At 36.8% G+C, this 66304-nt stretch overlaps 5 protein-coding genes and 1 pseudogene across 5 annotated transcripts; 2 read left to right on the top strand and 4 right to left on the bottom strand.

Annotated features, from left to right (window-relative positions):
- Positions 1-27410: 27410 nt before the first annotated feature.
- Positions 27411-29304, top strand: LOC126793669 (homeobox-leucine zipper protein HAT4). Its single transcript, XM_050520264.1, has 4 exons — positions 27411-27639; positions 27891-28198; positions 28323-28402; positions 28512-29304. Exons 1-4 carry the CDS (start codon positions 27411-27413, stop codon positions 28885-28887), a joined length of 993 nt encoding a protein of 330 aa, XP_050376221.1. The 3' UTR covers positions 28888-29304.
- Positions 29305-34123: 4819 nt separating this feature from the next.
- LOC126795487 (ras-related protein RABB1b-like) lies at positions 34124-34750 on the bottom strand. Its single transcript, XM_050522320.1, has one exon. The coding sequence runs from the start codon at positions 34748-34750 to the stop codon at positions 34124-34126; it is 627 nt and encodes a 208-aa protein (XP_050378277.1).
- A 6417-nt stretch (positions 34751-41167) lies between these two features.
- LOC126795488 (probable disease resistance protein At4g27220) lies at positions 41168-45695 on the bottom strand. The gene is given in 6 exon segments (XM_050522321.1): positions 41168-41920; positions 42160-42405; positions 42553-42786; positions 42872-43183; positions 43348-43421; positions 43424-45695. Coding segments are annotated over 6 exon segments (3891 nt in total).
- Positions 45696-51036: 5341 nt separating this feature from the next.
- On the bottom strand, positions 51037-55232 carry LOC126795489 (uncharacterized; annotated as a pseudogene).
- A 733-nt stretch (positions 55233-55965) lies between these two features.
- LOC126793639 (uncharacterized) lies at positions 55966-58002 on the bottom strand. Its single transcript, XM_050520221.1, has one exon. The coding sequence runs from the start codon at positions 57860-57862 to the stop codon at positions 56096-56098; it is 1767 nt and encodes a 588-aa protein (XP_050376178.1). The 5' UTR covers positions 57863-58002; the 3' UTR covers positions 55966-56095.
- A 5093-nt stretch (positions 58003-63095) lies between these two features.
- LOC126795491 (pentatricopeptide repeat-containing protein At5g47360) lies at positions 63096-65092 on the top strand. Its single transcript, XM_050522322.1, is given in 5 exon segments — positions 63096-63223; positions 63225-63339; positions 63938-63987; positions 63989-64209; positions 64212-65092. Coding segments are annotated over 5 exon segments (1395 nt in total).
- The last annotated feature ends 1212 nt before the right edge of the window (positions 65093-66304 follow it).

Consider the following 66304-nt stretch of genomic DNA (forward strand, 5'->3'; position numbering starts at 1 on the left):
GAAGCGACCCACAATAAACTTATTGGCACCGGCATCCTCGGTCTTATATTTTTTCTCCAATGATTCCCATAGCTCTTTTGTCGTGCCCATGCTAATGTACACATTGTACAATGAGTCGGCTAGACCATTCATGATATAATTCCTACATAAGTAGTCAGAATTATTCCATGCATTCATAGCAGCAATCTTTGCTTGATCGCCATGGTCATCTTCCTTCAACTCAGGAGCATTCTCAATCAAAAATCTTGCCAGATTCAGAGTGGTCATATAAAACATCATCTTTTGTTGCCACCTCTTGAAATACAAACCGTTGAACTTCTCTGATTTTTCCCCATGGGATACTGAGACAGGTACAACGGGGGCAGCAGGCACAATTGGCACCAAAGGTCCTTTGCCATTTCCATAATTTTCTCTGTTGGTCATTTTCAGAAATGAAACACACACACAAGGTGTAAGTTTACTTGAAAATTTGTATAAAAATATCTAATACAAATTATATAAGAAATATCAAAATTAAACGTCTTAAGATTGTTAGAAAGACAGTGATATATTGCATATATAATTTAACAAACTGAATTATAAATAATTATAAAACAGAAATTAAACATGTAACTCTAATAACGAAGAACACGAAAAGAAATTCAACCAAAATACCGAACGATTGGTGATGGAAGAACTAGTCGAGACGTGTGTGATACCACACTGTCCTTAAGATATTTACGCCTCCTCTACCGGTGCAAGGATGCTTAGCGCTTGTCTCCCAGGATACAACGACTAAACAATTCTAGAAAGTTGCACTACTAACTAGAATCTTCAATGAACTCGAAATGTACCTCTTTCTATCACTAGAGAATAGCTAAGAACTTTGAGAGGAGTGGGAGAGGAGATTGTGTTTCGAATGGATGATTTTACAATGAAAGGATGGTGGCTATTTATACAGTGAGGATTTGCAATCAGCAATGAATAAGATGGCTGTTATAGAAATCAAAAGATCATAACATATATGAGTTACATATGTTACCAGCATTGATTTCAATTCTGTTATAATTCTTCATAACACACAATTGTTACAAAAGAAGAATTTGAACAGTCAAGAGAATTTGAAATGTCAAAACCGAATTTTCGAAAATGCAAAAAGAATCTGCGTTCTGACCCTCAATTCGGTGTTGCATTCGTGTCCGCATGTCGCACGGGCTTACATGAGTTTCCCTTGTAACCTGGGATTTGCACCCACCCCTGCACGTGCGCGAAAGGGTATAAAGGGACTTACACACTTTACAATCCATACACAATGGATTTTATATAAAGTTTTTTCAACACTTCTCTTTTCCAATGTGGGACAAACACTTTTCTCTCATTCTAAGTAGTCATCTTTGAGTGACAATTTCTTATTCACCCACAAACCAAATTACACAAACAAACATATGATCTTGTAGCCCTCATTATGGAGAACTCAAATCTATGTTCATCTTTGATTAATTATAAATTTAACTTAATTTAATTAATCAATTAAAATTTTGTTTTAAATGGTTTATAAACCATTTTTCCAACATATCCAAGCTCAGAACTCAGCGGGTTCTTCTCAGACTCCAAAAAACAGCTGGTGGCCATATTCTACTATTCATGAAATCCTCACTTTCGGCTTGAAGCTTAGAATTCATCAATATGGAGTTCTTGCACAAAAACTTATATTTAACGCGGAGAATTATTTTCTAATTTTCTAGTTATATATACATAACCTTTATAATTTTCTAGATCACATATGCAGATATGCTGGAGCAACTGGACAATAGTTTATAGTGAGATATGAGATGCAGTAGACTATTGGAAGAAAAAATAGTTATGCAAGTCATAAACTAAAATTATTGGTGCATATATAGCAAGGGACAAAAGAAACTCATCGATATTCAGGGTCAGAAAAACGTACAGAAGTCTATCCTTGATTAATTTCAATAAGGGATTTAATGATTACAATCCATCAATAATTATATACACGCATTCAACAATGTTTTATCCTTGAAAAAGAAGTAATACAAAACATCGATACACACTTGATTTACATACCCATATTAAGGGTTTTGAAGTTGATCGCCATAAGCCTATCGTTTTTAGAGGAATATGATCAAATTAATTATCTGCACTATAGGTACAAATCTCCATTCTTGTGAAGTCGATCACCTAATATGATTATGCAGTGCTATGCCCGAACTAGATTAAAAACCTTTTGCTGAGCCATTTTCACCACCATGTTTCATTTCTTCAAATTCTCTGGCTCCTGTACGGTTGTGCGTGCTGACCTGAGACCAAAGAGGCACGACATGTACGGTGATAAGTTCTTCCTCTGACTTCAGAGTTTTAAAAGATGCATCTTAATCTCTCAATACGCATGGAGCTACTAATGATCCTTCCATTATCATATTTTGGTAAATCGTTGATCCGATATGATCTCAAAAACTATTGATAAACCCTCGATTATTTAATTTGATTTTCTTTCTTACTTACTGGAAAATATGAAAGTTGGTAGTTATAAGGATAGTAAAGAGAGTGCTCAAGAATTCAAAATACGATTTTAAGGACAACGAACCCAACTGATACTACATGACTACATGTGAAAGAAAACAAGACTTGAACGTACTCTAAGTTAGTACAATTCAGGAGGTAATAGAAACTTGACGACAAACTATAATTGAAGAGGAGAGATAATCTGGAAAACAAAATGCATATATGTATGAAACTTTTGTGGAAGGAGCCTCAGGTCCCTCAATTTATAACACTGTCTTGAGGTAGGCATGTATCTACATTCTACGCACCAATTAAATTTTTTGAATTAGATTCTATATGAGATCCATATGCATGGTATCAGGTAAAACCATAACCCGAATTAGATTCTAATGTATTTTCAAACCTTTAGGGAAGAATAATGAACTTTTTACTACACCGATATAAGTGTCTTTCTTCAGAGAAAAAATTTGAGTAATATAGTAACGTCAACTACACTCTAACCATGTTGTTATCAATTAAACTCGAGTTTATTATAAATAAGAAATAATTGTTTTCTTCTATGAAATCATATAAAATTAACAGCTGTCAATAATCTGTTACTGATGACATTTAACATCATGCTTAGCACAATATTGAGTTGAACCAATATTGACATCCAACAATAGGTTTATAAAAAGTTGAGTAAACTTGTATTCTGAAGTATACTCGTACGTATTTGTTTAGTTATATTTACAAAATTACAACTGGAAACAAGAACTGAGCAGCTTCTGGTGTTGATCATCACACTGATGGGCCCAATAGTAGACGGAATTGGGCTAATGAATGTTGATCAGAACGGTCAATATGTGGGCTGTGGGCATCAAAATTCGATGTCTACACTTCTGTATATGAATCAAAATCTCATTACATAATATGATTAATACCAAAATCCCTACAAGATCGAGTGGACCAGAGAAACTCCAACAGATTTGAACACCCAAGAACAAAGTTCATCATTAGCCAAGTTTATTAAAGTGCTTTAGTTTAATGGTAACCTCGTGCAACCATTAGGAGCCTTCTTTAATAATGTTAAGTAATGGTACTTTTGCACCAGGACAAGCTCATAACAGCTTAAGATTGTTTCACTTAGTATAATGATGCAACTAGACCACGTTTAAGCCCCTAAATAATTCAAAACCTCACTAATTTAGTTTACTCAAAGTCATAGGAAACATCCTTGCTAGGAAATCTAGAAGTTGGAAATAGAAGAAGGCCAGATGGGGCGCTTTTGTTTATTCCACATGGTCTCCCTCATGCTTACAACAAGGCAAGAAATAGTTGTCTCCTAAATAATGATTAGCAGTTTCACCTAAACAATCATATCATCTCTCATATTTCTTTTTAGATATTCTCAATATATTCTAGTACATCTGAGTTTCTTTTTTAAGCTACTACATCTGAGTTCAGTTCTCAATCGATTTTTCACTCGGTTTTATTCAACCATTTTGGTTCCAATTTCGACACTGGTGAGCGGTGAAATAGTCTGAATTAGAACAACAGTATTTACCTCATAATCTGCATCTCGTTTAGAACTAACCATCCTCGAAGATATAAAATTGGATACGTGAGCATAAGAACTCAATCTTTATATTCCAATGATTTAAACTTTAATTTTTTGAAGTAATGGGCATGATTGAGCTTGAGTGCTAATTACATTTCCAAAGATTAGCCTCAATCTTGTAGCCAACAAATAAATAACTCAAATGATTTAACTAATGATAGCCTAATATAACCTGTCATTCCCCACTTATATAATCCAAAGCCCACCAACAAAACATGCTTTTCCAAACACAATCCTTAAAATCATTTACACTTTTCCACATTCCAAAAACCACCCTTCACTACCCGGCATGGACCTGCCCCATGATTAAACCAACCATGGGCTTAATCGTCAACACATCTCAAACTCGCGTACGTGCGACCCAATCCAAACATCGATTAACGGAAAAAACCGAATTAAAGCATTAACCACATGGTGACCAGCTCAGCAGGTCAGACACGTGGGACCCAACAAAAATGCTTGAAGGGAGTATCAAAGCAAAAGCTGGCCTTGGGGTTAATGGTCGCACGTGCACGTGTGGAGAATCGTAAAATCACGGCTGAGATTGGTATCAGACGGTGAGGGGTTAGCGGAACCGACTCGGCCGGTGAAGGAGGTGAGAAGGAAGGCCTGAGGGATAATAATGAAATATAAAAAATTGGGTGGCAAATGATTTGGGTTGGGGTTTTGACCTTTGACCAGATCCAGCAAACACAGGGGGAGTTGAGTTTGACCGAAGGTGCACGTGTGGGTGGGCGGGGATACACGTGTGCTTTGCTGTTTCATTGAGAACTGTGCTCCACGTAGGTTCCACATGAGTCGTAATAATAGAGAGGCCCAAGTTGGGTACCGTCTACGAAGGTAAAGGAGAATTTTATCAAGGTGTGTTGTGAAATTAATCAAATTATTGGGTTACCCTTGTTCGTACGTTCATAACTTAAATTTATTTCCTTGTTCTCGGTCTTCGTCATTACTAAAAAAAATCATTGATTCGGGGAAATCAATTTTGGATTCGGTAGATAAAGCTGATGGCGAATTAAGAACGTGAGATCGCATGGACTCCATAAAAACAAGTCACATTTGATATCCCACATAAAATAGGAAAATTCACCAACAGTCTCTGAATTTATGTGGTAAGGATAATTTAATCTCTGACCTTTAAAAAATATTAAATAGATCCCTGAACTCTTATTCTGATATCAAAAAGATACTTCTGTCAAAACTTTTGAAATATTCTGTTAAAATATTTTTTTCTGATAATTTTTGTCATTTTGTTAAAATTTTGACGGAGCATGGTGGACCTAATTCTTAAAATTTATTTTTCTAAGCAGTTTGCTAATCCTTAAATCTACCCTCTATACTCAAAGGTAAACATTTATTTTATCATCATAGCAATTATCATAGCTTCTAGACTTAGGCTTTTAGCGTTTCCTAAACTGTATTTAAAAGAACTGCAACAAGAAAAAGAAAAATATAAAAAATTAATAAGAAATAGAAAGAACATTCCAAGAAATACCAAAAATTATTGGGATATTATCTACAGAATACAACGTAGAATCTACGCATCCCAAGAAAATATTGACGTTCTTCAAGAAATTTTTGAAGAATATCATAAACCTCTTCACATTTTGAGCATCGGTTAGATTCGCTCTATCTGGTATCAGAGCTTGTTTCGCTCAGAAACAAGTGAAGATCATGCTTATGCCACAAAATTGGCTCTTTTTATCCAATAAAAAAGAAGTCAGTCCTAAAAATTACCAGTCTTTTTGTACTGAAAAAGCTACTGATAAGTGGCAAGTGTGCTTTCATTCAAAATATATTCAAGAAAGCCAGTACTTCATAGAATACGTTTGTAGAATATTAAATATCTTATACGACGAACATATTCATCTCCAAAAGAAGATTGGAGTAGCAGATATTGATCCATCAAGACCTAGTCTGATTGAATTTCTAGATTATCTATATAGAGAAAAAGGCAATAACAAAGTTGCAGAACAACTCGAAACGTTTAATCTTCGATTAGATCAACTCAAATAAATAAATTCCCAACTAACAAATAACAAAATGACAAAATTAACAGAAAAATGAATATTTTAACGGAATATTCCAAACGTTTTAACATAAGTACCTTATTGATATCAGAATAAGAGTTCAGGGATCTCTTTGATTCTTTTTAAAGGTCAGGGATCAAATTGTCCTTACCACATAAGTTCAGGGACTGTTGGTGAATTTTCCTCTAAAATATATCATATTTGTAAGTAAACATATGCTCAATTTTGACGAGAGAATAACGACGTTTTTTTTAATTAATATAGAGTTCGCGCGAGCTAAGCAGTTTCATGACTACTTTGACAGCTGCATGAGTCGAACTGTACATAAGGGTCTCAAATAGAATTTTCGACCATTGAGGCCTAGTTTGGTATTTAATTTAGAAGAAAATAAACACTTTGTTGGCACCCCTACTAGCACAGAGCTAGTATGGCATGTCACTGAGCATAAGCATCACTCTCTAGGCGGATCTACAAGTCACTATGTGGCTCAACCATGATATTCATAGCGTACCTCGTCATACAAGCTTTCCAATGATATTCGGAACTCACCAAGACACCACTGGGAAGTCACCTTTCCGACCTCATCAAGATGACTCCATAGTAAGCCTAGAGGAGCACTTGTCCTACATTAAGAATATGTAAATTAGAGGGGTTCCCTCACCTATAAAAAGGACCCCTCATCCCACTTAGAAAAGAGGATGACTACTTGTATAACTCAAGGCTATTTGCTTATACTAGTGGATTCAAGTGGACGTAGCCTACCCCAAGAGAGGGAGGTGAACCACTATACTTCTTCTGTCAAACTAACACTCACTAATAGCTAACCGTGTGATCAACCACCCATCTGGTAATCACTACGTTAACACACTTATAATTAACTCACACCAAAATGGCTCAACTCACTGATATGAGCATTTCTGCGACATTCTTAACATGTTTTTACCTTCAGTTGTACTTTGTTTAGCTCTTATTGAGTCATATAGTCGAGTTAGGAGTTTATGGTGGCGTTGGTTGAATTTTGGTGTTAAAACAGGTTGAAAACACATCGAGAATCCTATTTAGAGTAGGATTCCTTGTGTAACTAAGAAACCTAGTTAAATTAGGAGTCTTCATTAATCGGTATTTCTATAAAATTTGTGATATATTGAGAATCCTACTTGCATTAGGAGTCCTTTTTGGACTAGGAAACGTACTATTTAGAAAAATCTTACTTGAACGGAAACTCTTATTCCGTAACTTTCATAATCATACTTTCTTATTCCGTAACTTACTTGTCTTTTATTTTTTTATTTTAAGGAAGAGATAATGCAAGAGAGAAAGAATGAAACAGATTAAAAGGAGAAAAAAAATGGAATTGATCAAAGGAGATTGCATCCACAAATGACAAAAATAAGTAAAAGAAATTAAGGAGAAAAAGTCCAAGCTATAATATTCAAGAAGCCAAAACACCTTACCATAAATAGCACATCATTCACAAAGGAAAATCATCACTTCTCCTTATCATTCAAGAGTTGAAACTCTACCAAAACACCACCATAAACTTCCCTCACAAATCAGCCAAGTCGTCCACCCCAAAACCATCATCATCTCCACCGAGTTTCACTTATTGCAGCCATACCTCTAAGGTTCCTACAACGTATGATTCTCGCAACTCATCTCTATGACTTCGTTTATTTGTGTTAATCTACAATTCTTTGTCTATGAAGATTGTAAGTTGTTGTTTATGTGGAAGTATTGGTTTTGTATTTGTTTCAAAGTTTTCAGATTGTATTTGATATGTTTTTAAGACTGTGTCGAATTTATGTTCATATAATTATTGAAGTTTATATTTCTATTGTTGTGTTCTACTCTTCTTTTACTTGCTCTTAGATAATTTTCAGATATGTGCATACGAATTTAGTGCTTGAATGCAGTCCCTAAGATTGTATTTGAGTGCTATCTTCGTCATCCATATTGACACAAATCGAATCATGCCCTAAGTAGGTTTAGTTTTTATTAATTAAAGTGGAAAATTCTGGAAATTTACATGTATCTCATGGTGAGTGACGCCACCATGAAGCACGTCTCCAACAAAAATTTGGTGTTTAAATGTAATATTGTTTGATTTCTACCATAAATGTTCTTAAACTTGATTGCATGTAATTTAGGTAAGGCCCTAAGTCAAACTAAACATCAATAGAAATATTGCATGATTAGATGTTCCCTAAAACTCTCATTGTATTGGTGTCTAAAAGTATGCAATAAGATGAATATGATGCATGATATAACTAAACTTGTAATTATGTGGTACATTGGTGAATTTGGTTTAGTTTAATAAAGAGAAGTCGATCATGTAAATAGTAATTTAGGTTTTATTTTAGTAGTTAATAATCAATCTCAAACCCCTCATTATTTGTTAACACTAAAAGTTTAGAGTTCTGTTCAATTTATCGGATTGAACAATCTCTGCTTATTCTATACTAACGATGACATTTTACAGGATTAATTATAAGACGTCTTAAAACGCTCTATCACTCACTCAAATCATACATTACTTTTACACATTGTTCTAAAAAAGCGACAGCTTAGGCGGTAGGAAGCAAGTCACCACCACGAATTTTGTCTTGGCGTTTTGTGAATTAGGCAACCGCCTAGGCAGTCCGAGGTGCCCCTAAGCGGTCCTAGGCACCCCTAGGTAGTCAAAAATCAGTTAACTAAAAAAAACTTTAAAAAACTTGAGGTTTAGTATTTTATTTGTTTTATAATTTATTTTTTGTTCTAATATTTTTATAAGGACTCTACACTTAAGTTATTTTAAATTTAGACTATTTTCAAAATTAATATTGAGTATTATTATATATTTTAATCATAAAAATAATTTAAATAAAAATAATAAAATAAATAAATATTTAATAATTTAAAACTAACTATGCGTTAAAAGATGGATGTCCGCTGCACACTACCTAATGTTTTTTTTACATTATGCACGTAGAGAAATTCGGTGCATAACCCCTGGTTCTGAAAATTCTCTGGCATGGGATTGAAGGGTTGTGTTGCATACCAAGAGAAATCTGACCCCTACAAAGATCTCAAAATCTCTTGGACTAGAGCAGGATAAGATACAATCCAGAGTACACGGTCTGATCAACCAAAAGCTCCCAAGGATGGCCCTAGTCCCATCTGATCACATCGTTAGAAGGGCAATTTGGTCATTTTAAGACCAGATAGAAACAGGCACCCAAAGGTAGGGGGAGGGGGTTCACGTGCCGTTCACATGGGGATGGAACCGTAGACGGCCCATGGTGGAATGGATGGAAAGGGCGGGTCCTATTATCGGGTTGTCGGATAAGTCGGACAAGACCAATCCATTTCGCTTATTATTGGAAGCTAATTTTTTTTTGGGAAATTTTTATTATGAGGTAAAGGTGATCCAAGAGGGAGCTCTCTGCTATGATCTATGAGTGATTCTCTCTGTCGTGTTGTAATATGTACTTGGGAAAGATCTCTATGGGTTTCCCAATCATCGTCGGCAATGAGAGAGGCATCTGCTACATTCTTAAACAGTTTTTGAGGCTCCATGTATGGTCCAAAACCGGTCGAAAGTGATGATTACAAGTTTATAACCTATATCGATCAATCACTCTATTTAAAAGGCAACGAGGTGAGAAGTCACCTTCGCTGCCGGAGGGGTGCTCTGAAAAGAAAAAGGAAGAAGGCAATTTACTCACATGACAAATCTCATTAACAAATTTTTTTTTCTTAATCCCTGATATACTTGGACATTGACCGTCAATGAAAAATAATGCTAAACCAACTGCTGGTTCTAATGTATGGTTCGAATAGCTATTTGAGTTCACTTTTATGTCTCGGTGCTTTGAATAATTTTCTAACAAAAAACGAGAAAAGGGTGTTATACGTGAAAAATAGAAAATAGCCAAAAAGATAAAAATAGATGTCAAATTTGGGTGATGGAACAAGTGCAATGGGAGGGACCAATTTCACGTGAGAATCAGGTGGGAAGTAGGGAAAGCGCCTCGTACGGGCAAAGCGGCCAAGCGAAGGGCATGATGATGGAGGCCGGATTTTGTCGGCTAGTGGGAAGGCCAAAAATGACTTAAATCAAGTAATTATGACTAATTATGACGTGGCAATTGAAGGGAACACGTGGGACAGCTAGCATGCACCCGTGGGGACACGCTTAATCATCAACCCGACACATTGTCTGCCCTTGTACCAATTATTACTAAATTAATCCCCCATGACCTTTCTTCTCTAATTTTTGTGATGCCCACTCTACGATGATGATGATATCATTAGCATCATGATCATCCCCATCATGCTCGTCATCATGATTTTTCTGAGTTTCAACTGCATCTAGCTTTGCCTCTGATGTACGGCGTTCTACAGGCCACGTTCTCATAGTGGGGATCACAGTGGCGGCCCTTAAGGACCCGAGAGAGAGAAATTAATGTGTAAATTAGGAAACTTCAACCGGTTGTTTATATTTTGATTTCTTTGGTTTTGGAGAAAATACGGCCATTTCACTCCAATAGATTTATAAAAACTATTTCGCGAAGAACTGGAAAATTTGATTTCCTCACCTTACATTATTCTCTAAAATTTTAAGCACAAATATGAATATTTCTAATAAAACTCTAAAATAAAATAAAAACTATTAGAGTTTGAAGCATGAGGAATAGAGAAGTATTCATGTATTGCTTCTCTATATATAGAGTATAAATGATAGAGAAACACTAACAATTGCTCTTAGGATTGAAGCATCATAGTACATGACTATTTCGCTAGTTTTGTAGATGACCGTGTGTGGAAGTTTCTCATGACGTTCAACCATAAATCAACTTGTCGTGGTTAGTAATTACATCTAAATATAGCTAATTTCACTAAAAATACTGATAATTTTTCCATCATTTGCGTGAGGCTATTATATAAAAGAAAGTACTGATGAGTTATAGAAAAGGATGTATACATATTTATCTTGATTATGATCTGATGCTTCGGTCTCTGCAAATTACTTTGACCCGTTAACCATAAATTTCGAGAAAAAGAAAATTACTTAGACGTTTTTTCTTCCTCAACAATGTAAGCTCGAGCTTCGCTTCGCTTCACTCGATTCACATGCTCTTTGTAATCTCACTTGATAATTCGAAGAAAAAAACTAATGTGATAAGGATCACTATTCCCCGATATTAGGAAACGATAAGCACAAAACCGACAAGTAGTACAAGCTAGTAATCCCTAGTACAATGGATATGACGATAAGCCAACGCTAAGACCTTTGGAAATGGGCACTAGTCACTATAGTAGATGTCACAATAATGTTTCCCCATAAATCATGGTGCGTCATGCGGTCATGAGGGTCATCATTGACACTGAGTTTAGTGATGTGCTTGGCCTCAAAGATATCGATTAGTCTTCTCACTCTAAAGTGTTTGTCGGTTTTGTCTAAATATATTTCTTTTCCAAAAAACAACACGTAATAATTTACATCATGCGATGCTAATGAACATGATATGTTTCGTTATATGCTTGTCAAATTAGACCAGTTAAGTAGTTAAGGACGAAAGAAAAAGTATACTTCTATGAAATGTCGAAATTACAATGAATTAAGGTTTAATATATAACAAACCACGAGACTATGAGTGTGACTACTTATTTACTGGGTTGTATGTAGTAGTACCATCAATCAAAAATTTGTTGTACATTTGGTGCACATGTCAAGTTAACTGTAACAAAACCGGCAAGTATGACCTAATTCTTTAAAACTTAACAATTCATGTGAGGAGTCGTGCGAAAGTGACTTTAGGACGAAACAATTTCAAAATTGTTGAAGAAAAAACATAATTAGTATGTATTCGTTAAAACAAATAAAAATGAGTTAATAACGTTTATAATCAATAGATATAACAGATAAATCACAATTATGTAACCTTAATTATCATTTTAATTATAATTTACTTCTATTGTAATCATAACCTTTATATAAAAGAGATTATCAATGAAATGAGTAGATCATTCTATTTTTCCTACAACACGTTATCAACACGTTACTTTACCTTCGAGTTTTCAGGCAAAAGAAAAAAATATGTGGACCCTAAAAACGTTTTGTCGAAAAATGGCAGAAGAAGACAAAAAGGCAGAAATCGTTTTTTGTCTAATGGCACTCAGAAATTCGATCTAGGCACCCATCATCTCCGACTTGCAATTTTGCTAGCAACCTCTAGAGGCTCCGTTCTCCGGACGCGCTGCTCGGCGTCATCAAACCAGCGCATCCCAGCGCCGCCTCTGTTCGATAATATCGAGGTCTTGCTCCGACCTGAACCTCGTCGTCGTGTTCAATCCCAGCAAGCCCTGTGGCCGCCAATGCTCAATCCCGATCTCGACGAGGCATCAATGATCCTCATCAGCAACGCTGCAACACAGACATCACAAAGCGGCGATGGTCATCCAACCCATAACAACGGCAGATCTAGCGACGAAAGCCTAGCAATGCACGGCGGCCCTAGCCAAGTCTGGTATCCTACAGCCTGACGATCTGATTGTCCTATGTTGGAAGACGTTCCGTCTTGCATTCCAGATATCTGACGTCCGACGCACCTCGAAGACAGCGCCCTAAAACGGTTGTTTTCCGACGTAAAACCGGCGGCTCTCTCTTCCGGCCAATGTGCCAACGACGCCTTCCGGTGATCTGCCGTTGCAGATCTACAGTTGTAGACCTCCACCCGGCCACCTCCAACCCGGATCTGCCCAACCCGACCCACGAAGAAAAAATGAGATCCTACCCATGGTAAATTTGGGATTTACCGCTGTTGGTAAAACAATTTTTTAAGACTTTGTTACTCAAATGTAAATTCATTTAAATTAGACATGTCCAGTTACAACTGACTAATCATTTACATATGGTTGTTTTTGCATGTGATTAATTAATTGTCATTCACAATGGAATAGTGAGAGCAACCATTTCGCATGACAATCAAATTCGACGTATGTAAGAACAACCGTATTATATACAGTTTATTTAGCAAAATGACAAGTAAGATCTACACTAGCATTGCCGGTTTTATTGAATTTCATTCATATAAATGAAATTATATATGTTACGTGAGTAAAGTAGTGTCTGAATATCATGACATGTTATATGCTATGCTGATTTAAATTTATTTTTAATTGCTTAACATGTAATTGCATCGTAATGTTATGATTTACGTTTCACGCATTATATTTTTACATAGTCTTTGGCACGAGTACAATAATTGCCTTAGCCTTGTATATTATGTAACCATGTTACATGCTATGCTTATTATTAAAATTTAATTACTCAGCATGTCATTAAATCGTGATGCTATGATTTAAAATTTTAAGCATTATATATTTATATATGGTCATTGGCATGTGTCATGAATATGATAATTGCCTAAGTTTTGTAAATTACTTAACCATGTTAAATGATATGCTCTATTTGTTGCATATGCTATGTTTATATAATTTTTATAATTATGTTATTTAGCATATGATATGAGCATTGCAATGATAACAAAATTTCATGATAATTTTATAATTCAATAATAAATAGAGGACAAACATATGCTTGTGATAAAGTATTTCCATGAAGCATCGAAAAATACGACAATTTCAATACCGATTTGTATTTCTTGGAAATTCATTAAATTGTATATCTTTACTGTGATAAAGCAACTTCATAAAGCTTCAAAGTGACCATAATTTATCTTGGTATGTTTAATATTCGTGTAAGTCTATTTAGATTTTTAGATTGCAATATTAATAAGTATCGTACTCCATCTACAATTGGTTAAACCAACACAACATATATTGGACTCTAAAGAATTTAAGTATCAACCTTCCCTACAAGCTAACCAAGGCTCAACCATGATCAAATTATGCAAACATGTTTTCATGCGCGTAGCTTGGAAGCATAATTAAAATCTTGAATGACAAAGAAATGTCTCTCAAGACTAGGGGTGGGCATGGGACGGGGCTCATCCTACGTCTCATCCCACTCTTTTGAATCGGGACAGGATCAGGATGGGACGAGGGTTTTTAAGAATGCATCCCACTCGGGATTAGTCTCGGTTGGGACGGGACAAATCCCATCTTCTTATGAAGTTAAATAAAAATCTATATTTTTACTTTTTTCTTAACAAAGTAACATTCATTAATGAAATTTTAACAAAACAAAATGCATATTATGTTCAAAATATTATAATTTACCATTATTATTTGAGTTGATATAATTTTAGAGTTATTAATAACATAAATTAGTTTCATTTTGAGACAAATATATAAGAATTTTTAAGTTTTCATTAAAGGTGCGACGGGACGGGACGGGACGAAGCGGGATATAAATTATTCGTCTCACGTCTCATCCCACTATTATGAAATGAGACGGGATCGGGACGGAAGGAACATTTTTAGACCTTCGTCCTGTTCTTATGAATTTCGGGACGGGACCGGCATTTCCGTTTTTTATGCCCACCCCTACTCAAGACAAAGAAATTTTTCAGAATAAACTAATAAAGAAGTAATAACCCAAAAACAAAGGGCAAATATTCTGTACATGTAGGTTCTTATAAACCGATCAATGACAATTGATAATAATGTACCCTTTGAAGAATGCATAGAAGATATGGCATGAGCAATGCAACACCCTATTACAAAAAGAGTATAGAAGAATGAAAGTACGGTAATTTAAAAAAGTATATTCAATATCAAACTACGAGGAGAAAGCTCCTCAATTTTAAGAGCGACACAAATCTATGTCAATTTAAAATGTTTCAAACTTCGATTACAGTCTGCCACTAATTTTTCAAGATATATTTGTAATGGCGATTATATGTGCTTAAAATTTCATTAAACTTCGGTATTGAAGTACCTTTTGATTGGACAAGACTTCGATGCAATCGTTGACATACAACCAAGATTATGAATTTTCTCAATGAATTTAGAATATTCGCATATTAATATACGTAGTTTGATTTTTAATATTTTGACTTTGCGAAGTACCACATAGAGTAAAACAACTTTACAAAATATTAGTATGACATGAATACCTGAATGCAAAGAAATGCATTATGTGATTCCCAAAAGCAGTAGTACTAAAGAATAATAGTACTATATATGTGGTTAAACCTAATAATATTAATTGATCATTAATTTCTAATCATTTGGGATTCACAAAGTACATACCTTATGGAATGACCATATCGTTTTACCATTCTATCAAATTACTCTAAAGAAATTGAGTTATATTTAATTTTGATGTCCCAACTATGTCTATTGGCACTTTATGTAACAAGAGCCAACAAGAGACAATCGAACCGTTATACATTTTTAAATGTTTTATATCAACGACTTTTTCATGTGAAATGAATAAGTGAGATTATAGTTAACTTCCTTTGTATTATTTCTAATGACTACGAATGTAACCAAGTATTAGAGAAGTGTATAAGTCCATTTACCAAGTATATAAGAATTTGCTTAATTAATCCAACAACGTCAACATAAATTGACCTTCGAGATTTTGACATATTTGGGCTTTGACACGATTTACTGGGATACCCAAGTTGTGATATGTGTGTCTATATATTAGAGGAGTTACACCAAGACACTTATATTTTGGATAAATATAAGCAAGAACAAAAGAAACAAAGAATTGTGATAATTCTTAAAATATACTTTTGTGGAGGAATTGAAGATGTGATTTCGTTCCCATATTTCGTCGCTCCCCTAAGACGGAACCGTGAAATGTTTAATGTACAAGTATATGCACTAACACCATATTATACTTCTTATATCCATTGTGATTAGGTATGTAAAACTAATCATTCAAATCTTATCGATCTCTTAAAGAAATTTGGATTGAAATCATCATATGCAAAGGACATGTATTCTCATTGTGTTCAAGGATTGAATCTAACGAAAATTATGTGAATTAATTCAACTAACTTGCGGACACTTTAAATAATTTATGGTGTTGGTTGATGTGTCGACACTCTGGTCACGTGTCATCACACTATTAACTACTAAAACTAATGTTGCTTATACTAGTTACAAACCCACATGGTCTTACGGAAAATGGGAAAATAAAACGGAACACCTAACAACGTATCTCTATTTGACTCGGACCTGTTCTAAAAAAGTCGAGGCAATCATTAAAGTACTAGTCTTGATATTGGTAAATGGTAATGCGCACCAATCTTTCCGTTTAGGGTAATGTAATTTTTGCATATACAACTTACTAATCACTAGTTCTTGGCTATCACCTTAATCATTGTTAAATGAATTACAATCTATCACATCGAAGGATCAAAATACTTGTGCTCGCCAGGATTGACACGGATCTGCAATCCTTAACCTCAACTAGATTAACATACGTGCTAAATTGCGACGCCACATCGCTAAATGATGAAACCAATTAATGTGAATAAATATTCTTATTGGAAACGAGCATCCAGATAGTCCGCTATATTGCAACTTTGACAAGCGATCTCTTTTTCCGCTAGATATGTAGAATATCACTTTCATAAGACAGTATTCCCGTCGTTAGGGGGAGATAAGAACAAAGAATGTTTAAGTGGAACAACAAGAATTATCGTGGTTTGTCCCCAATGTGTCTCTTATTGATCCCCACTATTGCACAAAGTGATGAGATCACAGATATTAGCTGCAAATATGCTTGCAAGGTTCAATGTCCTAAGAAGAGGATATGACATCACCCAAAAGGAATTGGGTATTGCGTTGCCACAATAGATGGTGACATGTTGACACCATAAAGTGGCATAAATGGTGTCATAGGCCGTGGCTCCCCAAGGAAGAGGGGAAGACCACATTATGTTCGATATATACTCGATTAAAGGAAGAAACTGAGTTTGGCACAATTGGATCAATTGATCCATAATCTCAAATCCGCCTCATAAGAATTCCTGGATTTTGATTATCACTAGGGGACACCTCAGATGGTGGACAAATCCTTGCAAATACAGAGATCTCTACAAATAAAAACCACATGAGGATGTAGGATATTGAGTCTTGATATTAAACCATACTTCGTTGAGAAATAACAACGTAGTAATTTTGGTCCTAATGGAAAAAAGCGATCTAGCATGAATTAAAGATCACTAACAAAGAGATAGGTATTTGGGCAGGTGAAGCCGACACAGCAAGTGTAAACCCTATCATATATCTTTGTTAGGATACGTATGAGAATTAAGAGTATAGATTCACCTTATGGCGCAATGTATCTCACAAACGCACTTGAATCGACTACGAAGAAATATTCTTTTGTAATTGACCACAATGAGATATTCTCGTAATAGATGTGATTGCACTCCACTATCTTATCAGTTTGGTTGTTTCCGAAAAACTGATAAATACAGCTTATGAATGTTGTAATAAGATATCTCTATAGGGATCAAAATTAAGAAATATACATGAAAGTCACAGAACAGACTTTATTCACCCAAGAAATGGTACTAGACCACGTTACGCTACAGAATGAATTGAAACGTGCACGAATAAATGCTTATTTTGGAATAGGGATCAAAAGAATGATGTCATTGCGTATTCAATATGGATTTGCATAGTTTTTTGATGAACTAAAAAGATGTCGTTATTACAAATCCTAAGTCGATAATGAAAAAGATCATTTGGAAGACACAGTCTCAAAATAGATCTTAAGGACAGTAATATTGATGATTAATCATCAATCGGCTTCAAGCACTCTAAAGGTTAAAAGTGAGGCTTTCATAACTCTCATGATCAGTTGAAGTCTTTAAAGATAGATTCGTTTTCGTCTAATTGAAAGATGACGAATAAGTGTCAGGAAATGAGATTCCTTATACAAGTGCAAAGACGCATTATTGCACTTAACACAATATACTTGACTCGACCTCTTATTCATTGTATAGCTTAGCACCCACGCAACAACAATACCTAAAGGTTTAGGATTATAATCGCTATAAAGAAAAGAGAAAAAGACATGATGAGAATGAATACTATTCATGTCATTGCATTTTTGACATAAATAAACGTACCAAATAAAACACATAATAAAATATGCAAAAGTTATCAAAAAGCTCCCATGATTAATGTAAAGATTAATGGGAGATGCAGACATCATGAGGAGTCTAACACATATATGTTAATCCTAAATGTAGTAGGTGTTTTGTGCTCTTTTCTCTTTCGACCAAGGTTTTATTTTCTCCCATTGGATTTTGTTACTTGTCAAGGTTTTTAATGAGGCAACACCTTATGCACCATTATATCTTTAAACTCGACACAAGGGGGAGTGTTGAAGGAAAAACATCATTATTGTGTCTTCGTTAAAGCAAATAAAGGAATGAGTTAATGACGTTTATAGTCAACGGATGTAATGGATCAATCACCATTATATAGTCTTAATTACCATTGTAATTACTATTTACTTCTATTGTAATCTTGACACCTATATAAAGGGGATTATTAATGAGATGAGTAGATCATTCTATTTTCCCTACAACAAAACCTAATATTTCATGAGAATTATATGTAGATTAATGTGTGGGCTGAATAATGAAGTCTATAACCGTGTTTATCTATACTAGCTTCGTATCCGTACGATACATGTGTTTTGATAGCACGGGTTTGTAGAATTTAATGTAATATTTGAAGGACAATAATTTTATGCAATTATGTTTTCTACATATGATAGTTTTGGTAAAACACATTGATGAAATATTTGTATTTTTACATAATTATCATTTTGTCTAAGTATGAGGATAAAATTGTATAGGGGTATATTTGATAGTTCACAATTTCTTAAAGATTTTGGATGCTCACTTTATAGTAGTAGAGATGTAATGTAAATATCACTCATCATAACAGTGACTTATTATCGAGGGAATGATTTCTCATATCACAGTAAAGGGGCAAAAACCAAGATGACATATATAGAATAATCAAAATACAACGTCGAGATTTATATCAAGGGAGATTTAATAAAACATTTTCTCAATTATTGACCATTCTAAATTTTGGTACGTTACATTTTAAAACTATCATATTAATACCTTAAGTCTCTCCCTTAGCCTAATTATAGTTCATTCTATCAATTAACACCGTTAGTGGCTTTATTTTTCACTAATTGTCATAGGTATTTTCGTCACTTCATTTCCTTTTGATTTCACCTTTCATTTTCATCCAATTACAACTTATATTTATTTATCTAAAAAAAGACCTCTATTGACAAACTAAAGACATGTTGATTAATGTATCTCATTTCATAACAAATTGAACAAAACATCTTTCATTTACCGTAACTATTATAAATAAGCTAAAGTTAGCATATAGCAAAATAAATATCAGCATATATTTCATATTGTAAATGTTTATCAACCAACAATCATATTGTTACAATAAAATATATGAAATATGAAATATATGATGGTTTATTTTGTTATAATTTAATTTTAACTTGTTTGTAATAATTGTGGTAAGTGAAAAGTGTTTATTTAATTTCTTATGTAATTGGAGGAAAATGAACGTTGAAATCAGAGGAAAATGAATTGACAAAAATACTCCTGAAATCGGTGGGAAATACAATCACTAACGATGTTAATTGATAGAAATAACTACAATTAGGAGAGAGAGCCTTCAGGTATTAATGCGATAGTTTTAAAATGTGAGGTACCAAAATTTAGAATGGTTAATAATTCAGGTATTGTTTAATTAAATCTCCCTTATATTAAATATGTGATATGTTAACATTTCTCATGTATGTTTTTGGTATGGTCACACTTTTTTCTTCTAATTTTTGAATTCTTAATTTTTTTAAATGATGAATCGTCACAATATATTGATGATTATGAAAGTTGTATAAATATGGAACACCCTCCATATAACTTCGAGATAATAGAACCATGTGGAACAAATTAAGTTAAAACTTAGCTAACTAAATTCTAATAGTTTCAATGCAAACAAACCATGACATGAATTCAGAAAGAACAAGTAATCAATATTGCCTTTGAATGCAAGACTACACTCACTTATTGAAGAAAAAAAAAACTAGAATCACCATATGTAGAAGGGGTTTCCTTGGTAGCAATCATTGAACCTGAAGCTCCAAGACCATCAACCGCCCCAATTACACTGCCACCACTATCAACGTCCTCACCAACCTTGTCAACAAGAACCAAAGCACGTCGGGTCTTGTACTTATGCTTCTTAGCTCTCTGAGGTCCCGAATTTGCCTCCCATTCTTGGGTTTATTAGTAGAGCCCGTAGGCCGGCCAACTTTCCTTTTCATGATCTCTTTCTTAGTCGGGGACACCACCAGGCTACCATTAACAATAGGCAAAGAAAGATTAGCATCAAAAGAGACACCAAAAGGAACAATTTCCATACTCTTTCCAAGTAGCTTCGATCATTTGCTAAAACCATCAACCTTGCCACTAGCTCCACACTTCGACCCCAAAACACATATAACATTGTTCTCCACTGTTTCCAAAATCTCCGCATGAAATATCACCACCTTTGGAGAATTCACTGCTACCGACTGAGGGAAGATCCGAGCAAGCTGGGTTGCCAACTCCGCTGCTGACATACCTGGCAACGAAAGTGGCAATTGAGAACCTGAGGAAGATGACGGGTCACCCACACCACCTCCAAACAGAGAGAGGCTAGCAGCACCAATCGGGTTCAAACTGGATCTTAACCCTCGAGGGCGATCAATTGACCAGTGAGGCACAATGGATAAGCCCCGCAAGCTAAGGTTAGGAATTTGAGCTTTTCCTTTCCCCTTACCCCCACTTAAGCCAACAACTACCATTCCCCGGCTAGGAATCGGCGCACCACCCATAACCTAAGGCTCCGATAATTCAGGAGGGCCGCCACAACCAGAATCCGGATGCTCCAAAAGGCAACATACCCTGCAAAAGCCGGTCACTCTAAGATATTTAAAGGAGAGAGTTGCCTTTCTTTTTATCCAGGCCAAACTCAAAAACCATCGGCGGATACTCCTCCTTGATTGGATCAACAACTCAATGTGGTATTTGAAGCTTTGCACGATAACCACGCTTGATACACAGTCGATCGATCTCCTTGATAACCCACAAGTTTGACGTCTTCATTTGTGAAAAGCTTAGGTGGAAGACCTAAGCTCTCCACCGAAACCAAAAAAGAATCGCAGACCACAGAGTTCACGTCTGTAAGGCCGTCGTAAGGTGCCATGATGAACAAGGACTGTCCATTGAACCAAGGGCCATCGGAGAGGAGTTGCTTTCGGTCCGCTTCTCTGGTGAACTGTGAAACAAAACAGTTCCCAACTTCTCGCATCTGCAGGCAATCCTTATTCCTTAGTTACCAGACCGAGACTGGAGTCCTCATGACCGCTTTGGCCTCCGGACGACGGCGCTTATTAGATAGAAGACGTCCAACTGCGAAGACATTTGGTGAGATAGTAGCTGCCCTTGCAGCAGAAGTAAAAGAGACTCGCCCTCCCTCAAATAAGTAAAAGAATTCGAAAATTTGTTAATTTTGGACGATTCTTAGAATTTAATTCTTGAAGTATCGGATTATTTTATTTGACATTGGAATATAGTACATCTCCATCTCAATGAAACATAAAAATATTAAAACTAGCATTGTATGTACACCCTAGTTCGGTTCGCGTGGTTTACAATTAAGGCAGAGTCGATTATCTATAGATTCTTGTATTATTGTACTTCCCTATCAAATGATTAGACCAAGTTGCTAAAAATAAACGGAAGAAATAGGGTGGAAAATGAAATAAATGATTGGCTGATATTTTTCTTAAAAGAATAAATGATTGGCTCATTATCTCAGGACATATTTGTCATTTCGGCAGGGCTGGCTACTCATCACCTCCAACTTGCCTAAATCAACACCTGGGAGATGGAGATACAGAACCTCCAATATCCCAATCGATTCAATGGACAGTGACCCTCACGCGATTCCTAAACCCCCCAGCAGCCTGGAAGTGCGCTACACGCCCATGAGGAGGCGAGAGTGGAGACGGGAAGTGATGAGTTCAAATGATTGTGATGAGGAGGGTGTCGGGAAGTGGAGGGACAAGTTGACACGCACGACTGTGGTGGTGTGTGGGGTTTCACAAGTGCGGCCCATCAAGGGGGAAGGAAGAGCGTGGGAGAGCACGTGCCTTGAGGCCCAAGGGGCCAACGAGAGTCGGATGGTTTCTCTCAGAAATTCGTACACGCTTTCCCTTCATTTTCAAACTCCTCCCTCTCTCCCCCCCACGTGAACCTCCACTCTCCTCTGCCCCAGTTCCTTTCCCTGTCTGTCTCTCCTTTCTTTCTCTTTTTTTGGTTCCGCTGTAAAAGCTCAAAGTTACTGTAACTTTATTTATAGGATTTAACCCTTTCCAATCTGCTGGACGGCACACATGACATTTTTACTGATAGGATCATGTGATGATATGAAATGATGCTGTAAACTTACCGCCTTTGTAGATTCTTAATGGATGCGTAATGTAAAAATTATAACCAATACTGCATTTTATAATCAATACGATATCCCAAAGACTTAATACCATTCAGTAGCATAAGTCTCATATAATAAGTGAACTGTTGTGAGTTGAACATAGTGGTTGTAACACATTAACTGTTGTAAAACAAATACAGTATCCCTAAGGCTAAACACGTTTCGATCGATCGTTCTTAAACGCTTAATTTACTTAGCATCAATAATTGTTGGAGATTTAATCCAATCAATTTATTTCAGCCGGATTCTAACCAACCGAGGTGCTGTTGGGACAAAGTAATCACAAAGGTTAATCACCGCCAACATGTTGTCTACCACAAACAAGTGAACAACATGTAATCTACATTACTACATTCTACATAGCTACATCCGCCGCATGGTTATAGCCTCAGCTCGGGCACTCAAATCTGTCCATTCCACCAGGCTCGCTCTCGCCGGTGGTAGCTAGAAATTTCTCTATGAAAAGCAAGATGCCCCACTATACTTTCTTCTGAGTAAGAATTCTCGCAAGAACAAGGTCTACTTGACAATCTCTAATTGAGTAATTTCTAAGTTTTTAACCCCCAATCTCAATTGAGCGTGGCCAACAGTAAAGAGAACCAAACGCACCGGTTTAAAAGTTGGAACTTTGAACCGGAATAAAAGGTTGAGAAAGCGACGGTTTTGGCCGAGACCCAAAAGAGCCCAGCCGCTCGCCCCGATCCCCACTGCCCTCGTGGGAATCGCATGGGACATAAAACAAAGGATTGGAAAAGATAGGCCATGAATCCAGAGGAAAGGAAAAAAAAGTGAAAAAGAAAAGATAAAGACCACGATGGGAGAAGGGCGCCACAAGGAAGAACCAGAAGCTTATCTGTCTGTTTTGCCGCCAATCATGGCCATCCGTTCCACCTGATTTGATGGTTTGCATATGTTGGTTGCGGGCCCCACACACCGAGGTGCGAAGGTGTTTCCAGCCGTGTGATTTTTTTACCGCATTGATTTCGGTGTGGGTCGCGTGTGGTAATTAATGGCGTGGGATACGATTGTGATGTGCATCGGTATAGACTTTAGGCGAGCTCCATCACCTTTATGTATATATACGGGGCGGCTACATGACCTACTCGGTTGCCCGCGTTGCGTTGATAAAATTTTGGGGGTTCTAGTATTCCTGATAATTCCCTCCATCAAAGTTACTAGTTAAGTGGTAAATCTCTCTTTCGTAAGTAAGAATGTAAGATAATGTAAATTTGGTCCACGACATACTTTTGGTTTTAGTGGTTTTACCTTTACATTTCAACATATACGATATTTCCATTGTTCAATGCTTACAAATTTAACTTGATCTCATAATGTGTTCTTTTCTTTGTAATTTTTGTTTAAAAAGGTGTAACGGAAAGAGTAATTAGATTAGTAAACGATTGTAAAGAAATTCATAACTGAATCACAAAGTTTAACGTTTTAGTTGTTGCACTCGAGTGAGTAAGAACACATGCTTATTGACATGTTTATTTATGACTCACACGTGTCTGCATAGTCTTACGTTAAATTCAGTGTATGTGATAACAAACCATGTGAGTTTTTCGATGTTACAAACATAAAGAGAAGTGCAGACATACAGATACGTGAGCAATGACGTTTCAAACTAGTCATTTTACAAGCTTTGAAACCATGATGTTACTTGTTATTAATAATTTTAACTGATTGAGTGCACGACAATTTTTTTTTTAAATCATACTTTGAGCGATTGATATGTCACATGAGCATTCTTCATTAACAAAAATAAGGAGCTCAGTAAGAACAAAGGATATAAACTCTTCCGTGGCTACTATCACAATATTATCCGACGAAATATCATATTAATTTGGCTATCAGTATATCAATTTCTTAATTTCAAAAGAGAATAATAACTATGACCAAGAGAATTTGACCTACTAGCTAATGATCTTTAGAGCATCTCCAATAAATTATGTATTTTAGAGAAAAAGAGAAATTTTGGAGATTATTAAATTTTTTCCACTCCAATAGCTTATGCATCACATTCTTTAAAATAGAGAAATAGATAAAAGAGAATTTTATAGTTGATTATCTAATTTTACAGTAATTTGCAAAATTCTTTTTATAGTATAAGTAATAAATTCTCACACATTCTAACACACAATAACCACAAACTCTCAAAATCTATTGGACTAGAATAGAAAAAATAAATGCAAAAGATAGTAATAAATGCATAAAATATGAAATTAGCTATGAATCTAGAAAATAGTAATAAAATTGCTTTAATTGTATAATATTTTAATATAATAATAAATGTACAGGTCAGCCGTATATATAAATTGTTGAAATTGATGTTGAAAAATTATGGAAATTTTGAATTTTTCTTCTCCATAATAAAGAAAATATGTCGTTATTACCACCTTACAGTGCACTCTGTTCACCCCACAACCTATTGACTTATTGAAAGATTGTAATACCATGATGTAAAATTACTGTAATAGATAATAAGTTATTAAATTTGTAATTTATTTGTGATTATTTCACAAAACACACATTTATTAAATAGTTAAAATTGAAACTAATGAATGTGTTTTTTTAAGAATGTGTTAAAATTACTGTAATATACAATAAGTTATTAAATTTGTAATTCATTTTTGTTTATTTCACCCCACAACTTTATACTTATGCAATATTGTGAAATTGAAGAATGTGTTTTTATTTTTTTGTTAGGATTTGGACTTTTATGTGATTGAATTTGTTTTCTTGGCTATTTTGAACTTTAACTAAATTATACTATTGATATACGTACAAAAGAGAATACTACACTACGTGAGCCCATTTTATATTTACAAAACCTAGTTATATGTGGTAGTAATTGCAAGTTTTTTTCTTAATAGAGATTGTCAAAATAAATCTGAAATAAAATATGAACAAAGTAGGTTTAAAATTGAAAAAAAAATTGTGTAATGTAAGAAGAGTATGTAGGGTGAACAAACCAAACTTAAAATTGAAGAAATTATGTTGAGTTATTGAAAAATTGGCAATTTAAGTATTATAATTGGGTGAATAAAGTAATTTGAAAATAGTAAAAGATATAGGTGTGGTGAAGAGAGAAAATGTGAGGTTAACAAAGTGGACTGTGGTGGGGTGACAATAGCCGCACCATAAAGAAATTAAAGAAAAGCTTTTGGAGATACTCTTATAATTGTTTTTATTATCTAAAATTTATGTAGGGTTTCTTCCCTATTCCAACCATGCATTGTAAATAGTAACTAAACCTGCATCGCATCGATAATTGAATGCATTACGTATTATGCGATTCATACCCGATTTATTCAGTCGAATTATGAATGATAAACATGTGTAAACTTATGCCAATTAAAACCTAGTTGACAATTTTTACCAATTATGAAAATTTCTTAATTTAGGGTTGTTTGATGATTTTAAGTCCAGATCCATAGTAAATGAGATCACAACGTTATCGAAAACATTAATTGTGAAAAACTGATTTTTTTTTTAAATTTCAGTTTCCATGAGAAGGTTATAAAAATTAGGTTTCCCAACTCATATGTCAAAATCAAATAATTAGAGAGAATTCACAAAACAGTACCATAATTATTGGTCATTCGATCTTTTAATAATTTATATTTGAAAACTATTACATTTGTACACTATATTTGAAAACTATCTCATTAGTACATGAAATTTTTATTTGAGCCTAATTTTAGTTCATTCAGTCAATTAACAGCGTTAGTGGTTTCATCTCCCACCAATTTAGGGGCATTTTTGTCACTTCATTTACCTCCAATTTCAACTTGTATTAAAAAAGTTGATTAATTCATATCATTTTATTATTAAATTAATAATTTTACTTCATTTTGCATAACTATTACAAACAAGCTAAAGTTCGTAATTACAAAATAAACCATCATATATTTTATATTATATATGTCATCAACTAATAACCATATTGTTATAATCATATGCTCAAAAACTCTATCATAGACATTTAAATGTTTCAAAAACAAAAGAAAATTCATATATAACAATTTATTTGAATGGTAGAAATGCTGGCTATAAACTAAGATAAATAAGTGGGAAATAAAGTGACAAAAATATATTTAAAAATTGGTGAGAATAAAGCTACTAACGGTGTTAATTGATGGAATGAACTAAAATTAACCTGAAATAAAAACTTGAGTTACCAATACAATAATTTTTAAATATTAAATATCAAAAATTATAATGAATAATAATTGAGCTACTGTTAGTAGAATTTACCCCAAATAATTAATTCTGATACCAATCAGTAACCTATAATTATACCTGTTATTGATTTTGCCACGGTCAAGGGTCAGACCCTAGTTAGTGCCCAATTTACCGTAATGTTTCCCAAACCCAGGTAAAAAGGTGGCCCTTTAATCCAGTTTTTTTAATTTACCATGGTTAAATGAAGGTATTAGAGAGAGAGAGAGAGAGAGAGAGAGAGAGAGAGAGAGAGAGAGGAGAGAGAGAGAGAGAGAGAGAGAGAGAGAGGGGAGGTAGACTACAAGTGCCATGATTGAGATAATTGGGCTTCCTTCCCTGACACCTTAGTCATGATTGAACTTCCACACCCATCTCCTCAGTTTCTATAAAACCCATTCAACATCCCCACCACTCTTCTCCAAAACCAAAACATCTCTATCCCCTCCTCTCTTCCTTTCTCTTCTTTTTTCTCCCAAAGCAAACAAGAAGCTCATACAAATCAAGCAACTAAGCTCTGAGAGTTTTTCTTTGGCAGAGAAAAAACCATGATGGTTGAAAGAGAAGATTTGGGTCTCAGTCTCAGCTTGAGTGCTTTCCCTCACCAGAATCACCATCCCAACAACAACAACAACAACAACAACAACAACAACAACAACAACAACAACCCCATTCAGCTCAATCTCATGCCCTCTTTGGTCCCAACTTCATCTTCTCCTCCTCATTCTGGGTTCAATCCCCAAAAGCCCTCTTGGACTGATGCCTTTGCTTCTTCAGGTTTCTACATCCTATGGAGTTTCCCCATCACTTTTATGTATTTGCATGGCTTCCTTTTTTAGATCTGGCTTTCTTTCACCCCTTTTCATCGGTTTTCTCTGCTCATCTTTCCCCCTTTTCCTTTTTCTCAGTTCTTTCAGATCTGTGCGACTTTCGATCAATTTAAAACCGGACCCTTGATTTGTTACACTTCCGAATTCAAAACCCGTTATTTATTTTCGTCACTAATGCATCTTGATCCAAACATGCAGATCGGAACACGGACACGTGTCGCGCCGCGGCCCGGTCTTTTCTCCGGGGCATCGACGTGAACCGCCTCCCCTCAACAGGCGACTGTGACGACGTGTCGTCGCCGAACAGCACTGTATCGAGCGTGAGCGGGAAACGAAGCGAGAGAGAGGCCAATGGTGAAGATCTCGATCTCGACCTCGACAGAGACGGCTCGCGAGGCATGAGCGATGAAGAGGACGGCGAGACCTCGAGAAAGAAGCTCAGGCTCTCCAAGGACCAGTCGGCCATCCTCGAAGAGAGCTTTAAGGAGCACAACACTCTCAACCCTGTAAGTGTAGAAAACTGGAGAAAGAGCTAAAATCTGACGTTGGGGGTGTTTTTTTTTTGGCTAATTATGAGAGGAAGTTTCTCTTTTGGTTCTGACATATATGGTTTTGTCTTTGTTGATGCAGAAGCAAAAGCTGGCTTTGGCCAAGCAGCTGGGGCTCAGGCCTAGACAGGTGGAGGTCTGGTTTCAGAACAGAAGGGCAAGGTGAGCTATTTCTTCCTTGTCTCATTAGTATTTTGGGTTTTAATTTTTGATGGACATTTTACCCTTTTTGGATTATGGTTATTTACTTGGGTTGCGTTGTGGTTTGCAGGACTAAGTTGAAGCAGACGGAGGTGGACTGTGAGTTCCTAAAGAGGTGCTGCGAGAATCTGACGGAGGAGAACCGGCGGCTGCAGAAAGAAGTTCAGGAGCTGAGAGCACTGAAACTCTCCCCACAGTTCTACATGCAGATGACCCCACCAACCACCCTCACCATGTGCCCCTCGTGTGAGCGTGTCGCGGTCCCACCCAACTCCATCTCACCCTCCGCCACCGTCGATCCCCGGGCCCACCATCACCCCCACCACCACCCGATGGTGCCCGTCCACCACCCGCGGGCCATCCCCGCCGCCGGCCCTTGGGCCGCCGCCGCCATCCCGCAACAACAACCGCGGCCGTTCGAAGCCTTCCGTGCCACTCGGCTGTGATCCGGAGCTCGGCTGAGGGTATTTCAGTCATATTAGTAGGTCGGACGTGTCTCCGTACGGACTATGATGCAAAAAAGAAGCGGGTTGTAATAGCGTACGGATTCTTATATGTAGCCTCAGCTCCAAGTTTAGGTCTGGTTCTCTAAGATATGGTGGTTAGAATATGTGATTTGGTGGGTCTTATGTGTTTTCTAGTAATTCATCCATCATTCTCATGATCTGGCTTCTTCCTCTGTGCTTTGTAGATTAGGGTTTGGTGGTGCTACTAATATTTCTTCCCCTGCCTTTTTTCAGAAACAATTTGTAGGGGAAAAGGGAAGGGGAAGAAGAGGAGGACTTTTGATGTAAAGTGTTAATGTCTAATTATAATTTGATTTTAACAAATGTTAAAAAGAAAGGAACTTGTGTTTAAATTAATCATGATTATGATAGGATCTCTCTCTTATTGTCCCTTTTGTTTAATGTTTTTGAAGAAAGAACCCCGAATTTGTGGGATTAGGGATTTGGTGGTGACTTACCTTGTGGGATTTCGGAGTTTGAATATTAAGATCAAGATGGACCCAGAAGTTGTATTTCTAGTTATAGTGGTGCGGATCCTAGTTCTAGGGGTTTTTTTGAGGGTTTTGACTAAAAACTTGTTCCCTAAATGTTTGTTGCTTTCTCTTGTCAAGAATGTCAAAACTCTTAAATTTGGGGTTTGATATTGGATCACTTTTCAATCAGCTAATTATTTGCTTGCCTTAGATTGCTAGTCACTAAGGTAGCTGGAGTGGTTCATACTCCATAACATATTTTGGTTTAGTTGGTACTAAAGAAATATGCTCAATGATTTATGGTGTAAAGAAAAAGCCAGTAAATTGGGCTCATTCTTGGGATATTATTATAGTAATCTTTGAAATTCGAGTTCTTGAAGCCCAATTTCTCTTGCTCTACTTCCTGAGCAGATAATTGAGAACTGAAAGAAAAGTTACAAACAGAAGAATCAATACTTCCCATAGCTAAAAAAAAAAAAAAACTTAAATCCTTTCTACTTTGCATTTTTTTCATAGTCGTACTCTGTAGCACTAACCCCGGGGTTTGTAAAGTTACTGCTTGGTTATAATTTTTCAGTTACCATTAACGATTAACCTTGTCACTTATGTTGGTTATGCAAATATGCAAAGACAATAAGATATGGATATATATAACTTCGGAGTTCGGAACCAAGAGTCCAAAGAGTACTGATAATTGCATTCTTACGTACGTACTTTAAGTACCAGCTGATACCAGATCGATCGGACCGTAATACTGGCTGTAGAACGCAAATATGAAAACAAATAAGAATGCAAACACGTGTACAAATAAAAATGTGATTTATTTATAATCAAGCGCGGGGTTACAATCTTTGTGAACTATTTTGATTCTATCTCCGTATATGACTTGGCTGAAGGATCACGTGCACTTGATCTTGAGAATTTGATTTTGACTTGGATTTGAATTTGATGAAGAACGATCGATTTGACAGCTTGATGGTTCTTCGTGGACTTGAGTTTGGATTTGGATTTGATGAAAGAACGATCGATTTGGTCGCTTGATGATTCTTCGTGGACTTGAGTTCGGATTTAGACTTGATGAGGAACGATCGATTTGGCAGCTTGATGATTCTTCGTGGACTTGAGTTCAGATTTGGACTTGATGAAGAACGATCGATTTGGCAGCTTGATGATTCTTCGTGGACTTGAATTTGGATTTGAATTTGATGAAGAACGATCAATTTGACAGCTTGATGATTTTTTGTGGACTCGAGAGACTTCGGGATTTGTCGAGAGTGATTTTGCTCAAGTGATTTTCTCTCTTCTTCTCAAGTCTGTTGAAGGGGGTATTTATAGTGTCAAGGTTTATATTTTGTAAAATATTTTAATGACACTAAATAATAAATTTCTTTAATTGTATAATTAAATCAATATGTATTTTCTGATTAATTTAAAATTAGTTATTCTTATAACTAAATTAAACAGATTCAAATAATTGATTTAATTATAACCATTAAGAAATTTATTAATTTAATTAAATGTCCGATTACCATTTTGACTCGTCAATAACATTCAATTTTCGATTTAAGTCGGAATCACGTAGCTTCAATTACGATCATCCATTTATGTGCTGAGACGAGTTTTGTTTGGATCCGCACCAACTTTGTTGACTTTTGGGCCACGTGTGTAATTTTGTCGGATTCTTGATCGATTTTTAATTATTTAATGAAGATGATTTACTTTATTAAATTTCATGTGTCTACACTGGCAAATCCAGAAAGCTAGACATGGTTAGGGTTTCATTTAATTGAACTAATTTTATTAATTTTATTTTCCGTGAAGAATATATGTTTACACTCTCGATAGGGTTATGAAGAAATTCATTAACATAACAAACTGGAACGAGCACCAAACTACCAATATCAACGTTACTTTAATTTAAACACGTATCAAATCGTAAAAAATTGACCTGTAGATGATATATGAAGATTTTTAATGAGATGACGTATCACAATATATAATGATCCTGCTTGCACATATATTATACAAGACATGTTAGACCAGCTTCAGCAGTTATATTGGCTACCATGTCTCTGCTTGACTCCTATTGTTTAGTTGGACTTGAACAACGATTACGTTTTCAAAATACTCGTACTGGATTTGTTGGCTTGTTGCCCATCATCTGCACTTTTAGATTATGATTATGTGAATATCTACAGTGATATGAATTATGTACAAAGTGCAAGAATGCAATTACCAGACACTTCCAAAGAAAAAGAAGTAGGGATTTTAAATTTTTAATCAGAATAAGTAGACATGGAATGAAGAAATTAAGTTTCAGTGGCTGATACATTTGCTTTGTGTTTGTTCGACAGTCTATATGTAAAGTCCTCCAACAGGTAATTAAGCACACACAAATGTACACAAACACATTGCATTGAAAAGATTTGAGCTCAATAATTTCTGTTAATATATTGAGGTACACCTTTATTACCTGAATTTGTAATTACAGAGGATGTGGTTGCTTCACTTTTCTTTTTCAAAAACACTAGGTAGAATATTTCGATAACCATCACAAGATGGTAAAGTCTTAACAAGAAATGTAACGTTATGCATATGATGATCATAATTCAAAATAAAAGCTACAATTTACCAAGTCAATTTCAACGTAAAACCATGAATCTAAACTTCAACAACAACTTTTCATCCTTCCTGCAGTTTTAACACTAATGGGGCTGAACCGCGGGAATATCTTTACAACTTATCTGACTAGTATATGAGCACTCGATTTCCTGATCGAATCTGTTCTCTCTGAAGCCTTATCTGCTCCCTGAATTCAGCTATGAACTCGATCATCTGCCTTCTTAAGTTCTTATCCACATCATATTATTATTTTATAATACAGGATTGAAATCAGTGACATTATTAGCTCATCTATATTTATTAAATTCTTGATGAGTTGCAAAATGATTTCCTAGTTGGCTTTGGTTGTTGTTGTTGTGAGGCCAAATCCAAAGGGGAAGAGAGGATCATAATTCGGATCTCCAACATTCATAGGTAGCTGGTCAACTGTTTTCAACCATCAGGTCCGATCCTCCATGGCTTACACTGGCAGAAACAGGTTGATAGGGCCTAGGACTTGGCTTTGGGCTCTCTCCAATGTCTTTAGAAGCAAAGCCACCTTCAGTGCCATCACCCTCGCTTTCGGTTTCCTTATCCGAGTCCACAACCACCTAGCTTGTCCAAAAGATCCCCTTCTCATGTTCTTCAGAGAATTCCTCAAAAGGTAATGATTTGATGTTGTTGGAAATGCTGCTTTCAGGGGGCTCTGTTTCTCAGATTTATTCTGGAATCAGAGTTTACGGTTTGCATGCATTCATGGACAGTTAACACTGTTCTTTTTTCCTTGAGATAGAAGAGAGTTCAGTTCAATTGAAATAATAGTTTTTTTAGGGGAATGAATTAACTTCAATTAGCATTAAGCATTCCACGATCACAATAGTCAGATATAAGAGGTGACTGACCACCTCTTATACATGCTAAACTAGGAAGCTAAATGCGTAAAAACGCTCTTATTATACAAATTAAAGTTTGAAAATATTTGAAACTAAATGGAAAACACTAAAGCAAAAACTAACTATGCTTAACTCCCTTAAGTCTAATTTAATGACACATAACACTAACACATCAAGCCCAGGGCATCAATTGCGTACTCTCAATGTTAGTGAAATTTAAAGAAAAAAAAGGAGGAACTTCCTAACAAAGCTAGAATCTAGATTCAAACAATGTGAGATTCACAACCCTAATTTTCCACAAACAACTTCAAACTAGGACTGCGGGTGGTTTAAGTCGTGCTTAGCCTAAGTGAAACAGATGAAGCAAAGGAAATGGAAAACAAAAGGGACATAAGGCCCAATCCGATTAGGCCAGATCCTAAGCCCAACCACCCACCTAGGACCAGCCGTATGGCCTAACAGGGAGATGGTCCATTGCAAAAGCAAAAGCTAGATCATGGTGATGCCGCCTAACTCGAAATCCTTTGGCGTCGTGGACCTGGTTCTCAAGACAAGGACGACAGATAGGGCACAACAACGGCGCGGCTGCGATGACAACTCGAGCGGATCAAATACAACTATGGCCGGAATTGAACACCAAGGCGAAAACAGATATGCAGGCTAAGCTCGGCAACACATTACCTAGCGCTGGTTTCAACTACCACACTGACGAACAAACTTGACAAGAACACGAATCAAGGTTCTTTAAAATCTGAAAACATATTCAATCTCTCCACCAACGTATTAAACCGGGATCCATAATCGTGCTCAGCCCGAGGGAGAGCGTCGTTGCCTTAGTTTACCGCTAGCTTCGCCCTGTCAAAACAAGAGCGTCGCCGCCTCCACGAAACCCTAGGAAGGACTTCGACACACGGCCTCGGGAAGAACGAAGCTTTTTCCATGTGAATATTACTTTTTTTAGGAGATGATTAATTGGTTTAATTGAAAGTTTTGGTTTTGTGTTAAACGAGAATAATATAAAAGAAAGTCACTCTAAAAAAACACAAGAATAATATACAAAAGTCTAAGTAATAAAAATTTGTTCAAACATCGATCATATGTAATATAAAGAAGAAAGCGGTATTCAGTATACAATTGTTTGTACAACACTTAGAAATATACTTCACCATGTCTCTAGATAGAGGAATGATCGAGTACGAGCACAGCTATTTAATTATTCTGATTAGCTGCAACATCATCCCCATTGAGCAGCAACACCTGCTGGTCCTTTGGGTAGTCTGATCCAAATCCAATTATCTTTTCAGGTAATGCCGTCGAACGCCTTTCGTTTTCTTTTACATTTTGAAGAATCTTTACAGTAGTTTTCATAAAAGCCTCCTCAACGTTAACATCAGTTTTTGAAGATGTGTCCGAGTATAATAGTCCATTCCGCAAAGCGAATTCCATCCCTTCGGAAGAAAGGACATCCCTTTTTCGACTATCACACTTGTTTCCTACGAGCATGATTGTGAGGTTAGTCATCTTCCGTATATAGTCTACATGCTTTAGCCAGACCGAGAGAGTATTAAATGTCTCCCTTCTGGTTACGTCGAAAACCAGAAGCACTCCAGCTACCTTTCGGCTGAGATATTTTTGGGATGTCCACATTTTTTCTCCACCAATGTCCTTGATCTCGAGCTTAACGGGTGTACCCTCAACTGTGACCTTGCTAATGGCGGTATCATACTCATGCTGAAACTTCTTATTATTGATGAATCTCAAGAAAAGGGACGATTTCCCTACAGACGTGGCCCCAACGACGATGTACTTGAAGTGGTAGGCGTATTCATCAGACATGATTCTTAAGAGCTAGGGAGGAGTGAGGTTTTTTTTTTCGATATTAGAATGTTGTTGTAGGAGATGATCAATTAACTAAAGAACTTTTGCATTTATAGGCGTATGAATGTTGCGTTACAAATCCAGTCAGGATTAGGATCGTAATCCAACTACGAATAGGAAAACTGTTTGAATTTGGACAAATCCAGTCAGGATTAGGAACGTAATCCAACTACGAACTGGAAAACTGTTTGAAAATGGACTTTTCCTGCTGAAAACATACACAGAAACACTGAGCAAGGCGGGCCTCGGCATAGGCCAAAGTTATCATCATGTTGTTCTTATTTAAAAGTCCTAATATGTAAAGTGGCGGATCCAGGATCTAGACTAGTTATAAGTGTAATTTTTTTTTACAATTTCTTAATGTATATATATAAGAAACTCATCAAAGGAAAATTCTATTAAAAACACTAAGGAAATGTGTATGAGAAAACATTTTAGAATTTCAATGAAATTAATTGAAAAGTGAAAATTTGGCAAAACAATAGTTCAAAATATATTAACTAAAGAAGAAAATGAAGAAAATGAGAAGGAGAAAAAAATTGCATGATATATTAAAAAAGAAATGGAGGACAAGGTGTTTGATTGTGTGGTTAAAGTATTAAAGGGAGAATAATATAATATATGGGAAAAAATAGAAGACAATCTAAAACTGAGTTAACATGGATTCGGACCCAAGACGAGGAATATCATGTGCTAGACAACTAGCCAATTGAACCAAAGGTGCTTTAGTTACTCCTAAGTACTTAAATATTATCTATTGGAAATAAATTTGTCTAGGCTTGAGCCCATACAGCCTTCCACATACATCCGCCTCTGAATATATAGGTTATGTTTTTTTGTAAAATAAAATTTTGTCATGGACTTATGTATAGTTTGTCGGATACAAATTTGCACCACACCCTTTATTCATCACTTTCACCCTCTCCCACCTACGTTCGTGTCATATGTCTTTTATACTCAGCCATTTTAACTATGGTTAACTCTATCTAAATTATTTATATTATAATGTTTTACAAATCAATTCTAAATAAAATTACTCATTTATTTATTTATTTATTTTACTGAACAAGAAGAATAAATTATATTATTTATAAAGGAAACCCAAATGTTGAGGAGTCCTTTAATTCGAATATTGACAAACAAGTTTTGATCAACTAAAAAAGATTTAAAGGCAAGGGTTTGATTATATATATATATATATATATATATATATATATATATATATATATATATAAAAGCTTGCAATAAAAATTCATAGCAAGGGTTTGATTATTTGCCCAACCATGGTGATTGACGTATAGAGCTTCATCTCCGCTACTATAATTGAAAGCGCTCTTTTGGTGTCAACAACTTCACCAATTTTTTAAAATTCCCAAATTATCCCATGCAAATACAAAGTTCACTAAACTTAATGAAAATCAGAAGGGGTTATTACCATAACATACTAGAATAATTCTTGAAATATAAATACGAAAGTCTAGAACCGTGCGGCATGAAGAGAAGAATTGCACGATCTGAAGATGAGGGAAACCGTCAGGCACACGATCTCAAACGAAGACTACCCTCTCCCAATTTACAATTCACAATTCATACAAAAGAGAGGTAGAGCGAAATCAAGATCAAATTATCATGCATTGACCAACTGTTTGCAGATTTGTTGATGTCAAATTATCTTAGACGTGTAATTCTTGTACAACGTGAAGGAGTTGGATAATTTGTTTTCATATGTATTCCAATTCTCAGGTAATCTTAGATTTTAAGAATTAATTATGGGAAGAATGTGTATGTGTTTTTTTGGTGAATTAGATACATAGAAATGAGTTCGTTGGTTATGATAATTGGGTTATCAAGTAGGGAATTAGATTTTCATTCTGATTGAGATTTTATTGACTTCGATAAGTTGATGAAAGTGTTTTTATGATTTTGTTCATTTTTTGACCTGTTTGGTTTTAGGGCTCGTCAACGCGCCGGGCCAGGCTTTGCGGGTTTGTATTAGAAAAAATATATAATAATCTAATTTAAGGGTTTAAAACAATAAAAGAATTATTAGAAAACATTCTAAAAGAAAGTCACAAATAAATTCTAGTTTCGAAATATTGTCGATCGACACCAATAGATGTGATAAATATATATATTTAGGGACCATGTAAAAATTTCATCAAATTCGGACCTCGTTTGACCGTCGAGATTTTCGTTCAACAAAAAAAAGGCGTTTTCACATAATAAAACCCTATTGACCGGGACTTTGCCAAATGGTTTTTCTCGTTGTGACCACGCACGATCAGTGACAAAAATTAGGTGATTTCAAATATGTAAACAGCTTTCCGCATTCGCATCTTGGTAATGGGTCCCCTTAGGGCATATTAGTGTTGTTTTTGGTTTTACCGGAAATTCCGACGATCAAATGAGATCCGAATTGGATGAAATTTTAAAATAATCATTAAATATATATACTGATCACATCGGATGGTGTCGATCGATTCCGAGAAGTTTCCTTCATATAGTCGCTTCATAATGTGATAGTTTTATTATAAACCCATTAGTGGACACTTTGGCAATCGACAACTCTAGTTCGAAATATGGTCGACCGACACCAGTAGATGTGATCGGTATATATATTTAGGGAACCCGTAAAAATTTCATCCATTTTGGACATGGTTTGACCGTTCGTACCAACGGTGAACTAAAAAAGAGGCGTTTTGCCATATTGAAACCCTATTGACCGGGGCTTTGCCAAATAGATTTCTTCAGTTCGACTGCGCACGATAGGTAACAAAAATGAGGTGATTTTATATATGCAAATAGCTTTCGACATTCGCATATTTGTAAAAGGTCATCCCTTAGGGCATATTAGTGGTGTTTTCGATTTACCGAAAATTCCGACGGTCAAACGAAATCCGAATTGGATGAAATTTTTACAGGGTCACTTAATATATATACCAATCACATCGGCTGACGTCGATCGATCCCAATAAGTTTCTTTCATATAGTCGCTTCATAATGCGATAGTTTTATTATAAACTGAATATAAAGGTTATGATACATTAGTAGACGCTTCGGCGATCAATAACTACAGTTCGAAATATGGTCGATCGACACCAGTCGATGTGATCGGTATATATATTTAGAGAACCCGTAAAAATTTTGTCCGTTTTGGATATGGTTTAACCGTCTGTACCTACGGTCAACAAAAAAATGCGTTTTGACATATTAAAATCCTCATTGACCGGGGCTTGGCGAAATGGATTTCCTTGGTGATTTCAGATATGCAAACGACTTTCGGTGTTCGTATTTTGGTAATGCGTCTTCCCTTATGACATATTAGTGTTGTTTTTGGTTTACTTGAAATTCCGACGGTCAAACGAGATCCGAATTGGATGGAATTTTTACAAGGTCACTAAATATATATACTGATCATATCGCCTAGTGTCGATCGATCCCGAGAAGTTTCCTCCATATATTTGCTTCATAATGCGATAATTTTATTCTAAACCTAATAAAATATGCATGTATAATATTTTATTATTTGGCGGGTTTTTACGGGCCGGGCTGGGTTTCACATCTCTGATTTAAGCCCGGCTCTCTACTCATGGAAGCAGGCTTTCTCGCGGGCCGGGCTGGGTAAAAGCGCGTTGGGCTTGCGGGCTTCCGCGGACTTTTCGGATCCGCGGGCTAAATGATGAGGCCTATTTGGTTTAGTATGAAACTAATTTGCTATGAATGTGATAAAATATTATTCCATCAATCATGATTTCTCATGGTCTGTCTTTGGTGATTGAGGGGTCATGACTGAAATTATAATAGGGAGACTTGAGGTATAAGAAGGTAAGGCATGCTTAACTAGTTGTGCTTATTTCATATCAAAGTTTTATTCACGCAATTGACGGTGTTTTCTTCCCCTTCAAGTCTTGGAGAATTTATATAAGGGGGTTTAAACCAGGTGAGTCTTCTCTAAATCTCTATAATTGATGTAGAGATAATGGATTTTGGTAACAGTACAATGCCCTACAGTGACTTACTGAGTTCTCATATGTTATATTTGGATTAGAGAAAATCTTTGAATGGATCTGAAGAGCTTTGATTGGATCCTAACCCATGTTGGTTTGGTTCTTTGATTATTCTCTTTAGTATTGCAATTTATCTTTTCCAAATGACTACAATAACTATGTTGTACTTCTTTCCAAAATGCTTCCACTTGCAACTGCCATAACTCATTATTGCATATTAAGTTAGATCGGAAACTGAGTTATAATGGATCAAAACAATAAGATCGCATTGTACTATACTAGGAAGCAATGACAACATGTCTTAGTAGTGGTCATTCCATGATGTCATTTAATATGTTTGTGGCTCCATTGAGATGTTTGTTCTAATTGGGTCAGTTTATTCACTCTATTAACTAATGTTTAATTGCATATCACCAATTGGGTAGCTTTCCAACTGTAGAAAAACGGTTGGTTTTAATTTGTTAGTTGCTCTGAAATTATATGCATGGAAGTTATACTAGAGTTTTTTTTTAAATCAAAGCAAGATGATGAGTGTTTAAATGCATATATCATTGATCAATAATTCAATATGATCAATTACACATATTGGTATATGTTATCACCCCTTAAAAGTATTCAATTCTTTTTTCAGTGACACAGTTGTGAACTGCTCCATAATATGTTCCTATTTCGCTCCAAATTATAGTTTGCAACTCTTTATTTGTTCTTTACATGATTTTTTTATAAAAATTATACTATGTCATATTTATGCGCCACTTCTCATAGACAAATTTTAAAATTTGCAATATGATTTGGTGACAGTTTTACGTTGAAGATGGTAAATAGAAATCTGCAATAAACTCAAAAATAACTTATCAATTTTAGTTACACATTGACCTTCAAATGAGTATTCAGTGATACATCAAACACATATAGTACATGCATGATCACAAATAGATTGACATCAGGAGTAAATCTACGATCAAATACAAGACAATTACGCAGGGAAAAAATGACATGAGACACTTCAACAATAAATGATTCGGCTTACACGCTAGAACACTGTCATTTCATACGTGCGAAGATATTACTCAATTTTTTGAAAGTTTGCAATGATTGCGTTCAAGGTAGAATTGTCAATCTTTAAAATTTGGTAATGACATTTTCACACGCGTGAGCGCGCCCTTCCACACGTGCATCGGCATTCCACACGTGCATCGGCATCACATGGGCAAGAAGGCTAGTAAGAGATAAAGCTAGGTGAAACTTTATGAAAACAATGACAAAAGTCAATAAACCCTTAAAAAAACCCAACAACAGAAAATTTTAGTAGTTTTCAAAACCTTATTTGGAGTCATATGAGGACTCATTTGTAGTTGCTTTTCTATATAAGAGAGTCCTAAAGTTATTAAGCTTTGATATTTATTTATAAAAAAAGGAAAAGATTGTTAAATTAAAAAATAATATGCAGTTTACCATAGTAAAAATGATTGAGTTGAAAATACACGTGTCACTCACATAGGTGGGTGGGGATGAAAGTTGAGAACTAAAAGTAGGGAGAAAATTTGCTTCCATAGTTTGTCCCATTACGAAATCAACTATTTTGACAAATTTACTGATTTGAACTCCACACATATTTTTGTTTGAAGCAAAATAAGGATGGATGAGTGGTTAAGAAATTCAGGAGAAGGAGAGTGAGCTTCAGCAGAAAGAGAGGTGGATTAAGGTTGAATTGAAAGAAGAGCATTTGTGTTTGGTGGAGAAGTTGATTGAATATATTGGTTTGGACTTGCTCATGAAGACTTCCAAAAGAAAGGGAGTTGGATGATTCCAAATTTGAAGCAAAAGGTCCCAGCAATTTGACGATTGTTTATCCAGTTCAACTTTATTGTGAGGTTTCGAGTCTGTAACAGTGCACTGCAGAATTACAAAGGCTTTAATGTTCGATCTATAGGTACAAAGAACCTGAAGATCATATTACTCCAGAGCTTTTCTTTATACACAATAGCATAATGCCCAGAGTTGGACAATAATTTTTTGGAACAGAAGCAACAGGAGATACGGAATCATGGAATTAGAGAAGTCTGATGTACATGTGAAATTAAAAACACCAGGATATCAATATTCTTATCTCTGAGAGTATATATTTCCTTACAATGTCAATAAACCCTGAACAAAACAAGCATAAAAAAGATTGACCCTTTGAATCATCTATTCCCAAAAAGTAGGGGGCAATGGTGAGAAGTCCTATCAATATTACTGTCATCACCTGGTGACTATAATTCTTCAAGATCAAAGGAAGCAAACTTCTAAACAATAAACTGATTTTGAGGCAACATCATGTATGAAGCAAATTACATTTTTCCCAAGGTGGTTTCACCTTGTACCTTTACTCTTCTGCTTTTGGATCACAAACCAAGACCCCGTTAGGAGAAATCTTCAACTGAATTGGGCATTCCCGACCAACTTCCAGGACTGTGGAGGATGGGAGTCTGACTATGCAATTTGCTGAACAAAACCCTTGTAGTCTCGGTAATAATGAAAGTTCACAATATTGCAAGCGGCTGAAAACAACATCACCTTTTCCTTCGTCGTTTGCCTCTATGATCACTTGCAGTGCAACACAATCTGACACATCCAATCTTGTCAGTTGAACTAAGCTCTTAGCCATGGAATAACTCATCATGCACACCAAACTGCCACAACCAGAGACTGTCAAAACTGTTAGATTGTGGAAGGATATGGCGGATGAGTAGAGACTCCTCAAACTCTCACAGGAAAGCAAAACTAGAGACTCCAAGTTTGTGAAAATTGGGTCCACTGTTCCATTTCCTAATTGCAAGAGCACGGGCATATCATTGAATGACAAACTTTTTACACCTGAGAGGGTCTGAACTGCTTGAATCTCCTCACCATTAATGGCTTCGTTGACAAATATCTCCGTGCAATCATTATCACACACTTCAAGCGTAACAAGCTTATGTAGTTTCTGTAAGAACTCTGTTGTGTCTTGCTGGGAGAAAGGAGACCAGAACTGATACACAACATGTTCTAATTTCCTAAAGATGTGTGCAGGGGATGATGCACCATAGAATATCTCAGAGGCGTCCAACGCTAACAGTTCCAAGTTGGGAAATGAATCCTGAAATATAACACATTCATCTAATGAGTATCATCAATGTTAACAAAGAATTTGATACAGGTACTCAAACCTCATAAAATCATTCCCATGTAGTTCTGATATTTTTTTAGAGAATGTAGTTGAAAAGCTCTAAATTTTAACAAAGAATATAATCATAATTTAAATTAACAGTTTAGTACAAAAATTTGAAAAGAAATTATGTCTGGGATAAGTTTCATATATTAAATGTGTGTGTGCACCTTGTAAATAAGAAATAGAGCATCTTTAGTTCGAGGGCTGATAACATGATTCTCTGGAGATACCAGAATCTCTGCGGCTAACAACTTCACCTTATCACACTTACTAACATTCAGCTTTTCGAGTAATGGCCACCTAGAAGCACGCAGTCCTGGATCTAATCTACACAAGTTTGGCATATTGAAAAATCTTATCGATGTTACTTCTGGGAACACTAGCTCTGTTTCCGGGTCACCAAAAATTATCTCCTCCACTTCACCACAGAGACTCACAGAAAGGCTTTGTAGCTTGTGAAGGCCTATTGCTACTGAGGCAGGAATGATGCTTTTCAAACTTCTACAATTGTGTACAAGAACTGAACCAAGACGGTGAAGAGGTCTCAGTACGTGGGGGACTCCAACTTCAAATATGACTTCTACTGAGTTGCAGTCTTGTATCGCTAATGTTTCCAAAGCATCCAATCTACTCATCATAAGGGGAACAAAGATACTGACTAGACCAGCACATGATCCAACATAAAAAATTTTGAGCCTGCAAAATGTAGTTTGATCATAAAGCTCATTATTCCACAGTATCTGCAACTTGTCTAGCTCACTGATCAGCAAACTCTCCAACCTCGGAAATTTTACCTACAGCACAAATTTAATGTAGTGAAGTAGTGCAAAAATGTATCACATATTTTAGAAGTCATTGCACCATCACTATTTAAATTACCTGTGTACTAAAAAGACATGCTTGTCCAGCACCCTCACTCTCGCCTTCCTGTTCAAGGGAACTTTCGGTACAGAATCTCAAGAGATTTGAGAGTTGTATCAATTCAAGGGTCACAAGGTTACCGAATAAGATGTTGGTAGTTTCTCCACTGGGGGCTTGATCGCTTATTGTAACAATTTCTTCCAACCTTTCACATGCTGTAATCCTGAGTTCCTTGAGGTGGACCAGGCTTCTAGCCATCGACAATGATAACAAATATCGCAGTTGATGGCAGCCATAGACGTGCATTGTTGTCAAGTTTGGAAACACAATCTGCATGTTATAACCATTTATATACTACGTTACAAACTGATAAAACGCAAAATGATATAATTCTCATAAAAAAGTAAGAAAAAGAAAATATTCAAGGACTGAAAACATTTCAATATTATTCATAACTCTAAAAATTAACTGAACAATAATCCAAAGGAGTTTACCTTCCTATCAATGAAATATGTGAAATTCACATCGGAAATAGAGAGGAATATCAGTTGCAAGAATCCTTCAACAGGATCAAAGACAGTATAATCAGTACACTTTGGCCTTTCAAAAACAATATTTCAACTCTTCTCAGCAACCCTATAACACCTTGGTTCACATCATCACTAAGCTCCAATCTTAGAGTATTCCTCGTTGGTGGAGGCATATACGTCCAGTTCAAAATATCTCCAATTCGTATGTTGAATGTCACCAGGTTCAATGGGAGGATACTTGGTTCTGGTATATGAATTTCTAATGCACGAAGGTTGGAACAATCTTTCAGCTCACATATACCATCAGTCCTTTCAGCTTCCCAAATACTGAATACATTTCTCATTCTGAGTTCTTCAAGTTTTTCCAATCTTCTCAAGACATTGGGTGAAATGATTCTCAATGTGAAACAATCGGTCAAATCTAACCATCTTAAATGCAATAATTCTCCTATCTCCTTGGGCAGCAGTTCAAAACTGGATGCCACAAGACTCAGAACCTCCAAGTTAGTTATCTGCCCCACTCGACTTATATCCTTCAACTTGCAATTCTCCAAGCACAAGGTTCGAAGACTCATCAAGAACTCTACAGAAGAGGGAAGTTGCAGCAAAGACACATTAGTGAAACCCAACACTCTCAACTTCTCCATTTGACAGAAGAAAATGGATGGTATTTCCATTGATGCAACATCTTCCCTGTACAAATAGAACATTTCTAGCCTCTGGCGCTCCCCTGGAGGTATTAGAGAAAGCATGGGAATGTTGCTTGATTTTAAAGACACCTTACTGCACATTCTAAAGAACTCTTTATCAGGCCAAACTTTCAGTTCACCTCCATATTCAACTGATAAGACTTGTTGTTCTTTGGGCGCAATCCACACAGCAACCTCGCATACAAGATCATGCATTCTAACATGCGTGTTCTTATCACTGTCCAGCAACAAGCAAGAATCTCTAAGCTTTTCAACCAGTGCATTCAGTGCATCTCGTGCTTCGTCAATTGTATCAACATTTTTAAACAAACCCAAACCAAATCCATAGTTCAACAGGTCTGTTAAAGAAATATGGTTTTGAACTACAAGAATCCCACAAAGCAAGAACAACGGCCTGAGCTCTTTATCTTCCAATTGATTGTAACTCCATTCCAGAGCCAAATATGCCTTTTCCTTTAGTTCTTTTTTGTCAAACCCTCCGAGGCGTCTCCTGGTGTCTTTCCATGTACTCAGCTTGTTTCTGTCTTTCATTGCTCTTGCAACTGTGACGATCAAAATTGGCAACCTTCCACAATTCTTGGCTACTTCAATTGCCACACTTCGTATGCTGCTATCTTTGACAACATCACCAGCCATCTTCTCAAATAATTCCCATGCTTCGTCTTCATTCAAAACATCAAGCGGAATATCTACTTGTGTGCGCATATCCAATGACAATTTCTTTCGGCTTCTACTTGTCAACAATACTTTACAATTCACCAAGCGAGGAAGACCGATAGCCATGAGGTTAATTTCTTCCCAAACATCATCTAAAGCTATGAGAATCCTACTGCATTTTATCCTATCACATAGTTTGGGTGCTCTTTCAGCAAGAGTATCCTTCTCATCAATACACAGACATAACTTTTTGGCAATTTCTTTTTGGATTTTTACAAGGTCTGGGTTCTCTTTAACATCTCTCACCATGACCACATCATCAAATAAGTTCTCATTCATAGCATGCCTAAGAACTTCTTCCACGAGTGTGGTCTTGCCTACTCCCCCGATTCCCCACACCAGAATCATTTCTGCATCAGGGTTTCTCAGTTCATTCATCACTTTCAACACAGTATCATTTCTCGAATCAAATTCATAGTAATGCCCGGTAGATAAGAGATACGTATCTAGTAGGGGAACTTTATATGACAAGCTCGAGAACTGCTTCTTTCCATGAAGTTCATCAATCTCCTTGACAAGCTTCTTTGACTTCTTACTTAGCTGATAACGAAGCACCGGATGAAGAAAAAGACCATGAAAACACACGGTATGTGCATGGCGGCCATCCTTCATGAACTCCTCTACCCTTGTGATGATTTCATCCGCTCTTCTCTTCCAGATTAGAACAGTTGTCTCAATTCTTTCACCCCCTGCAGACTCAATTTGATCCATCTGATGTTGAACTTCCTCCCTAGCAGCACTTATATCCTCCAATTTGGTCTGCAGTTTCTGATAATTTTTTTTGTAGTAGAGTATATAACCCAGTTGCCAACCAATCGATAAAATTGTTAAATCAAAAAGTTTTACAACTACTCCGGAGGCTATTCCAGGGGCAATCTTATCCATCTTTGTGCAAAAACATATATTCAAACCCACTTTTATCAACCAAATATAATGTATATGAGGACAAGACAAGAGGCATAGAAAATTTAGCGTTGGGATAAAGAATTGGTAAAACAAGGAAACTGAAGAATGTACCTTATCTGTTGAGAGATGAAGTAACAAGTAAAAACAGAGAGCCTGCGGGATATATTGAAAGCATTTAAGAACAGATGATCAGAATAAGAAAAACCAGGAAATCAAGAGGCAATTCTTGTATCTCAGAGACGTAGATTATCCAAACATATTGAGTTTCCAACATTATCAATAATTGAAGAATTTCAAGTTCTTATGATCTTACTTAACAACATATACCGAAGTGTGAGCAGAGATCAGTACCATAAGGCTTTTAAAATTCCATTTGTTAGCAGTCTGAATGAAGCAAAGCAAATAAAATTGAATCCAATTATCTGAAGCTAAGATGACAAACTAAGCTTTCAGACATATCACAACTTTAATTCATTGATTACTCCTAACCAAACAATATAACAAATAAGTAACTAGCAAACCTTCAACCTCAAATTCTGTGTCAACTGTCGAGAATGAGCACTGAGCTAAAGAACAAAAGAAGCAAAAGGGCAATTTGAATGAGGCAATTCTGCAAAAATACCCAGTAACCCATTAAGACCCTGGTCCCAAACGTGAAAAGGCAAAGGGTTTTGAGCCCATTCTAAGTAACATATTCATAAACCCAATCCTCTGAAACAGAATCAATCTACATTTTCTTACTCAAGATTGGTTCTCTTTCAAATCTTGGCCAGTACACCAGTTGAAGCAACAACAGAAACCCAATAACCAAAGGAAAACTCGTCTGAATTCTAAGAAACAAAACCAAAAGTTACTGAAACAACAAACGAAGGAAGCAATAAAGAGGGTTGAGGGGTAACCTTCCAGAAATGCAAGCTTCGCTTCGCGCGAGAAAGATTACAACAGAGTCGAACGCTTGGGTTTGATACGCGTTTTGGTTCTCACCATTGTTGCAGAGAGAGAGAGAGAGAGAGAGAGAGAGAGAGAGAATGGGCAAAATTGGAAATATGCTAGTTCACAGCAGACTGAGGGTTTAGGGTTTAGGGTTTATAGGGTTTTCACACCAGCTGGTTGGACATTTCTGTTCCTCTGTGTTAGTAGTAGACAGCAATGAAGGAGCCCGGAGCCATTGAGAAGGTGCCGCGTGACCCCTGAAAGAAAAAGACGAGTTTTGTTGAGCTCGTTCTTCCTATGAGGTAAAAATCTTGATGCATTCCGTCTATATTTACCAGGATTCAAGTGTTACATTTTTGGATTACCTGCAGTTCATTTCGTAAAATTACATAAGCGGGGATATTTGTAAGGTGTTCTGGTTACTTGATTTGAGCAATGTTGCCTCAAATTTAGATTTTTAATCAATAACAGTGGCTTGTCTAACTTGTGTTTTGTTTGTCTATGTGTTAACGCATACTTGTGATGCCCAGAACAAAGGGATTCATGTTTCTTTTTTTTTTGTTCTTCGACGTTCCCTCTTTAATGGGCCATAGTGTTTTATTTTATGATTACTTGCTACTTAAGTAAAGGAATTTAGCGGTATTAATTTGCTAGTGATTTCGATCATCGAAGAAGTGAAATTGCCAACTTGGTATATGATTGATTTAACGTCCACGAAGACGTGAAGGTTTATTATTTTTCCTTGTAATTTTTATCAATGCGATTTCTTCAAAAATTTCATTGCGATTTAAGTTTAAGTTTGCATGCATTCATAAATTGTTGACACAATGTTCTTTTCCTTGAGAAGAGAGAGTTCGCTGGTTTTGGTTTAGAAGGAATGAGTGCACATCAATTTCTTCCATTCTAATTAGCTGCGATAGAGCAACAAAACCTGCTTCATGTACCCAATCTTTTCAGCAGGTGACACAGTCGACATTTATAGTTTGAAGAATCTTTTCAGTAGTTTTCATGAAAGCCTTCTCAACGTTAACAGCGTTTTTGAAGATGTTTCCAAGTATAATAGTCCCCTCTCCTTTGCCAAGTTCTCCCATTCCTCTATGCTGACAACCCTTTTCCAACCAGGATCACACGTATTCCAAATAGTTGAAGAGGTAGGCGTAATCTTTAGACATTCTAATAAGAGCTAGCATGTTGTACATTTTTAGATGGATCTTGATCTTGGGGGTATTTATAGGCAGTACACTTGATTCAATTCATCTGGATTAAACCAACTTAGAATAGGAAAACTAAACGAAACTCGAGTTAAATCATTTTGGATACAGAAACACTACCAATATTTGATTTCTATTATACAAGACAAGGTTAGCTTAGCTGAAGTTATAGCTAGCTACTAGTAGGAGAGTTGATCGGGCTTGGCTGTCCTCATCAACAATTTTCTGGAAATTTTCATTAAAAAGAATCCTGTTGTGATGCATGGTCTTGATGATGTATGATATTATTGAAATAATATATAGTTTTTCTGAGCAATTTGGAGCAGACATGAGACATCTATCAACCAGATTTTGAATTCCGATCATTTTTGCACAATCTAACTTGTCCGGTGTTGTAATTGCCTAGTAGTTGTTCTTCCCTATGAGAAACAGGCTATATAGAAGAAGGATTGCCATGATCATTGATCGATCTAGACAAGAATAAGCTTTGATAAGTACTTGCTGAATCTTTTCATGGAGAATTATGTCTAATTTCTGCAATGCACTTACAAATCCTGCAAGCTCTGATGAGTGATGTTGTCCAAAAATGCAAAAGCTCAAGAGCTTCAGTTCATCCAACTCCATCACCTTGTATAGTGTTGAACAAGCATTTTTCGTGTCTAATTATGATTTTACTTCCTGGATGAAGCCACTCTCTCATCCTTCAAGAAGTGATTCACATCATCAAGTACAATGAGTACTCTTTTGAAGCATACCATGTTTAATCTTAGTTTTACGGTTTTTCCTCCATCAAAGCTGTGTAGATTTCCTTAATTTTCAGCTTTTGGATATCCCAATTAAAGTTGTATTCTTTGCAAGTGAACTAAACGATGAGTTTGTTCTGAAGTTGCTCTAAGATTTCTGGATATAAGCTGCTTTGGCAATGGTGCAATTGGCAATTTCACCCATCCCATAGATCACAGCTACATCAAAACATCATTTTATCCATCCTTAACCACATATTTATGCCTTGCATACGGCGATCCATAGCGATCCAGATATTGTGATCTTCAACAATATCTGCAACTCATACCCATAAATTGTTGTATGAAGCAAAATAGTAGTGTCTTTTTCATTTTGGCATACAGGAGCGAAATTGAACAATAATACTAACAAAAAAGATGAAATAAAACTACAAGACTAGGGTCTCTTTAATTCCAAATAGTCCTCAAACAAATTACGAGAGCCGATCTAATCCATGTAAAACCTGATAGTAACTCCTACCCACTCCATGATCATGCAATTTTCTTTCACCGAACACAACCAAGGCAAAAGATGTAATAACCCGATTTTCTCGGTGTCAATTTGTACAAATTTGTAGAAAGTTATAAACTTAGTAAATTTAATACATCGCATTTTCTCGCTTCACGACGATGTCGATTCGAAAACGGAACCGTCTTCGGAAAGCTAAATTGGAAAAACGTTATGTTTCCGAGATGCGAGAGTTGACATTTATTTCATCGCTCGTTTTCAATAACTTCATTCACGAAAGTTATAGAGCTCGTCGATACGATTTCGTGGATACGTCACCGTTCTAATCGGACGTCGTACGTGAAAGTTATTAGTGACGGAAATTAGATTCCGATTTTGGAAGAAGTATAAAAGGAAATTTTAAGGAATTAGGGTTTCCAAAAAGAGAAACCCTATTTTCCCTCTCTCTCCCCCGCATCCTTCTCTCTCCCCCGCATCCTTCTCTCTCTCCCTTCCTCTCACCTTCGCCGATGATCTCCACACCCCGGCCTCCGTGGCTCTCACCGCCACATCCACGACCTCCACAAGCTCGATCGCAGCAAACCCCGAGCAGGACGCATCCTCCCTCACTGTCATGACTCCGCGTGACAACCCGAGGCCCTGCGACCTCCTCCGCTGTCCAAACTCCACCTTTGGCGACGCAAACACTCGGCGATCGTTCCACTCCACCGCGCCTCATCCTCCGACGCCTTTTGCGATCGATTTGGAACTCAATCCAAGCCGTAGCAGATTCCCTCCGAAAAGTCGATCCCGCCGGTATCTCGAGCTTCTCCGGCGACAATCCGGCGGTTTCAAGGTCCAATCTAGGTAAGGGTTCGTTTAATTCGATTGTTGTGATGGATTGTTTGTGAGATTGGTGGAGAATCGGAGGAGGTGGATGGAGTATTGCCGCCTTAGGCGGCGCGTGAAGGAAGGTGAGATGGGCTAGAGGCGGCCTTGGGCCGTGGAAGAGGAGGAGAGGAAGAAATGAGAGGTTTTGGGCACCGCGTGAGCGCCACACGCGGTCCCCGGAGGTGGCACGTGAACATTAAATTTTTGTAAAAGTAATTTTTGTACGGTAAATGTAAAAAGTAACTACGTACAGTAATTGTAAAAAGTAAATTTCTAAAAGGTAAATCGGTAATTAATATTTACGATGGAATAGTTCATATATGAAAAGTAATACGTAAACAATATGTATATGAAAAGTAATACGTAAACAATACGTAAATGAATAGTAATACGTGAATAGTATTTACGTGAACAATAATTTCGTAAAAACCGAAAATTGCTGAACAGTAAACATTAGTACTGTTTCGGCATTTGAGGTTTTACGTAACGTTTCTAATCACTTCTTATTCAATCTAGGTGATCGATTAATCAAGTGAATGAATTGCTTTCAATATTGTGGAAAATACGCTCAGGAAAATAAGGTGAGTAAAATCTCACAGTGATGAATCTACCCTTAGCGGAGATTCATAATTACACATATTTAAAAAGATTGAACTATGATACGTATATGATATAGTGGGTTGTGTATGTGTATAATTGATAAAATCGATACATATATATGGATTGCTATAATATATACTGTCATATTTTCGTTTTCAAATAAGTTCATTATAGCATTGGTGTTTATTTTATTTGAGCATGTCACTTGGTTTTGTACAATAACATGTGAGGACTGTTTTGTACATGGTTTTAACTTGAGTTTGTTAAAACATTTTTATTGTCTTCGGACCTGTCTTCGGATGTGTTGGCATGTCAGAACCTAGCCTTGGGCGGGCGACCGTTACTATACAGTTAGAGCTCTAGTCTGTCTGCCGGTGTACTGGCATGAGAGGTAACAAATGAGTTATCGGTTTATGACTACCCATATTTTTGGATATTGGGTAACAGATGGTTGCCTAATGTCTGGCGGCGTACTGCATGAGGAGTAACAGATGAGTACCTGGTTCTCATGAGTACCCGTATTATAAATGTATTCGGGTAAACAGATCGGTTGCCCGATTCTCATGAGCACTTATATTTCAGATATTATTGGACAACCAGATGGGCCGTCCAATGACTCATGAGTACATTTATAATTAAATGTTTTTAGTATTTTTTTCTGTTGTATTTATATACGAGTTATATTGTTGATTTACTCATACGAGCTACAAAGCTTACCAGATTTGTGTTTACAATCCCGGTGCACCTATTCAATGGTGTATGAGATAATTCTGCAGGTGTAGATTAACAAAATTGAAGGACTACTATGAAGATTTCAAAGTTCATTTGTTGTATTTTGTGGTGAGGATTGAGATGACTTTACACTTCCATTTGATATAATGATTGAATTATATGTTGGTTTTATAATAATCAATTTGACTGAGATGATCTATGAACTCAGTAACGATACGCTATGACGATAAAATGATTTCGATTTATTTGAGATTGTTTTAGAATTTTTGATGGCTTTAATTTTCGAGTTTCATACTCGAAATTTCGAGCTCGTGACAGAAGAAAATCTTCTTCATTTTGTTTACCTTTTCTATAACATAGTAGAAAGAGCTATTGATAGCCTGAAGCTGATGAACACAATCCAGCCTATGGGATTTCCAGTATTCACTCTTAAATCCACATGCCTGAAAATGAAACGAGCGAGCAAACGACTTCAAATAAATAAGAACCTAAAAAATAATTTACAACACAGAAAGATAAGATATGCTTTTCCATAACTGCACTATTGTAAATGTGTATACTGTATACTTGTGCCGATGAGGGTCATACTTATGCAACGCTCTAGTAACAATAATTTAAACTCCTAAAGAACATGTCTTAACAATTTTTTAACCAAATAAATAATGCTGCACATTCTAGACATGTCATTGGTATAAGGATTTAGTGTGAGGGAGAAGAGACTACACTAACATTCACTTACTTTCGGTTTACCAGTCTGCAACGAAGGATAAGACTTTATCAACAAAGTACTCGAATTAGGCATTCCTTTCAGAAGAGACACCATTGGAAGGACAAGGTCATCGCTCAAGCTCATATTTTGCATACTTAAGAAAGTAACTTCATTCAATGGCGCATGCACCAAAACTTTCCTGAGCAAAATCTGCAATATCACAATAATTAAGGACACCAACAAAATTTTAGGACATGATAAATCTTGAAAATAAATAAGCTGAATCAAGAATATAAACCCATATCGAGATACAATATTTATAGTCTCATTCATGAAATTGCCATAAAAAGGAAAAGTTTTGACTTGAAAGAGAAAAAAAAAACTGTAGTTTTAGTTCTAAACTTCTAATTCTACTTGTTATGCTAGGCACTCATATCTCTGTCCGCCTCTTCCCTCCAGGACTCGCATAAAATTTGTGATAAAATATATTTACAGAATAAACACTATGAAAGGGCCCCTTATATGAGTCTCAAAATTAGATTTCTTTCAGACTGATAAGTCACATACATGCTCTCTAACAAATCTGAGGCAGCAATATGAATTTCACAATCATCACTAATTAGTAATATATCAGCAATGGCATCACTCAAAGATCAAAACATTCTGGAGTTTGAGAAACAGAATTTCACAATGTTAACGATCATTCCCATTCAATAGCCACATACAGTCATACTCTTTAAACAACCAGGAAAATAACGAACATGAGTATATGAACTTCATGTACAATTCTTGGATCGACTAAATTGGTACACAAGTTATAACATGGGAAAACCACAGAAAACACAACTTGTTTTTTTTGTTTGTTACCATAGTGGTCTCGCTCACACAAGCAATTTAACCCTGTGTAAACTGCAAAGAACCTCAAACGATGTTGGAGATGAGAGATCCCACATTTAAGAAGTGACAAAGAAAATAAAACTTATAAGTGGGTGGATAATAACCAATTGTACCGAGGCATTTTGTGATTAAAACCCAACACATGTGAGGTGGCTAAATTGGGACAATATCGGTACAGTTGGTCCACGGGCCACGCTTGTCGCTGTTTAACATGGTATCAGAGCGGGTCCCTCTCCAGTCGCTCCTCCAATCTTTCGTGGGCCCGAATTGGGTGCCACTTTGTCATGCCATCGGAGGATTTCCGATTGGATGACCACTAAGTGTCGTTGGTTACTGGACCTTAGTTTCTTTCATCCCAGTATGTGAGATGTTAATCTGTCACGTGCAGACCTAAAAATTAGGTTGCACGTGAGGGGGCGTGTTGGAGAGAAGATATCCCACATCTAAGAAATGACAAAGAAAATAAAGCTTATAAGTGAGTGGATAATAACTAATTGTACCGAGGCCTTTTGTGATTAAAACTCAACACCTGTGAGGTGACTAAGTTGGGACAATATCGGTACAGTTGGTCCACGGACCACGCTTGTCGCTGTTTAACAAACGCATTGTCAAAGTCATAGTCATCTCCCTTATGCTTCAGAAAAATGTGAGCTTGTTCCAAACACATAAATTTCCCCAGATCTTGGTAAGTCAACAAACTTTCAACCCATTTCAAACGTTTAAGATTCGGAGCAGAAGCATTTAACGATCTGGTTGTGCCACTGCTAGTTTCATAGAATCCCCACTCTATCCTTATAGTTGTAAGCTTCTCACCTGAGATGCTAAAATGGCAGGGGTCATTGTTATGTTCGTAGACAAAGATAAATGTTTCCAAAGAAGAGCTTTCCACAGTGAAACTTTCTACTTTAACTTCAAATAACAATAACTCCTTAATGCAGTCGCATGAGCGGGAGATCCATTTTCTAAAGCCATCATCCATTCTAACATTCGTTAACTTTAAGTATTGGAGATTATTGGAACAAGTACCGGAGGATGTTTTAAGAATTGTCTGTGTCAATCGATAGGGACCTCAAAGATTCGCAACAATAAAAGCAAGATGGCAATTCAAGCACCGTCCCTACCGGTTCAAGCTTAGTCAATTCAGGCGCCCACAACCTAAGTTTAAGCACTTCAACATTACACCTTACTGCAATAACGATCCATGTAATGACTCGGAAACCTCTTCAGAAAAGCCTGAACTGAAACTCCAATCAACAAGAAAGTGCTTAATTTTATCACCCCCTCAATGAATCATGTACCGGTCTACAGACTTCAACAAGGTAAGTTGCTGCCACCTGTCTCCTGCCTCAGATGAAGAAACTTCCAGTGATGGGGATGATAGAAAAAAAACTCTACACATGTTGGACACATTTCCCAGTCGAATGAGATTTTTAAAATCAAGAAATGCAGTAATATGATTTGCAACTTCGCGTGGAACCTTACTCAATCTATCTACCGTGAAGTTAGCACAAAGACCTTCGGACTGAGAACTCGCAGTTGCCAATGATTTATTCATGTGCTCCGTAGTACTTGGTTTATGTTCTGTCTTTGCAAGAGCAACTTACACCTACAAGGATCAACAGCCAAAAAGCAGAACTAAGGTAAAGACATAACACAGCTAACACTTAACACCAACCCTACAATCATTCAATCTCTATATGCCTCTAATCTAGAGAATTAAATTTAATATACACCAACAACAACAAAATTGCAAGTCATGGAAATTGTGGGATCAAATTCAATTTTAGCCAGTCCCTAAAAAAGAAGAAGCAAAATTATAAATGTAAAAGGGCATTATGTGCTAATAAGTGTTATGGGTCTATCAGTGATGGGTCAACAGAACCAGAAATTGTACAAGAGTAGGGATGAGTCTAAGCTCTGCTAAAGTTGGAAGCTTTCACTTTGAATGAAATTGAACACGAAACTAATAGAACAAAAAAAACAAACAAAACTGTAATACAAAGATTGAGTATTCGAATATTAAGATAATGGATTACCCAAAATGCAGAGCTCTGCGGCGAAGTTGAAAACCAACTGAGAATTTGGGAGGGAAGCGCCAAGAGTTCTAGGGTTGCAGCGGGAAACTCGAAATGAGGGATAGGCGCTCGTTTTACAGTATCCCCCGCTTTAAATAGAAAGTTTGGGCCGAAAAGGCAATATCATGGTGAAGGCCCATCACCCTCGAAATTTCCTTTTTTGTCTAGTTGTTTTTTTTTGGTCTAGTTGCTTCTTAGAAAGAAGTATTGCTAGTAGAGTACAGTAGTACTCATACATGGCTTATTGGCTTTGCTTAGTTGCTACTTGCTACTCATGCTTAAAACTCGAGTTAATAGAGCCTAGTACAGCACTAAGCTATTAACTCTAGTTCCTTTGATCTTAATCTTAGAATTATGATACATTGTGGTTTTACTCTTTCGTGTAACCCACACATGTTTATGAAAAATCTATGGCTGATTCTGCAACAACTGAATCCGCAAGAACAACAGATTAACAATGATCGAAGCACTTCCAGCAAGAAGAACGAGCCTGCTGGAGACGGTACACTCTTCAGGGAAATGGGTAAAGAATAGAAGTTGGCTCAAATGTTGGATCGAATTCCAGACCAGAAAGGATATCTGCTAATTCCTCCTCAGAAGCACGATACTCGTTTAGTTTTGGTTCGGTTGTGAGATCATATCATGTGGTTTCCAGGGTCCAAAATCCGTTGTAGGTTGCATATAATTACTCGCATCATCCAACACGTATTGATTCGGCTGCGAGCTGATATCATCGAGCTCCGACGATACAAAGAAACAAACTCCTCGGCAGACTTTGAATGAGTTTGGTTTGAAAAAAGCTTTAGTGGCATACTTAGAATAAAATGTATGATGTGCATAGTCCATCAACAAGGGTGAAGGGATCACACACATGCACACACAAACACTTGAATTTGCATCAAAATGAACGTGACTAGGTAGCAGATTTGGAAAACCATAACAAAGAGGGTAAGGTCTTATTAACAAGAACATGCAATTCTATGTATACCGGCGATCATAATTTGAAACAACAGATATAGTTCAAAATAAGACCAAGAAAGTAGACTTAAATAACAAGTTTTCATCCAACCTGTTTTTACAATAATGGGGTATCTTCACATATTACCTTGACAAGTTTTTACTAATCTGTGCACTCGATTTCTTGATTGAATCTATTCTCTGAAGCCTTATCTGCTCCCTGAATTTAGCAATGAACTCATCTGCCTTCTTATCCACATCAGGTCCTCCATCACTTGAACTGCCAGAAGCAGGTTGATAGGGCCTAGGACTTGGCTTTGGGCTCTCTCCAATGTCTTTAGAAGCAAAACCACCTTCACTGTCATCATCCTCGCTTTCGGTTTCCTCATCCGATTCCATAACCACCTTGTCGAAAAGATCTTCCTTCTCATCTTCCTCTGAAAATTCCTCAAAAGGAGATGATTTGATGTTGTTGGGAATGCTGCTTTCATGGCTCAAATCTTCAGTCCAGAATGAAGATTCATCAAACCCCACCCTTTTTCTTGTTACATTCTCCACCATGTCTGCTCCAACTTCCTTAGCGCTTTGCTCCAGCTTCCCATTTACATATCCTTGTTCTCCACCTCTGGTTGTCCTGACAAACTTCCCCATTGAAATGCCATCAACATGGCTCAGCCTATGCTTTGTTTCAACCCCTGAATTAACTCTGCCCATCATAGATTCTCCATTGCTCCTATCCAAGTTGTTTGCTTCAGTTGTGATGCTTCTTCTCAAATCCTTATACAAAACCTCATCACTGCTTGGCCTCATAGATGATGACTTATAGAACATCGGTGGAGGAGGAGGTGGGGGAATAGAAGCCTTGTAAAAGTTCCTCTTCCTCCCCATATCCTCAACACTCTTGGCTTGAACTTCTGGTGACAATGAGGGTGCAGGAGATAACTTCTTCGGAGAAGAAAGTGATGTTGAAGGAGACAGCTTTGGTGATGAAGTCACTGACTCAGATCGAGATGAACGAGAGCTTTGGGACCTCGAAACACCACCAGGATCTAGGCGGTTAAATTCAGCTTCCTCCATTGGAGTACTACTAACAAGATCCTCTTTCACTTCCAACCTTCCTGATCTTGATCTCCACGGAATTGGGGAAGGAAGCACAATACTCTCCTTCAACTTCTCCTTCAACTTCTCCTCCAACTCTTGATGATCTAGATCCCCAGTTTCACCAGCTCTAGCCTTACTCGATTTTCTCGAAAACCTTCTTGAACCAGACCTAGAATTAGACCTACTCAGAGCACCACCAGAAGTACTAACACTAGATTCATCAATAGACTCTATCTTCTCCTGGTCAGGAACACGTTGCTTTAGGCTCCTAACAGGCAAAAGCAAAGGCTTTTCACCAAATATTGAGCTGCTATGTCTCTGTTCATCAAGAACAGAGTGTTCTTGAGCCACAACCACTACAGGTTCATTCCTAAAATACTGACTACTCCATGCCTGGACCTTGTTTTCATCAGGCCCATGCACAGGTGAGGCTTCTGCCTCATCATCAAAAACTGAGGACACCTCAAGAATCCTAGACACATAGGAATGAGCATTATCGAACTTCGTATTGTTTTCTTTCTCTACTTTTTCGTTTAGTCTGCTAAATAAGCCATAAGACACAGCTATACCAACTAGGAGAAGATGAAGAAGCTCCCAGCTTCTGGTGATGACACTCTGGTTTATGAACTCAGGAGCTTGTGATGGAAAAAGAGGGAGAACAACGAAGAAAACTACAACTAGAGCAATCTTGTAGAGAAAATGATTGTAGAACTTACTTTGGTTTTCATGGTTTTGATCTGGTGACATCACCTTTTGGGGTTTGGTGTTGTTAGACTCATCTGATTCTGGCTCAGCCATTGAAGAACACATGGATAGAATGGAATTCTTAATGCTTCAGCAGAATTTTAGGGAAGAAGAAGCTGAGGAAGAAGGTAAGGAAGAACTTAAGGATTAAGGAAAACTGTGAAGAGAGGAAAGTAGAGACAGTGGAGAGGAAAGTTTTGGAGAAGTGTGAGAAGAAATTTTGCAGGCTTTGGCTTTTAAATTTACCTCTCTTTCCAATTACATATATAGCCTTTCCTTTACTTAACTAATTGATCATATTCAAAATGTTTTTTTTTAATCTGTGAATTTATTCAGCAATTGGAGAAAAGGGTTATATACTGTAATGGTGAACAACTAAGATAGCTAGCTAAAAATTGCTTCCTGAACCATCATCCCACCTTAGAAATGAGTCAAACCAATTGGCTATTCTGGAAACCTACTATTCCTTTAAGTTAAAAAATCAAAGATGCTTCTTAAACGTTCTAGTGGTCGGTAATGGACTGTAGTGAGAACATAATACCATTCAGAGCACTTTGAATCCAGCACATTTTGTTGAATATGGATGTAGAAAAAGCAGTCTTATCCCAGTTTTGCTCAAGAAAGCTCGCATGCTAAGGAAAAGTGATACTTGATCGAGGTTGGCTCCTTAATATTTTGTAGTTCCTAGATGGTATTTATGCAGTTGATCGATATCCATGAAGGAGCAGCTCATCCTCGCTTGACATTTCTTATAAGTACATTATAGTATTTTGAAACTCATGTATTCTTTGTTTTCATTAATGAAGCGCACTTTGATTTAAAAAAAAAATGTTGCCCAAAAGTTGGGATGGTTTTATGATTTTCATGACGATGAGCACGATTACCTTATGGCACAAAAGCAGCATAACATCATTAACATGCAAACTTTGTCTCACTCGAGTGAATCTCTAATTTTATTACCTGTCGACAGTCGACTACAACTTCTGCATGTGTAAGGAAAAAGCAATGACTGTCTAATCTTATTCTCCACAATTATCAAACAAAAAGTCCAACATAACCTAGTCAGGTTATCGCAATACTGACGTGAATGTGATCTTGGCATGGAGATATATATACGAAACACAGATCTGAGTAGGAATCGTAGAGTATTCAAGATAAGCTTGGCTGGAAATCCAAACTTTCCACATTACATACTGGTTTCTTTCGGCTTTACATATAAGCATCGGAGGAATGAAGTGGAAAGTTAAGCACAGCCAGTAATATTATTAGGGTTTGTTAAACTTGATAAGAAAATAGACTACTGGGGCAATTCGGGGAATGTGGCAGAATAGAAGTGGCAAATAGGTTGCGTGGCTGTGGTCTGGAACCCTGGATTCTTCTTTTGGCATGCCTACGCTAAGCTTTTCTGTGGAGGTATAATTTTTATTTTACTTCTCAATTCTTCAGACGCTAGCAAGGCTGGGGAATCAGGATGATGTAAAATCTGGATGCTCGATCTTAAAAGACACGCAGTTGATCAGTTGGTTATTAATATCTTAGAATTCTAATTCTAATAAATAATCAGATCGAGAAATTGAAGTCAAAGGAATTGACTGGTACAAATTTGCTAGTGACACATTTTCCATGAAACCGATCGAAAGGTGGAATATTTTGAGAATCATGGTCCAAAAACTTGATAGACTTCAAAAGTTCTGGATCTTATGCATGCATTATATGTTAGGACAATTGAAAATTTGAAATAGAATCAAAGTATCAAAGTAAAGGCCGGGTCGGCTATATATGCTGCTTTAACAAATACTACTCAGGTCACAAACATTTTACATTTGACCCTTAAATTACCAAATTCATAACAAAGCATTATTTCCAATTTGTACGTATATGGTTTCATGATTCAGTTTAGTACCATCTTTTGGCAACGTAAATAATTTTAAGCCACATCTTGGATCATCCAAACATGAATGCTATTGATGCATGCTTGTAAAGAGTACTGCTTATCCAAATAATTATACTGTACATGTGGTTAGGCACTAATTAAGCAGCTTTGGAGAAAAGGGTAAAGAAGGATTAATAAGATAATCCTCATCTTATGATGAAGAAGGATGATGAAGGGCGATAAGGTATCCTTCTTTTCTCACATCTGTGGCCAAAAGCCCAAAAGAATACGTTGGGTAAATAGAGATCCGTAGGGAATGAATCTGATTCTCATACATATACATTGCTTTAATTTTTTTGTAATGTCCAGAACTGAATTTGTGATTCGGCACTGATTCCTTTCTCTAGCCTAAAACAAAAAGGGGCCATTGATCTTAATTAAACATATATATTGTATACTAATTACATTCATATAAATTAAGAAACAAACGGAATTGAACTTGCAGAGACAAATGCCATAGGCATTGACCAAAAAAGAAAAAGAAAAGACAAATGCCCTAGGTATCCGTATATATGCGAACCTGAAATGGAAGGCTGGCGAGTAAGGCTTTCGGGACCTCATTTTAAGCTTGGAACTTGCAGAGCACCAACAACAATATAGTAATAAATAAATATTTAAGTTTTTTTTAGTCAAGATAAATAAATATCAAGTTTGAAATAACATATCGGGGTAGACAAACCGAAGATAGGAGGAGAATTGTTTCCGACCTACTGTAGTGAGTTCGAGCTCCGTAGAAGCCGGATCTAGGGTTTTAGGGAAAAAAATTACGTCTCCATCCGACGGTGTGTCTTTTGACGTTGATGTTGGACGAGAGTTTATGGCGGGTCAACAGGGGGCCTAGCAAAACAGATGGCTAGTGGGGATTGAGAGAAGGGTGGTAGGTCTTTTGCGTTCAATGTGGTGCTCTTTTTCTGGTTTGGTAGTGGTCGGTTCCGACGACGATTTCATAGCATCTCTCTAAGTCGCTGGTCGGATTGAGTTTGTGGGTGGAGCTAGTATCAGCATGGTGGTCTGAGATAGGGAGACGAAGGTGGCGACGACTGGCGTGGTTCGTTTTGCGAATTTGAGTCGGATCTTGGCTCCTTGGTTCTAGGTTGTTTTTTTGATGGGTGGTGAGCTGCACCCACACCACCATCACGAGCAGAGGTTTATGGCGGCGACCGGCGTCAGCAACGGGGGCTGTATTTTAGGAAAAAGATGGCGGCCTATCGATTGCAGTCATGGTCGGCTGGTCTCCTTAAGATCCATTGAGGTGGACCTGGGCTCAATGGGTCTGGGATGGGTCAACCGTAGGGTGGGCTTGGGTTGTTTGACCCAAGTCTGATTTCTATTTTTTAGGTGGTTGTTTCATCTCTCCTCTTTGAGCGAGGGTTTTGGTTGTTGGTAGGTAGGGTTTGGTCGAGTCGTTGAGTTCACATGTTTATAGTGTAAGTCATGTCCAGAGATTATTTAAAAGTCGGTTCTTTCTGAGTGTCAATATAATGGGGAGGTTGTCTCTGCAAATATGCCGGAGGTTTTGGTATGTGATGCTATTAGAGTGGTTCTTTTCTTGAGATTAACGGGGAATAGGTCATCGACTACTTCTGTAATCAGTTTTTGATTAGTTCAGAATTGGGCCTCTTTGGCTTATGTCTATTACTTCTTGCGATAATCCTACTCATCGTTTATTGCAAGTTCTCCTGGTTTTTCCCATGCCACTCATTTCTACGGTAGAATAAAATTGTTTGAGAAACTTTCCCTCACCTTCCCCTTTTCCCATGGGCTTTCTCCATTTCCTCATCCCTTACTTCTAAGAAGATTCCTCTAAAATTCGAATAGATCTATGATCACGATACAACCAATCGGTTATAGTTTGAAGTTTTCAAAAACTATCGGTAAAAATAAGCAAAAAATTAATTGAAATGGATTTTGACACACCTATTAACTTTCACGACATTCAGAGTAAATGTTTGCTAAATTTATAGTAAATCACTGACTAATTTTACATGGAAATGCAATGTCCCTGAAAAGTAAATACCATCAGACCAATTGGCAATTCAATTAACATTGCAAAATTGTAATATCCCGTAAATTTATAATTATTTTCTAATTATTATTCGGAGATATTTAAATTGGTGGTGATTCGATTATATAGTACGAGGGAGAAAAATGAAGTGTTCGAGCTATTTATACTCAGAAACGTTACCGTGAGGGGTGAAGAGTTGACTTTTTATCCATTAGGAATCTCATAAAACTTCAATCATGAAAGTCGTATAGTTCGTCAATACAGTTTCGTAGACGTGCGACATGCTTTAATCAGATGTCGTATGTGAAAGTTGTTAGCAACAGAAGTTTGGTTTCCGATTTTGGAAAAAGTACAAAAGGAAAGAGAGGAGATCAAAAATCAGAAAATCAGTTTTTCCCAAAAATCAGCTCGGTTACTGTTCACTAAGCTCAGGTACTGTTCACGAGATTTTTCCCTCTTTGTTGCCGAATCTTTCTCCGGCCATATCTCTGTTGTCCGGTGACGGAATTGAGTAAGATCGGTAGCGTTGGAACCGTCTCTTCGTCCCTTACCGATCTGAGTTAGTGTTTGGGGGAGATTTGAGATGTTTGAAGCCCAGAAATGAAGAAACTATACGGCTGTTCCGTTTGAAGAAGTGAGGAGAACTCCCTCCTCCGGCAACCAATCAAGGTGATTCTTCTTGTGTTTTGAAGCTTGTAAGATGTATATCAACCATCTAAAACAATTTTTATCTATTTCAAAACACACAAGGAGAATCAACGATATCTTTTTCTAGGGTCTGTGAATAGTGCCGATTTTATGTTCTTCGTCGATTGGACTGTTTAGGCTTCGATTTAGACTTTAGTATCAACTAGAAAGTTGTTGGAAATGTTGTTTACATTATGCTGGTAAATTTTGGTGGTCACCGGAATGGTGGCAGCGCATGAACAGTTGTGTGTGAACAATGATTTGTGAACAATGTTTCATGAACAGTGTTTTGTTTACAATGTTCAACTGTACTGAATCGTCACCTGAGATTTTACGTCGTTTTCTAAGCACTTTATCATGCTATTAGGTGACCGACGAAACGAGTGAGAGAATCGCTCTCGGTGTTGTGGAAGTTGCATGCAGGAAATAAGGTGAGTAAACCTCACAACGATCATCATGATCGAAGTAGTGTTATAATTATTGAATTTAGTTTGAGTTGTTAACATAGTCATTGCATCACTAGCTTATAAAAATTGTTCAAAAAAATATGTTTTGGTTTAAATTATGTGAACTTGATCATCTACGGTTTATGGATAAGTGAAACGCTATTTTAATATATAATTTTTAAAAGTTTTAGTGATTATGGACTATGGTGAATGTGAGTAAATCTCAATATGACAAGTTTACCCTTGACGGTGACTTATATGTTTAAATTATTAAAAAGATTCAATTGTGACATTTATATCTCTCGATTTCTCTCCTCCTCAATTCGCCTCAAGAATCCCAATCTCTCAATCTCTCACCTCTACTGCCTCGTCAGCCGAGACGGTCCTCAACCGCCTCCACAAAAATGGCGGCAAAATTGAGAATACCCTAAACTCAATGAGGCTCAATTTGGACTCCAAACGTGTAAGTTAGGTGTTGGAGAGGAGATATCTCATATTTAAGAAGTAACAAATAAAATAGAGATTATAAGTGGGTGGTTAATAATCAATTGTACCGAGACATTTTGTGATTAAAACCCAACACCTGTGAGGTGGCTAAGTTGAGACAATATCGGTACAGTTGGTTCATGTGCCACGTTTATCGCTGTTTAACATGGTATCAGAGCGGGTCCCTCTACAGTTGCGCCTCCAATCTGTCGTGGGCTCGAGTTGGGTGTCACTTTGTCATGGCCCATGATGGGTGCCATTATCATGTCATCGGAGGGTTTTCCGATTGGATGATCACCAAGTGTCGTTGGTTACTGGACCTTGGTTTATTTCGTCCCAGTGTGTGAGATGTTAATCTGTCACGTGCAGACCTAAAAATTAGATTGCATGTGTGTGAGTGTGTTGGAGAGGAGATATTCCACATCTAAGAAGTGACAAATAAAATAGAGATTATAAGTGGGTGGATAATAACCAATTGTACCGAGGCCTTTTGTGATTAAAACCCAACACCTGTGAGATGACTAAGTTGGGCCAATATCGGTACAGTTGGTCCATGAACCACGCTTGTCGCTGTGTAACATCAGGTTCTTCATAGATGTTATTCCACCCAATCTCAATTGGGTCTTAGATTTTTCATATAGGCATAGCTACTTTATGTTTAGTAAAGTTTGTGGCTTGTTTAGGATTAGGGAAAACCCAAGTTTGATTTTTGATGTTTTGGAGGCTTATAGTGCTGAAGGTTACTATGTTAGTGTTAAGATGTTTAAGGTTTTGATTAATATGTGTAAGGAAGCTAAGCTTGCTGATGAGGCTTTGAGGGTTCTGCTCGAGTTCAGGTTGCGAGGGGATAATGTGGTGATAATGTTGTTATAACGCTGTTTTGTGAGAAGGGTGATTTGGATATGGGTGAGAGTTTGGTGAGGGAGATGAGAGCGGTTGAGCTTTGTCCGGATGTGATCACATATATGGTGATGATTAAAGGGTTTTGTAATGCAGGTCGGTTGGCTGATGCGTACAGGTTGTTTAAGTTAATGAAGGAAGATGGCTGTTTGCTTAATGTTGTGGTGTACTCTGTGCTTCTGGATGGATTCTGTAAGTCTGGGGATATGGAGAGAGCCTTATTGTTGTTGGAGGAGATGGAGAATGAAGGTGGGGATTGTAGTCCTAATGTAGTCGCATATACGACTGTGATTCAATATCTATGTGCCAAGGGTCTGTCGGTGGAGGCATTGCATGTTTTGGACCGGATGGACGCTCGTGGCTGGTTACCAACTCGTGTCACGGTTAGTACTTTAATCACGGGTTTTGTTAAGGAGGATCAAGTTGAGCAGGCTTATAAGTTGGCTGATAGAGTTTTAGAAAGTGGAAGTGTCAATAAAACTGATTGTTATAGTACTTTTGTCGTGTCTTTGGAAAGATTTGGAAAACCTGAGGAGGCAGAGAAAGTCCTTAGGACAATGCTTGAGGTTGGGATTAAACCGAACAGTGTGGTGTGTACCATTATGTTAAATAAGCGTAGTTTGGAGGGACGTATGCTGGATGCATAGTGCTTGTTTGATGAACTTGAGAAGATGAAATGCTTATCTTCTATTGACACCAATACATATTATATTATTTTAATGGGGCTCTGTAAGCAATATCACTTGATGGAGGCTGCGAAGCTTGCTAGGGTAATGCTCAGTAAAGGAATTAAACTAAAAGCTCCATATGCTGATACTATAGCTGAGGTTTTGAGTTAGTTAAACAGTTGATAAGAAATTAGAGGTGGCATTAAAGAAAATTTAGTGTTCATCTGTCTCTTTGGCTCTTGTTTGTTAACAATATGAAATCATGTCTGTTGACCTGGGTTTTTCAGCTCAAGGAGAATACAATGCTTGAGTTGAGTTGGTAGTATTCACAACAGATAGAGTACTTGTTCCATTCTGGCATACAAATTAACTGTGGAAGTGGAAGTAAATAAAGGTACATCCTCATAAACGATGTGTTCATCTGAATTTTTGCTATCCTAACTTTTCATCTATTACCTGCTAGCTATTTTAATGGCATAATGAATACTGCTCATAAGTTGTAGGTTTTGCCTCGTATATAAGTCCACTGTTCATAGTTTCTTTTGAAAAACTAAATTGCATAGCCTGCTTACTCTTTTTGGTTCATCATTTGCTTTCAGTTGTATTTTTTGATGCACGGGAGTTGTGTTGGACATAGTGACTGCTGATACCCAACTAATAACACAGGTTCTTCGCTAGCATAGATAATGACAGTCTCATTCCTCAGTGATTCTGTGTTGTATGTTTTGTTTTTGTTCTCTATCTCTCTCTAATAGATACAGGGTTAACCTTTTCAATTATAGAAATACTTAAAGGGGTTTCTCTTTGTGGTTGACCTTGTGCATATACTGCTTTTCTGCCTCTTTCTACGAAATGTCTTAATGATTTTCTAGCACTGATCTCATGTATATAAGTCTTCTTTCTCCTGGTTAGACCAGAAGGTTAAGATGACACAATTATAATAGCCATACTGATTTTGAAGTAGCTTATAATGAAGGAATATCATGCACTTTCATGTAGTTGTTGCCATTGCTCTCTTTAAATGTGCAGAATTCCACCTGATTTATGATTCATATAGTCGACCATACATTACGCTGTTGCTTAATTTACTTTTAATTACATATATTAAGTGTTGCAGGATTTCCTTTTATGGTTCAGCCATAAGCATCTCTCACTCTCATTTTGACACATTGTTCCGTTGCAGAGTTAAGGAAAGACTTACATTGTGGGCCCGGATCATTTTGGAAACTGTAAAAGAACCTGAGAGGGTGTAAATTTGTGGTCCAAGAAGAATTGTGGAAGATTTGTGTTAAGAAAATAAGAAATGCTAATCAGAGAGGTAGTTATTCTGAGTGCGTGGAGTTCATCATAAAGTTGGTGGGTTATAATAGGGAGCAAGCTGCA

This window comes from Argentina anserina, chromosome 5, assembly GCF_933775445.1.
Source record: "Argentina anserina chromosome 5, drPotAnse1.1, whole genome shotgun sequence".
NCBI classification, from domain to species: Eukaryota; Viridiplantae; Streptophyta; class Magnoliopsida; order Rosales; family Rosaceae; genus Argentina; species Argentina anserina.

Excerpts from the sequence above, each read along its gene's own strand:
- LOC126793639 (XM_050520221.1), bottom strand. The coding sequence starts at position 57,862 with ATGTGTTCTTCAATGGCTGAGCCAGAATCAGATGAGTCTAACAACACC.
- LOC126795487 (XM_050522320.1), bottom strand. The coding sequence starts at position 34,750 with ATGTCTGATGAATACGCCTACCACTTCAAGTACATCGTCGTTGGGGCC.
- LOC126793669 (XM_050520264.1), top strand. The coding sequence starts at position 27,411 with ATGATGGTTGAAAGAGAAGATTTGGGTCTCAGTCTCAGCTTGAGTGCT. Across the intron at positions 28,199-28,322 it reads AGCACAACACTCTCAACCCT|AAGCAAAAGCTGGCTTTGGC; the intron begins GTAAGTGTAGAA and ends TTGTTGATGCAG. Across the intron at positions 28,403-28,511 it reads TTTCAGAACAGAAGGGCAAG|GACTAAGTTGAAGCAGACGG; the intron begins GTGAGCTATTTC and ends TGTGGTTTGCAG.